The 72,089-nt window shown below is 41.4% G+C and overlaps 3 protein-coding genes, 1 long non-coding RNA gene and 1 pseudogene across 4 annotated transcripts; 4 read left to right on the forward strand and 1 right to left on the reverse strand.

Annotated features, from left to right (window-relative positions):
* Nucleotides 1-4,414: 4,414 nt before the first annotated feature.
* LOC133136615 (CMP-N-acetylneuraminate-beta-galactosamide-alpha-2,3-sialyltransferase 1-like) lies at nucleotides 4,415-16,641 on the forward strand. The gene is made up of 7 exons (XM_061254253.1): nucleotides 4,415-4,449; nucleotides 11,224-11,362; nucleotides 12,568-12,758; nucleotides 13,628-13,807; nucleotides 14,188-14,233; nucleotides 14,397-14,516; nucleotides 16,471-16,641. The coding sequence occupies exons 1-7, from the start codon at nucleotides 4,415-4,417 to the stop codon at nucleotides 16,639-16,641; spliced, it is 882 nt and encodes a 293-aa protein (XP_061110237.1).
* A 3,953-nt stretch (nucleotides 16,642-20,594) lies between these two features.
* Nucleotides 20,595-39,858, forward strand: LOC133136616 (CMP-N-acetylneuraminate-beta-galactosamide-alpha-2,3-sialyltransferase 1-like). The gene is made up of 9 exons (XM_061254254.1): nucleotides 20,595-20,747; nucleotides 26,655-26,708; nucleotides 27,066-27,121; nucleotides 32,890-33,028; nucleotides 33,859-34,049; nucleotides 36,324-36,503; nucleotides 36,882-36,927; nucleotides 37,094-37,213; nucleotides 38,462-39,858. Exons 1-9 carry the CDS (start codon nucleotides 20,595-20,597, stop codon nucleotides 38,630-38,632), a joined length of 1,110 nt encoding a protein of 369 aa, XP_061110238.1. The 3' UTR covers nucleotides 38,633-39,858.
* Nucleotides 39,859-53,929: 14,071 nt separating this feature from the next.
* On the forward strand, nucleotides 53,930-66,366 carry LOC133136617 (CMP-N-acetylneuraminate-beta-galactosamide-alpha-2,3-sialyltransferase 2-like). The gene is made up of 6 exons (XM_061254255.1): nucleotides 53,930-54,214; nucleotides 60,099-60,289; nucleotides 62,660-62,839; nucleotides 63,584-63,629; nucleotides 65,225-65,344; nucleotides 65,734-66,366. Exons 1-6 carry the CDS (start codon nucleotides 53,930-53,932, stop codon nucleotides 65,902-65,904), a joined length of 993 nt encoding a protein of 330 aa, XP_061110239.1. The 3' UTR covers nucleotides 65,905-66,366.
* LOC133136380 (uncharacterized) lies at nucleotides 56,008-58,073 on the reverse strand. The gene is made up of 3 exons (XR_009709516.1): nucleotides 57,504-58,073; nucleotides 57,267-57,302; nucleotides 56,008-56,516 (listed from the first exon to the last, which is right to left on the reverse strand). It is a non-coding gene; the product is annotated as an uncharacterized LOC133136380 (long non-coding RNA).
* Nucleotides 66,367-67,490: 1,124 nt separating the features above from the next.
* The window catches only part of LOC133136618 (CMP-N-acetylneuraminate-beta-galactosamide-alpha-2,3-sialyltransferase 1-like), a 13,919-nt pseudogene continuing 9,320 nt past the window's right edge, over nucleotides 67,491-72,089 (forward strand).

Below are 72,089 nucleotides of genomic sequence, written 5' to 3' on the forward strand. Positions count from 1 at the left end.
GGGTCGCAGGGGGGCTGGAGCCTATCCCAGCATACATTGGGCAAAAGGCAGGAATACACCCTGGACAGGTCGCCAGTCCATCGCAGGGCACACACACCATTCACTCACACACTCATACCCATGGGAAATGTCGACTCTCCAATCAGCCTAACCTGCATGTCTTTGGACTGTGGGAGGAAACCGGAGTACCCGGAGGAAACCCACGCAAACAAGGGGAGAACATGCAAACTCCACACAGAGAGGCCCCGATTATTATTTTTTATTTAATAAAAAATTTATTTTATTTGAAGATTGTTTAAAATAAGAACAGCTGCTCAGAGGGTATTCTGCTCTGAGGGTTTAGACTCAGCCTAATCACACACAGATATTCTGAGGGTTTAGACTCAGCCTAATCTCACACAGGTATTCTGCTCTGAGGGTTTAGACTCAGCCTAATCTCACACAGGTATTCTGCTCTGAGGGTTTAGACTCAGCCTAATTACACAGTTATTCTGAGGGTTCAGTCTCAGCCTAATCACACACAGATATTCTGAGGGTTTAGACTCAGCCTAATCTCACACAGGTATTCTGCTCTGAGGGTTTAGACTCAGCCTAATTACACAGGTATTCTGAGGGTTTAGTCTCAATCACACAGGTTTTCTGCTCTGAGGGTTTAGTTTCAGCCTAATCACACAGGTTTTCTGCTCTGAGGGTTTATACTCAGCCTAATCACACAGATATTCTGCACTGAGGGTTTAGACTCTGCCTAATCTCACGCACCTGAGGATCAGAAGGTTCTATGGTTCCTGGTCTACAAAGTTTCTGAATTAGCCGATTTGCCATCTCCAGATAGGGAGAAATCTACAGTGACTAAATTATGTAGTTATGTCTGATATTCTTTCATAAGTGACAATCAAACCCTTTGCTTTTCATGTGCTTAAGAAGGGATGTCTGGACATTCTGGCAACATGAAGGAAACAAGCTCAGTTAAATTAACCACATAGATTATGTTTGCTGGACCTGCTGAGATACATTGGTGCTCTGTCTCTACCTGCAGGTTAAAGGAAACAATATGGAGGGTCATATTGATTCTTCCCTTTTTCTCCCCCCTGTTCAGTTTCCACTGAATATAGAAAAACACCATATTATTTTTCATTTATTAATATTTATCCATACATCTTTGGCTATATACTGAGGATAAAATTGGTCCCGACTTGGTATCTATTAATTTTCTTGGACTAGGTGAATACACCATTCTCTACCAGACAAATCTACTGTACGCTCACGCTCTTAAATAGGATACACTGGAAGCCAGCATTTTTGGTTGAAATGCAGGAAAAGTAATGTACGATTATGCAGGATTGATATGCTAACCCAGGACATGATTCAATAAGAGGTATGCACCTGCTGCCATGGTGGCACATGCATGAGAATGTCACTGGCTTTGCGAGACAAGAGTGAAGTCATTTTAATGACATCGCACCTTGAAACCTTAAACCTTAATTTCATCTACCAGCCTCCCTCATTTGCCTATCTGACAAAGCTATGCCATTGTCTCTCTGTATGTATTTGCATGTTGCCCAAATTCTGCAGTCCACATGCAGTCCACATGCAGAAACAATGCGCTATACAACACTGAGAATATTGTTCCGTCCGGGTTGGCGAACGAACTTCTTACTGTAAATTGGCTAAGTGCTGTAGCACATAATTGTATATGTGAGTGTCTCGTTAATTTTGGGAATTATGTGTACACGTGTTCACGTGTTGAACAATTACGCTTCCTGAGCAATAAAGTCTGAATTCAGACTTTAAATACCAAGACCAGACCAAACTAGGCGGGGCACGGGAGTGAGGTGGGTTAAAAAATGGACAACAGGCGGAGAACGTAATAGGGTACTGATATAATAACAAATAGGAAACTAAAACGTGGACTGGATGCACACAGACCCACATGAAATACGGCTCCAGATTAGGACGTGGACATTTGCATTGTTAGGAGACGTAGTGATAGCGAGAGACAGGTGCGGACACTTCGCTGAATCAAAGCAAGTAATCAGTGATAGAACAGAGAGGCGGAGTTACAGAGCAAACTAGAAACGGGAGATAATTGTTAGTAATTAAGTTACGTGTATGAATCTAAATACCCCAAATAAGTGACTGTTAGTTCATTAGTTAGACAGACAGTAAGTGTGTTAATATAGTATGTTAGTACTCAGGGGCATAGGTTTCATTTCAACATTGGGGGGGCCCATTAAGCAGGGGGTCTGGGTGTTCTCCCCCAGGAAATTTTGAGCATCTCTCACTTAATTTCCTGCATTCTGGTGAATTTTTATGAACCAATTTGCTCCTCTTCTGCATCAATTTATCTTCACATTTGCCTCAGTCCAGCTTCCTCATTGTTCGCCGCAAATCTTTCAGACCGTTTGCAAACACAGCGAACAGAATGCTAACGGAAAAAAAATTAATTGTTTGCAAACGTTCGCCTATTTGCTGAACTTCAACGCACCTCAGATAACTTCAGGCACAAGTTATAAACTAGATAACGTTAGCGTTTCATCCGCAGATACTCTCATTCAGAAACACTGAAGGTAAAACAAGCGTGATAGCTACTTACACTAGATCAGGGGTCGGCAACCCTGGTCCTGGAGAGCCGCAGGGTGTGCTGGCTTTCGTTGTTACTTGGCATTAATTGATCAATGAAAGCCGTTGATTGCACAGTTAACTCACCTCACCTGGTTTCTTGGGTCTGGATTGGTTGCTTATTTTAAGGTGGAGACGAAAGCCAGTACACCCTGCGGCTCTCCAGGACCAGGGTTGCCGACCCCTGGTTTAGACCCTCTGTGCTGTTATTTCTACCTGCATTAGGGAGGAGGTTATCATTCATTATGTTTTGGGGGGGACAAATTCACCTCTTCTAAATATTGAGGGGGACATGTCCCCCCCTGTCCTCCCCTAAATCTACGCCCCAGTTAGTACTGTGCAATATCTATATTAGTAGTTATTAGTCAGTATAGTGCTATACAACATTAAGTAGCGAGAAAAGCAGGAAGAAAGGAAATGCGAGACTGGGAAGGAATCGTGGGAAACCGTAAATCTCCGAAATCACCCGAATTGTGCAACACGCAGACAGGGGAGTGACTATGGCTCGAAAACATCGGGGGATGACGAAATGCAAGGAACAGTAATGGGTGATAACAGAAAAACAGATATGATAATGAACAATGATAAATTACAAGAAAAGAACAAATAAACTAACAGACAGAACTAGAAACCGAACCCCTGCCTGGATTATAGTTTACAAACTGTCTAGTCTTCTATATACTTGTTTTCCTGCGATCAACCTACGCCTGCTTAACCTGCCCCAAAGTTAATAAAGACTTTGATTGGAACATCTGTCATTTCGGTTCCTTGTTCTGAAGGCTGGCACGCTTCAGGAAGTCAATTGAGGATGTCCTTTTTGGTAGTGTTGACATTGTAGGCAGGTTGTGTTTTCTTTGAACACTAAACTGCTAAACTGCTAAACTGCTAATGAAACAATGGATCTCATGCAGGAACATTTCCATGATGTCATCAGGGTGGCCTGTAGCGGAGTGGTTAAGGTAAATGACTGGGACATGCAAGGTCAGTGGTTCTAATCCCGGTCTAGCCACAGTGAGATCCGCACAGCCATTGGGCCCTTGAGCAAGGCCCTTAACCCTGCATTGCTCCAGATTGCCTCCTGCTTAGTCTAATCAACTGTATGTTGCTCTGGATAAGAGTGTCTGCCAAATGCCAATAATTTTATGTCATGTAATGTAATCATCATAAATGAAAAGGGTTCACCCGAGTGCACCACATTGGGTTGACCAAACACACTTCACAAAACTGTCCTGAATCTAGATGTCTGGTACAATACAATATACAGTAAGGAGAATGATGAGGAGGTCGATATAACAGGACTAGCTGTTTAATAGCATCGCTACAACCCCCTCCTCGTACACCCTGCTCAAAAGTCATCTCTCACAGCTCCTGGAATGAACCCATCCCAGGACATCTCCCCTGTTAAGCAAAGAAGCCTCTGCAGTCCAGTTTAAGGGGTGGTTTAGTGACTCTCCTTTGCAGTCCAGTTTAAGGGGTGGTTCAGTGACTCTCCTCTGCAGTCCAGTTTAAGGGGTGGTTCAGTGACTCTCCTCTGCAGTCCAGTTTAAGGGGTGGTTTAGTGACTCTCCTCTGCAGTCCAGTTTAAGGGGTGGTTCAGTGACTCTCCTCTGCAGTCCAGTTTAAGGGGTGGTTTAGTGATTCTCCTTTGCAGTGCAGAGAAGGGGTGGTTCAGTGACTCTCCTCTGCAGTGCAGTTTAAGGGGTGGTTTAGTGACTCTCCTCTCCGGGTCAGGGAGGTGTGCCCTCCTGCAGGATTCTCAGCCCCCTGGTGTGTCTGAGGAGCTTGGTGCCGCAGCATGTCTGAGGGCTCTGGCTCCAGTGTTGCCCACAGGTGAATGTGGTTCCTCCATCAGCCCGCCATGCGTTCTGACCCGATAAGGCCGAGGCGTCTGTACCTGCCGCAGTACTGACCCATGTGCATTCTGTCGTCAGCCAGACTCTCTCCTGGCTGCAGTTAGAGAGTGTGTGAAGTCGTGTCTGGTTCTCCAATCTTCCCCAGCCCTTGAACACAGTGTGAAGTCGTGTCTGGTTCTCCAATCTTCCCCAGCCCTTGAACACAGTGTGAAATCATGTCTGGTTCTCCAATCTTCCCCAGCCCTTGAACACAGTTGGATGGCCCTTCATAAACTCCTCCCCTGCAGCCGGCACAACGTGAGTGCGCTGAATTAGCTGCAGCGACTCAGTGGCATGGTGAACCCAGAAGTGGCTTTGAAAGACGTGACACCACATGCATGTCCTGCTCTGACGCTCTGTGTTTGAGCTGTGAAATCTGCAGTTGAGCTGTGAAACATCCCTGAACATTAAGGACAGTATCCCCTGGACCGTACAGGACTTTAAAAGCAGGGTGCAGGGCTCCATGCTGCTGTGGACTCACTGGGGATGGACCACTAAATTCAATATATTCCCCATTAATTTCTACCTTTTGGGCCCATACACTTTTGCCTTGCGCTGACACGTCACCCAGAAATGCATATTCATCTGACTCTGTGCCGCTAATATTATCCACTGTCTGTGGTGAGCATCACGCATGTTGAACCGTGCCCTTTCAAAAAATCACCTTCCGTTTCCTGACAGAATTTCGTCAGCTTCGCCTCCCAACGCAAACTTGATATGGCCCGCCTTTTCTTATCAAGTCCTGACGCAATTCTATACCGTTTATAAACGGCTTATCCATTTCGGCCGATCATTTGCGTTTGCCGGCCGGCGTAAGCTGCACCGCTGTGTTCACCTGTCATACGCCATCGTCCGCAGGTGTGCTCGTTAACTTCTCATAGTTTAATGTGCGCGACTCGCCCCCATTCAGTGCTAGACTGCGTCCCACAATCTTTCACTCCACCATCCTTTACTCCACTCCCCCAGGGCCACTCCTCCACTTCTGCGAAATAATGTGGCGCAAAGGAGTGCTGTATGCCTATACACTTTCCGTCTATTGGGACGCACCTGTAGTGTAGGTGCATAAATGCTTTTGTTTTTTCAGTCCTCATCGGCGATGGAAATGTAACTTCACCTTTCCCGCAGCGGACATCAAGGTAAGTTATTCACATGAATGGTGGCGCTGGTTTGATTAACTTTGTTGTAGTATTTCTTTTTTAGTTTTACTTCTGACACTATTTTATATAAGGAGAACGAGGAGGAGGCCGATATAACAGGATTAGTCGTTTAATAGCGTCTCTCCAAACCCCTCCTTGTACATCGGGTTATTCTTCAAGGGTTCCGATTGTATCTGTAAACACACTAAGACTCGGAACTGTACTGGGCTCTCAGGTCCTCTTAGCACTCATACTTGTGTTTGATTTGCTCTTCGTTGTACGTCGCTCTGGATAAGAGCGTCTGCTAAATGCCTTGTAATGTAATGTAATGTAATGTAATGTGATGGGTTATATCTCTCAAGGCTCGGAATGTATTTCTTTGCCTCTGATTTGCTACAATTTTAGATTTGAAATCACACAATTAACATGTGATTAAAGTGCAAATTTTCAGATTTTATTAAAGGGTATTTTGTATACACTTTGGGTTCCCATGTAGAAATTATAGCGGTGTTTATACGTAGCCCTTCCATCTCAGGGCACCGTAACGTTTGGGACAAAGTGGAGTGAAGTATGCATTTTCAGAATAATGGGACGCACCCATTGGCTGTATCTGAAATGGCTCACTATTCACTTATTACTAATCCCTACTTTGTGAATATCAATTTAATACGCTACACAGGTTTATCTAAAAAAAATTAGAATACCGTGGAAAAGTTACTTTTTTCTGTTATTTAATTGAAACTTTCACATATTCTAGATTCATTACACATAAAGTGAAATATTTCAATTATTTATTATTTTGAATCTCGATGATTATCTATGTGGTTCAGGTCAATCAAGCACAGTAATACCATGGTCAGCAAACCAGTTACTAGTAGATTTGGCACTGTGGGCAGATGCCAAGTCCTGCTGGAAAAGGAAATCAGCATCTCCATAAAGCTTGTCAGCAGACGGAAGCATGAAGTGCTCTAAAATCCCCTGGTAATCTGCTGTGTTGACTCTGGACTTGATAAAACACAGTGGACCAACACCAGCAGATGACATGGCACCCCAAATCATCACTGACTGTGGAAACTTGGACACACTGGACTTCAAGCAACTTCCAGTCAACTTTCCATGAATATGCGTTGATACAACACTCGGCGAACAGCCAGCCCTTTCAGCAACGACCTTCTATGGCTTACCCTCCTTGTGGAGGGTGTCAATGAGTGTCTACTGGGCAACTGTCACGTCAGCAGTTTCCCCCATGATTGCCCGACCATGTATTGAGAGCATAAATGAACATACTTTTCAGAAGATCGACATTTCTGTATTATAAATCTTTTTTTTGACTGGTCTCATGTAATATTGTAATATTTTCAGATACTGGAGCTGTAAGACGTAATCGTCAAGATTAAAACAAAAAAAGGCTTGAAATATTTCACTTTATGTGTAATGAATCTAGAATATAAGAAAGTTTAACTTTTTGAAACAAATGACAGAAAAAAAGAAACTTTTCCACCATATACAAATTTTTTGAGATGCACCTTGTATAGTTTACTAAATAAAGAGTGAATTTGGACAGCAGACGTCGTATTTTGCAATATATCCGCGTAATCGCGTATAAGGCTATGCACTGCAGGATCTTGCCGCAAATCCATTAACAAACATAGGTCTATGCAGCCTGTTCTTAAAAACCCTCATTTCCATCTTACAATGCCCAGTGAAGATGCAGCTCCCTTAACCCAGATATGGCGTTCAATTTGTCATTTTTCTTCTTTTAAAAAAATAAATAAAATTTTTAAGCATGGCCGTGGCTTATTTTGTCTAATAAGTAAAAGAACATATTTTTATGGAGTAAATATCTACAACACACCCTACACCTTTCTATACAAAAAACACTGGTTTAGAAGAATGCTATTACCGCTTTTAGTCGATAGACTGAATGTAGCCTACTCGTTCATCACAAATTACGTTTATTTCTTGGTTTACTATTCACTACATTAGGGTGAATTCAGATTCAGAATTTGGGACGCATTAAGTATTTTGAGTTTTTCGCCTTGACTAGCTAATCATTGTCATTCAGCATTTTCACCTCAAATACCGTGTATATAAATTGCTCGTGGTCACATGACATTTATTCTGTGACTCACTCATTGAAGTGGGCGTGGCGATGGTCACCCAGGAAGTAGCCAGGAGACAGGGTACCGGGACACAGTGTAGCATTTGGGCCTTATTTGTTAAGATGATTCAAATGTCATGCATGATACTGATTATCAAGTATAAGATATTACTGCAACAAAATAAAGTAAAACATTTTGAATATAATTTTTTCCTTCTTTAAATCTTTTTATTTTCAGGCTGTCCCAAATTATCTTCACGTGTATGGTAATTAAGTTCATGAATGAAAAATAATATAACATGGCTGAAATTTGAGTGTGTGTAAATAAATGTCACTCTAACATCATTAATATCATTAAAAACTTACAAACTAAATTATCCAACTGTATATATAATTTTTATACATGGTTTGTGATATGGTTTGTGGCTACGCCACCTAGCAATACGCCTTCTTTGGCATGTCATGTTTTATTTACATTATTTTAATGTCTTTTCAATCAGGGTCGATTTGCCAGAAGCACCATTACTGGTGGGTGTAATTCACTATTTTCTCTGATTAGCTGATGTTTTCAATAAAAGCGCAACAACAAGCAAAACGCACCAACACTCAGTACACCAGTGGTTTCTTTCTTTTTCAGGTCATTCCAAGTTGTTGTACAAGCTATCCTCAATGCTTGTGCAATGGATTTCCCCTCTTATAGCTTGCCTTTCTCCCAAAGACAGCTCTCTGGTCTTGATGTTGGTTTATCATTTCTAACACAAATGGGTGGTCTGATATAAAAGGTGATGTTCTTAGTTGTTTAACAAATCTAGACAAAAATACCAGGAAATAAAGGCTGAATTTCAGATCTGTCATCTCATCTACATCTTTTGACCTCAAACTCAATTGTCTTCAGTGTATAGCAAAAACAAAGAAATTGCTATTCAAATATTTTTGGAGGGGACTGTAGAACTCTCATAAAATGAGGAACCTCTAACCTGCCTGGTGTGGGAGATTGAACCTAAAGAGTGCAATCACGTGCAATATCAACCTATAATCACGTGCAATATCAACTCATTATCATGTGCAATATCTCCCTATAATCATGTGCAATATCTCCCTATAATCATGTGCAATATCTTTTTTTTTTTTTTTTTCAGATTTTTCTCTTTTTCTCCCAATTTGGTAGCCAATTGTACCTCGTCTGATTCAATTGGAGGTAGTCGTATTAGATGTACCGCCCGTACCCCATCCCTGGGCGGCCCGAATGAGAGCGACACGCCTTCTTCAAGCCGTCTCGTCTCGTGCCCGTTGCCGTGATTCCGAGGCGCCCGAGGTGCTTATTGTGCGGCGATCTAATAACCCTGCCAAGTCCCTCCCTCTGGAGCAGCGAGCCAATTATTGCTGCCCCACGTGAGCCGGCCAAACTTGGCTTTTGGCAGGACCGAGAATCGAACCCCGGTGTGCAACTGCAGCAAACTGCAACCGCAAGTCTGCTGCGTCTTAGCCTGTTACGCCACCGCGGCTCATCATGTGCAGTATCTACCTATAATCACGTGTAATATCAACTTATAATCAATATGTAACTATAATCACGTGCAATATCTACCTATAATCACGTGTAATATCAACTTATAATCAATATCTACCTATAATCACGTGTAATATCTACCTATAATCACGTGTAATATGTAACTATAATCATGTGCAATATCTACCTATAATCACGTGTAATATCAACTTATAATCAATATGTAACTATAATCATGTGTAATATCTACCTATAATCACGTGTAATATCAACTTATAATCAATATGTAGCTATAATCATGTGCAATATCTACCTATAATCACGTGCAATATCTACCTATAATCATGTGCAGTATCTACCTATAATCGCGTGTAATATCAACTTATAATCAATATGTAACTATAATCATGTGCAGTATCTACCTATAATCACGTGTAATATCAACTTATAATCAATATGTAACTATAATCATGTGTAATATCTACCTATAATCACGTGTAATATGTAACTATAATCATGTGCAATATCTACCTATAATCACGTGTAATATCTAACTATAACCATGTGCAATGTCTACTTATAATCACGTGTAATATCTAACTATAATCATGTGCAATATCTACCTATAATCACGTGTAATATCTAACTATAACCATGTGCAATGTCTACTTATAATCATGTACAATATCTACCTCTAATCACTGCAATATCAACTTATAATCATGTGCAATATGTAACTATAATCATGTGCAATATCTACCTATTATTTTATCTCCTTGTAGGTAGTTTATCAGAAGTAGTATGGGCATTGTATAGACCCAAGGCATCTTTTATGACAAAGTAATATTTGGGGTACACCAAATAATATAAGATACAAAGTATCTACATTTGGTTTTGTAATATACATAAACTGTACGCGATATGATCACAGTATTATACAGTACACTAATTTTTTTATTTGTGTGTGCCTGGTTGCACCAGACTACATGTATTGATATAGATTTATACAGAACAAATTAATATTGATTGTACATTAACCAAACTTATCGATAATTACTACTGTTATACTCACCTTCAATGCACTATGTCCCCTCAAAATAAACCTTGCTGTCTATGTGTCTATTGTGCTAAGCCTCTCATTTACATGCAGAACAGTGAATACTTACAATAGCTTACATGTACATGTTCATTTGACAGATTTTTAAGCAGAAACATTAGATTTTCCTTAAGTGTAGCAGTCTCAGGTTGGATTTTAGTTTTTTGAATAATCTGGTAATATTTAAGTTGTTTATGTGCTCCAATGGATTCTACGGAGAGCAATCCCCTCTGTTGGGAAATGCTCCAGGCCCATTACTGATATGTACCATAGATATGTTGAGTGTAATCAGTCCTCCTTTGTTTTCTTTCTAGGTGGGTGATTTCCAGCAGAGAGCAGCTTCACCATCTCTTTACCACCTCATTCAGTCAAAAAGAAGAAAGCAGGACCCCTCCCTCTAACAGGAAGCACAAGCTTGCACTTCAAACCGTCACATTTTCCCTCCTATTCAGACGTCAGTTACTTACTAATCTACGACTGTCAGTACCTCTCGTACTTGCAGTTTACCATGCAGAAAACCCCCAAAGTGTAAACTGCATGCATCTAGCTTTTGAGTGCATCTGAGAACTGTTCTGAAAGGATAACATTCCCTGCCTGAATAGGTCATGCACTTTGTTTCTGATACAATCCTTTCAAACCCTCGTCTGAAGTCAAACCCTCCATTGAGGAAGCTCTCCCTCCTTTTTGCAACTTTCCAGTCTGTAAACACATATCATTTACAAAATGGTGGACCTCAAGAATCCGAGAAGAAAGCTTTTGATTGTGCTGTTCTGCTTCTGTGCTACTACCATAGTTTTATTTAGCTCCAGCAATACGTCATCATACTTATCACAACTTGTCTCTCGGTGGTCCGACAAACCCGTTTCCAGGGCACTGTGTGCCTGTCGCCAGTGCATCTCTGTTGAGGATGAAGACCCCTGGTTCAGGAAGCGCTTTAACACGTCCATATCGCCGCTCTTGTCACAGAAGAACGCCATGCTGTCTGACGACACCTTTAAATGGTGGCAGGTAAGCACGCACACAAAAAAGTACCTATGATGCTGGAAATCATCCAAAAGCTGACCTGCTGGCTCAGTCTGCACGCTAAAGCCATAGCACTGCCTGGCTCATTCTGCACGCTAAAGCCATAGCACTGCCTGGCTCATTCTGCACGCTAAAGCCATAGCACTGCCTGGCTCATTCTGCATGCTAAGGCCATAGCGCTGCCTGGCTCATTCTGCATGCTAAGGCCATAGCGCTGCCTGGCTCATTCTGCATGCTAAAGCCATAGCACTGCCTGGCTCATTCTGCACGCTAAAGCCATAGCACTGCCTGGCTCATTCTGCATGCTAAAGCCATAGCGCTGCCTGCCTCATTCTGCACGCTAAAGCCATAGCACTGCCTGGCTCATTCTGCATGCTAAAGCCATAGCGCTGCCTGCCTCATTCTGCACGCTAAAGCCATAGCACTGCCTGGCTCATTCTGCATGCTAAAGCCATAGCGCTGCCTGGCTCTTTCTGCATGCTAAAGCCATAGCACTGCCTGGCTCATTCTGCATGCTAAAGCCATAGCGCTGCCTGCCTCATTCTGCACGCTAAAGCCATAGCACTGCCTGGCTCATTCTGCATGCTAAAGCCATAGCGCTGCCTGCCTCATTCTGCACGCTAAAGCCATAGCACTGCCTGGCTCATTCTGCATGCTAAAGCCATAGCGCTGCCTGGCTCTTTCTGCATGCTAAAACCATAGCACTGCCTGGCTCATTCTGCATGCTAAAGCCATAGCGCTGCCTGGCTCATTCTGCTGCATTGCTCTTTTTGGCATGCTGTTGTTTCACTGCTGCTGTTGCTTGTATTACATGCTTGTTTCTGCATTTGCATTGCAATCGTGTCTTCAGAAGTTTGTTGCTCTCCCACCACCACCCCAGCATCCAACTGTGAGCTTCTAAAGACCCCCATGGGTGGGGGGGGTAGTCACTCCCTGTTTTGGCTGGCTTACAACAGGGAGTCATTTATTATGAGTCTTCTGACTGAACTGTGTATGTGTGTGTGTGTGGGTGTGTGTGTTTTGGTTTTGGTCTGTTGACAAATGTAATTGGAGAAAAACCATGTAAATACAGCATAACCTGCCATCTGCCTAAGAAAGGCTTTATTCTGCTCCCATAGCTACCGTTGCTCTTGCTGAGTGCCTCTCGAGCAGCTGAGAGTCACTCTTGTGTGTCTTTATTGTGTCCCCAGAGGCTACAGACTAAGCAAAATGCCAACTACAGTGCTGTGGTGCAGAAACTATTCCAGGTCGTCCCTGGGGAGGGACATTATAACGACTCAGGGCCCAATCGCTGCAGGACTTGCGCTGTAGTAGGGAATTCTGGGAACCTCAAGGGATCTGATTACGGAGCCCTCATTGACTCCAATGACTTCATCATAAGGTGACAGACTCAGCCTGAGCTGACCTAAAAACAGGTCAGGCTGAGGTATTGTGGGAAGTGGAGTCCCACAAGGATCGGTGCTGGGACCACTGCTCTTCCTCATTCATATAAATGACCTTGACAGGGACATTTAAAGTACGTCAGTTAAATTTGCAGGTGATACAAAACTAGAAGGTTTAGCTAACAGTTTGGAATCTATTGTAATCCAGGAAGATTTAAACAGAATCCAAAAGTGGATATGTAGTGGAGGCAGAAATACTGGGGGTTTTCAAGACCAGGCTTGATATGGTGCTAGATACCATTTAGCTGTTAGGCAAACTAAGCAGTAGGTACACTTTAGTGGTAGGATAAGGTCAGCATTGCTGGTCTGAATGGCCTGTTCTAGTTTTATTGCCCTGCTTTGCAAATAAGAGGCTGATAAACATCTAAACTGCTGTTCTCACTTTTAATCGTCTTTAACAATCTGGCATTGCAGTTTTGTGCTTTCATTTTTTCACAGTATTTTGTTTCTATAAATATGAATGCAACAATAATTTGGGACATCAACGACTGAGCTACAAGGGGGCAAAGTGGATATGATTAACCCTGATTAACTATTAAAAGCTGAGCCAGAATGTCCTACCATGTGTTCTTCCAACTCCTGAATTACAAAGCTTGCATTTATTAAGTCAATAGAAATGTTAGTGTATTTTCTGTGGCAATAGTATAGTCTCACATCACGTTACAGAAACCATAATGATGTTTCTTGGTTGTATGGTAAACTTGGGCCACAAAAATGCAGCTATCATGATTGCATTGTCTAAAATCAATGTCAAGACTAGTTTACATAGCAGTCAGTTCTCTAAAAGCGATACATATTGTCTCTGCAGAATGAACAAAGCTCCCATTTTGGGCTATGAAAAGGACGTAGGGAACAGAACCACCCATCGTGTCATGTACCCAGAAAGTGCCACAAACCTGCAAAAGGACACGAGCCTGCTGCTGATACCATTCAAGACTTTGGATCTGGAGTGGATCACTAGTGCTCTGACCACAGGCACTGTGAAACGGTAGGTGGCCATGGGCTACATTGGGAATGCATTTGTGTTTGAACATTGATCTAAGAAGCTGAATGCAGCTCTGAGAAACAGGAGCCCTTGTCAGAAGCTGCTGTAGTGCTCACTCACTTTGTTTTCGGATGAAAAAGAAGCAACATCATTTTCATCATTACGCTTTGCATTTAATGTTCGGGTGAGGGCTAAAATTAGCTAGACAGACAGTTATGCACAAAGAAAGGGAAAAAGGGCTCCTTTATCAGCTCTTGGTTCAGTGCTGCCATGGATGCTCCAAGTGTCCTGCCCTGGGGTACTAGTGGACTCTGTGATCTTGTGGATCGTCATTGGACTAAGTGCCACCCAGCAGGCTATTGACATCTCTCTGTTTTCAACAGCACCCGGATGCCGGTGATGGCCAAGATTAATGCAGACAAGAATAAGGTGAAAGAGTCTTGTGTCGCACTTTGTTCCAAAATGCTTTTGTGTGTGTCTGTGTGTGTGTGTGTGTGTGTGTGTGTATGTACAAGTGTGTGAATATACAAATATCACATGTAGTATGTCTCTTGTGCTCATTCTGTGACTTTTATGATTTATTTTAACACAGGTGTTAATATACAACCCCACGTTCTTAAAGTACGTCTATGATGTTTGGCTTGAACGCCATGGGAAATATCCCTCCACCGGCTTCTCAACCTTGATGTTCGCCATCCACGTATGTGATGAGGTAAGCACATATTACACATTTTAACAAACTATCTAATAAACAAACTGGCTTTATCCAATTTACCCAAGAAAAAAAGAAAAAGCAAAGTGCATCACCTCCATCACGAAGACTACATTTTCCCATCTCTGTAACATTGCACAACTGCCCATCCCTTTCCCTCAAAGACGCTCAAACCCTGTCCGCGTTACTGCAATGCCCTTTTCTGTGATCTCCTGGATAAATCTCTCCATAAACTGTAATATATACAAAACTCTGCTGCCAGAATATTCACACATACCAAGAAATCACATCACCCCCACCCTCAGTCAGCTGCACTGCTTCCCCATCACCTGACATATTCATTACTAAATCCTTCTCACCCCCTAAAGAGCACTAAAAGGTTTGGCTCCCTCCTACCTCACTGAGTCACTCCTCCCCACTGGACTCTGGTGGCCCCCCAAAACCTGGCTCTTCTCCTAATTCTATTCCCTCACTCAGTACCTTAAAAACCTGCCTCTTCTCCCAACACTGTTACCCTCAGTACCCTAAAAACCTGCCTCTTCTCCCAACACTATTCCCCTCACTCAGTACCCTAAAAACCTGCCTCTTCTCCCAACACTATTCCCCTCACTCAGTACCCTAAAAACCTGCCTCTTCTCCCAACACTATTCCCCTCACTCAGTACCCTAAAAACCTGCCTCTTCTCCCAACACTGTTACCCTCAGTACCCTAAAAACCCGCCTCTTCTCCCAACACTGTTACCCTCAGTACCCTAAAAACCTGCCTCTTCTCCCAACACCGTTACCCTCAGTACCCTAAAAACCTGCCTCTTCTCCCAACACTGTTACCCTCAGTACCCTAAAAACCTGCCTCTTCTCCCAACACTGTTACCCTCAGTACCCTAAAAACCTGCCTCTTCTCCCAACACTGTTACACTCAGTACCCTAAAAACCTGCCTCTTCTCCCAACACTGTTACCCTCAGTACCCTAAAAACCTGCCTCTTCTCCCAACACTGTTACACTCAGTACCCTAAAAACCTGCCTCTTCTCCCAACACTATTCTCCTCACTCAGTACCCTAAAAACCTGCCTCTTCTCCCAACACTATTCCCCTCACTCAGAACCCTAAGCTTCTCCAACTTCCCTTTGTTTCCTCCTCTCCTGGTTTTGCTTTTCATTTCAGTAATTTATTTATTCATGTTTAACAAGTTTTAGGTGCAGTAGTGGGAAATAAGATGCCATGATGGACATTTGTATGCATCTGTGTTCTCGTCTTTTCATTTCTTTTAAAAACACACACACAAAATCAAGTTCCAGTTCCACACCCATGCACATACACTCAGTGAGCACTTTATTAGGTAGACCGGTACACCAGCTTATTAATGCAAATATTTAATCAGCCAATCATGTGGCAGCAACTAAATGCATAAAATCATGCAGACATGGTCAAGTGGTTCAGCTGTTTTTCAGATCAAATTTCAGAATGATGCAGAAATGTGATCTAAGAATGATTGACTGTGGAATGATTGTTGGTGACAGACAGGGTGGTTTGAGTATCTCTCATGCACAGCAGCCTTTAGAGTTTACAGAGAAAAAAAAATAAAAATCCAGTGGGCAGCAGTTCTGCAGACAGAAACGCCTTATTAATGAGAGAGATCAGAGGAGAAGGGCCAGATTGGTCAAAGCTGACAGGAAGGTGACAGTAACACATATAACCACACATTGCAACAGTGGTATGCAGAAGAGCGTCTCTGAACACACAAAGCATCAAACCACTAAGTGGATAGGCTACAGCAGCAGGAGACTTAATAAGTCCAAAAAATATGTCTAAAAATACATAATAAAGTGCTCATTGGTGTAGGATATACAATCATAATTATATTGTTGATGATAATACAGTCACTACCAACAACTGGACTCTATGAAATCTACTCAATTTAACATCAAACTGTCCATCTGCGTCCTCTTGGTCTCAGGTGAATGTTTTTGGATTTGGAGCATCCAAAGATGGAACCTGGCAGCATTACTGGGAGAAAAACAAATTTAAACGTACAAAGCCAACCGGAGTGCATGCTGGAGACTATGAGTCCATCGTCATGAAGCTTCTTGCCTGTGAAAAAAAATTGAAGTTGTTTGAAGGGAGATGAGGGCTGTGAAATGAACAGGACTGCCGAACGGCCTTAAAGGCTGAAGTTAGAGCAGCACTGGCTTCCAGTAAAACTATATATGACATATAAACAAGTAAAACTAGATATGACATATAAACAAGTAAAACTAGATATGACATATAAACAAGTAAAACTATACATGACATATAAACAAGTAAAACTATATATGACATATAAACAAGTAAAACTAGATATGACATATAAACAAGTAAAACTATATATGACATATAAACAAGTAAAACTATATATGACATATAAATAAGAAAAACTATGTATGACATATAAACAAGTAAAACTATATATGACATATAAACAAGTAAAAGTAGATATGACATATAAACAAGTAAAACTATATATGACATATAAACAAGAAAAACTAGATATGACATATACACAAGTAAAACTAGATATGACATACACACGAGTTAAACTAGACATGGCTCAGGCAGTAAGAGCAGTCGTCTGGCAGTCGTAGGGTTGCCCGTTCGATCCCCCGCCCGGGCTGTGTCAAAGTGTCCCTGAGCAAGTCCCTTGCATGGCAGCCAATCGCCGTCGGTGTGTGAGTGTGTGTATGAATGGGTGAATGGAGAAGCATCAATTGTACAGCGCTTTGGATAAAGGCGCTATGTAAATGCCAACCATTTACCATTTATAGATATGACATATATTAAGTAAAACTAGATATGACATATACACAAGTTAACCGAAATATGACGTATAAATGGGTAATTTTAGAAGGGCGGGGAGTCAAATTGACCGATTTGAAATGAGGACCGCACTGCTGGGTGATAAGGATGCTGATTGGAGGGGAATGGAGAATTGACAGATTTTTGACCAACATACACGCCCTCTGGTCCACAATGATGTGAAATCAGAGAAGTGGATGAAAAAAAAAAAAAGGAAACAAGTATAACAGTCTTATAAAAATGTTTGGAATACTTTAACATGTGTTTGTTTGACTAAATAGGGGAAAAAGTACATTTTGACTTCAGCTCATCTATAACATGCTCTGTTTTGAGGGAATAATTTAATCAAGTAAATGAAATCATGGCGGCATGGATGTTGCAGTGGGTAGCACTGCCGCCTCACAGCAAGGAAGTCTTGGGTTCTGAATCCCCTTCCGCCGATTTGCGTGGGTTTCCTCCGGGTACTCTGGTTTCCTCCCACAGTCTGAAGACATGCAGTTTAGGCTGATTGGAGAGTCTAAATTGCCTGTAGGTATGAGTGTGTGTGTGAGTGAATGGTGTGTGTGCCCTGCGATGGACTGGCGACCTGTCCAGGGTGTATTCCTACCTTTCGCCCAATGTATGCTGGGATAGGCTCCAGCCCCCCTGCGACCCTGTTCAGGATAAGCGGGTTAGGATAATGAATGAATGATAAATGAAATCATGAAGTTCTATCAATAAATTGGGACATTTTTAGTTTTAAATAGATATATAATTTTGCCTGTATGACCGGTGTACACACGGTGAATAACTGTGAGGGCTATGTCTCTATATGTGAAGTGCCTTATCAATGAAATTCCTAATGTGTAAGTAAGTAAGTGGTCTATATCAATTAATATCACAGACGCCGATGCAGTGACTATTCGTATCCTGTATGGATATGTGCATATTGTTCCATTATAATAAATGTGTCTAGTTATTTTGAACAATGTAACGGCAATTGCTATTAGCTTGATTAGCATTATCCTGAAGTAAAAACTGACGTCATCAGTTAATTAAGGCGGCCACTTCAAGAGCTTACTTAAAACTGAAAAAAAGAAAAGAAAAGAAGAAATTCAAGAACATAAATGTTTGTGATTAAAAAATGAATGAAATAATAATAAAAAGAAAAGGAGATCTTGTTGAACGTCTATGTTTTAGGATGAGACTCGAATATAGTTCACCAGAATATAGACCAAACTCTGTGGTTGATTGTTCTTCCCTTCAAATTAATGTTTGTGTGTTGAATGCCACACAAGGGCAATTTAACAAAGAATGTAATCTGAAGTGTGAACATGCAGAAACATTGATAATGCGCTATACAACACTGAGAATATTGTTCCGTCCGGGTTGGCGAACAAACTTTTTACTGTAAATTGGCTAAGTGCTGTAGCACATAATTGTATATGTGAGTGTCTCGTTAATTTTGGGAATTATGTTACCGTAAACTAAAACGTGTTCATGTGTTGAACAATTACGCTTCCTGCCTGAGCAATAAAGTAAAGAGTAGACAGTTTTAGTTTGTGGGGCCTCCAAATATATTGCAAGATTCTGAGAAAATAATATCTGTAAATAAAAACACTTTTTTATTGAACTCAACAAAGATATATATAATATCACAGGATATAAGCATATTACAGGTTGATTAATGTAATTTAATGGATGGCTAGAAAATAGCCATTACACGCAGTCTCAATGGCTTTAGAACTGGGGCTATGCTTTACACCACATTATATAAAGCAAGTGTGATTTAATAAGGCCTGAAATACTACAAAATGTGGTTTCTGATTAGCATATTCGCTGGAATGGATATGAGATTTTGCTCAAATTAAGAGAAGGTTGATAACAAACATTTTACGGTTTATGTTTACCTTCTCATTTTTTGAAAACACAGTAGCACAAATTTAAAAAAACAATCGATTGTACCATCTGTAAGTTTCTTTGTATCATTCCAGAAAACATGGCAATATATACCTTCCCAAAATACAGATATTGTTTCATCAGCATCATTACAAAATGAATCAACTTCACATTCTGCAAGATTAATAACATCGGCGCAGCAGCACCTTAAAAAAAAGACGTCAGCGTGAAAGTGACGTCATGGCGTGCATGCGTGATGACAAGCAATTTAGCTGGCTAGTTCATAAAAAGCTGTGTTTGTCTCTGTGGGCATAATATTATGAAGGAGAGCAGTTGTGATGACCTAGCAAGGGGTATTCTTTTTGAGTGTGTGTCGGAGAGATAGATAGAGTCCAATAGATAGAGAGAGAGCAAGAGAGAGTGACAGAGAAAGTATGATATTCATATTCTGCAAGAAAATTTGAGTTAACATTTGGGAGTACAAGTACAACTGCAAGAAAATAATTGTTCTCAAGGATGGAGATGAGGGGTGGGGTTTCTAGACTGAAAGCTTAATCCACATTCACAGACCCTAACCCCACAACTTTTTAATGCTTCATGCCGTACTGTCAACAGCCAGTATTCTCTACCGTGACATATTTGACATATTTGACATATTTAACACCACAAATGTAACAATTTATTTTAAATGGTGACCATTGGTTTTGTTGTGTTTATGCAGTCCCCTCCAAAATGATTGGAACAGCAAGCCCAATTATACACTGAAGACAATTGGGTTTGAGGTCAGAAGCTGTACATGAGATTCGTATCCGAATTTCAGTTTTTATTTCCAAGTATTTTTACAGTGGGGTGCAAAAATTTGGGCACTCCTGGTTTAAATGTCTGTTACAATCCCTCATTTGCCTATCTGACAAAGCTATGCCACTGCAAAGCTAAGCAACCTGCATCTCTGCCATTTTGATTGTCATTAAAATATACCTTTATTTCATGCATTTTGAAACAAGATGTACTGAATTATTTCCCCATCCATTAATAGTTGGCAAGTTTGTGGTCGCAAGACGGAGGGAAAAAGTTTTAGGGAAACGCTAATTTGAGTTTTTCAGGCCCAGAAAAGTTTCTCTGACAGAGAAAGCTTCGACCAAAACATAAAAAAACATAAAAAGCCATTGTGGCAAAACCAAGGCGTCCGTGGTCCTCATCATGGTGGACCAGTTTTTGAAGTTTGTTCACTTCGTTTGCTCTCCCCAAACTACCCTCCTGGAAAGAGACAGCGGAGCTCCTGTTCCTCCACGCCTTCCGTCTGCACGGCCTGCCCCTGGAGGTGACCAGGGGCCGTGGCCCTCAGTTCTCCAGTCGCTTTTAGAGGTCATGCTGTCCGCTCTGGGGGCCAAGACCCAGCTGCTGTCTAGCTTTCACCCCCAGACCGCCGGCCAGACTGAGCGGACGAGCCAGGAGTCGGCAAAGACACTGCGCTGCCTGGTGGAGAAATCCCTGCCCTCCTGGGAGGCCTCGCTCCCCTGGGTGGAGGATGCACATCATTGCTCCTCGGGGCCCCCATGTCCTGACTCCATCTCCCATCACACCCCCCACCTTCTCAATGCCTGACTCCATCTCCCATCACACCCCCCACCTTCTCAATGCCTGACTCCATCTCCCATCACACCCCCCACCTTCTCAATGCCTGACTCCATCTCCCATCACACCCCCCACCTTCTCAATGCCTGACTCCATCTCCCATCACACCCCCCACCTTCTCAATGCCTGACTCCATCTCCCATCACACCCCCCACCTTCTCAATGCCTGACTCCATCTCCCATCACACCCCCCACCTTCTCAATGCCTGACTCCATCTCCCATCACACCCCCCACCTTCTCAATGCCTGACTCCATCTCCCATCACACCCCCCACCTTCTCAATGCCTGACTCCATCTCCCATCACACCCCCCACCTTCTCAATGCCTGACTCCATCTCCCATCACACCCCCCACCTTCTCAATGCCTGACTCCATCTCCCATCACACCCCCCACCTTCTCAATTCCTGACTCCATCTCCCATCACACCCCCCACCTTCTCAATGCCTGACTCCATCTCCCATCACACCCCCCACCTTCTCAATGCCTGACTCCATCTCCCATCACACCCCCCACCTTCTCAATTCCTGACTCCATCTCCCATCACACCCCCCACCTTCTCAATGCCTGACTCCATCTCCCATCACCCCCCCCCACCTTCTCAATGCCTGACTCCATCTCCCATCACACCCCCCACCTTCTCAATGCCTGACTCCATCTCCCATCACACCCCCCACCTTCTCAATGCCTGACTCCATCTCCCATCACACCCCCCACCTTCTCAATGCCTGACTCCATCTCCCATCACACCCCCACCTTCTAAATGCCTGACTCCATCTCCCATCACACCCCCCACCTTCTCAATGCCTGACTCCATCTCCCATCACACCCCCCACCTTCTCAATGCCTGACTCCATCTCCCATCACACCCCCCACCTTCTCAATGCCTGACTCCATCTCCCATCACACCCCCCACCTTCTCAATGCCTGACTCCATCTCCCATCACACCCCCCACCTTCTCAATGCCTGACTCCATCTCCCATCACACCCCGACCTTCCAGGCATAGGGCCTGACTCCATCCAGTGTTCCATGTCTCCAGACTTGAGCTATATCTCACATCCCGGATTTTGTTTCTGTTTATCTGCCTGTTTGGACTGCCTTACTGTTATCGACCTTCTGCCTGTGACCACGACTACGTTTTGGTTTTCTTTCATTTTATGTGTGAGGTACCGTTCAGAGGACCCAGACACAGACCAGGGAGTATGCAAAAATGTTGTTCTTTAATCAGTCCAGAATCAAGCCAGGTAAACAGAGTTCAAACAATCCCAGAATCAAGCCAGGTAAACAGAGTTCAAACAATGCCAGAATCGAGATTCAAAATAATGGTCAAAAAACAAAGCAGGGGCCTATAATCTGAGAGTCACAAACTGGAGTACAAAAAGGGCCAAAACGAATAATCAAATAATCAAACAAGCAAAAAAAAATACAGGCTTACTATGAATCGGCAACCCGATATTGATCAACGTTCAGACAAAGAACAATGCAGAGACAGGTGTTTAAATACCAAGACCAGACCAAACTAGGCGGGGCACGGGAGTGAGGTGGGCTAAACAAACGGACAACATGCGGAGAACATAATAGGGTACTGATATAATAACAAAGAGGAAACGAAAACGTGGACTGGATGCCCACAGACCCACATGAAAGACATTCGGCTCCGGATTAGGACGTGGACATTACATAGTGATAGAACAGAGAGGCGGAGTTACAGAGCAGACTAGAAATGGGAGATAATTGTTAGTAAGTTACGTGTATAAATCTAAATACCCAAAATAAGTGACTGTTAGTTAATTAGTTAGACAGACAGTAAGTGTGTTAATATAGTATATTAGTACTCAGGGGCATAGGTTTCATTTCAACATTGGGTGTTCTCCCCCAGGAAATCTCTCACTTAATTTCCTGCATTCTGGTGAATTTTTATGAACCAATTTACTCCTCTTCTGCATCAATTTATCTTCACATTTACCTCAGTCCAGCTTCCTCATTGTTCGCCGCAAATCTTTCAGACCGTTTGCAAACACCGCGAACAGAATGCTAACGGAAAAAACTTTAATTGTTTGCAAACGTTCGCCTGTTTGCTGAACGCACCTCAGATAACTTCAGGCACAAGTTATAAACTAGATAACGTTAGCGTTTCATCCGCATATACTCTCATTCAGAAACACTGAAGGTAAAACAAGCGTGATAGTTACTTACACTTGATTTCCGACACTATCATGCTCCCGCAACGGTAGACATATCGCAACTGCGAGTCAGCGAGGCCGGCAGACCCAGCAAGGTTAAGATGGTATGGTCCAGTGGGGGTGTATGAAATAATTGTAAAATAGGCAAGAAAGATATCTAAGCGTTTAGACCCTCTGTGCTGTTATTTATACCTGTAATAGGGAGGAGGTTATCATTCATTATGTTTTGGGGGGACAAATTCACCTCTTCTAAATATTGAGGGGGACATGTCCCCCCCTGTCCCCCCTAAATCTACGCCCCAGTTAGTACTGTACAATATCTATATTAGTAGTTATTAGTCAGTATAGTGCTATACAACATTAAGTAGCGAGAAAAGCAGGAAGAAAGGAAATGCGAGACTGGGGAGGAATCGTGGGAAACCGTAAATCTCCGAAATCACCCGAATAGTGCAACACGCAGACAGGGGAGTGACTACGGCTCGAAAACATCGGCGGAGACGAAATGCAATGAACAGTAATGGTGATAACAGAAAACCAGATATGATAATGAAAAATGATAAATTACAAGAAAAAAAAGAATAAACTAACAGACAGAACTAGAAACCGAACCCCTGCCTGGATTATAGTTTACAAACTGTCTAGTCTTCTATATACTTGTTTTCCTGCGATCAACCTACGCCTGCTTAACCTGCCCCAAAGTTAATAAAGACTTTGATTGGAACATCTGTCATTTCGGTTCCTTGTTCTGAAGGCTGGCACGCTTCAGGAAGTCAATTGAGGATGTTCTGTTTGGTAGTGTTGACATTGTAGGCAGATTGTGTTTTCTTTGATTTGGAGTACAAAACAAACACTAAACTGCTAATGAAACAATGGATCTCATGCAGGAACATTTCCACATTATCATCACACACAATAAACTTCTCATGAAACAATGGACCTGACACAAGAACATTTCTATGATGTCATCAGGGCGGCCTGTAGCGGAGTGGTTAAGGTAAATGACTGGGACATGCAAAGTCAGTGGTTCTAATCCTGGTCTAGCCACAATAAGATCTGCACAGCCGTTGGGCCCTTGAGTAAGGCCCTTAACCCTGCATTGTTCCAGATTATCTCCTGCTTAGTCTAATCAACTGTACGTCGCTCTGGATAAGAGCGTCTACCAAATGCCAATAATTTTATGTAATGTAATGGAATCATCATAAATCAAAAGGGTTCACCCGAGTGCACCACATTGGGTTGACCAAACACACTTCACAAAACTGTCCTGAATCTAGATGTCTGGTACAATACAATATACAGTAAGGAGAATGATGAGGAGGTCGATATAACAGGACTTGCTGTTTAATAGCATCTCCACAACCCCCTCCTCATACACCCTGCTCATCTCTCACAGCTCCTGGAATGAACCCATCCCAGGACATCTCCCCTGTTAAGCAAAGAAGAACTACACAACCTTTTGTAACATTCCTTTCTCCTCCTTTTTTTACAGTAACACAGTTGGTAGGAAAACAAGCCCCAGTATCTGATTAAGGCCTCTCTGGTCTCTCTCCTTTGAAGTCCAGTTCAGGGGGTGGTTTAGTGACGCCTCCTCTGCAGTTCAGTTTAAGGGGTGGTTTAGTTACTCTCCTTTGCAGTCCAGTTTAAGGGGTGGTTCAGTGACGCCTCCTCTGCAGTCCAGTTTAAGGGGTGGTTTAGTGACTCTCCTCTGCAGTCCAGTTTAAGGGGTGGTTCACTGACTCTCCTCTGCAGTCCAGTTTAAGGGGTGGTTTAGTGACTCTCCTCTGCAGTCCAGTTTAAGGGGTGGTTCAGTCACTCTCCTCTGCAGTCCAGTTTAAGGGGTGGTTTAGTGACTCTCCTTTGCAGTCCAGTTTCAGGGGTGGTTTAGTGACTCTCCTCTGCAGTCCAGTTTAAGGGGTGGTTCACTGACTCTCCTCTGCAGTCCAGTTTAAGGGGTGGTTTAGTGACTCTCCTCTGCAGTCCAGTTTAAGGGGTGGTTCAGTCACTCTCCTCTGCAGTCCAGTTTAAGGGGTGGTTTAGTGACTCTCCTTTGCAGTCCAGTTTAAGGGGTGGTTCAGTGACTCTCCTCTGCAGTCCAGTTTAAGGGGTGGTTCACTGACTCTCCTCTGCAGTCCAGTTTAAGGGGTGGTTTAGTGACTCTCCTCTGCAGTCCAGTTTCAGGGGTGGTTTAGTGACTCTCCTCTGCAGTCCAGTTTAAGGGGTGGTTCAGTGACTCTCCTCTGCAGTCCAGTTTAAGGGGTGGTTCAGTGACTCTCCTCTGCAGTCCAGTTTAAGGGGTGGTTTAGTGATTCTCCTTTGCAGTGCAGAGAAGGGGTGGTTTAGTGACTCTCCTTTGCAGTCCAGTTTCAGGGGTGGTTTAGTGACTCTCCTCTGCAGTCCAGTTTAAGGGGTGGTTCACTGACTCTCCTCTGCAGTCCAGTTTAAGGGGTGGTTTAGTGACTCTCCTCTGCAGTCCAGTTTAAGGGGTGGTTCAGTCACTCTCCTCTGCAGTCCAGTTTAAGGGGTGGTTTAGTGACTCTCCTTTGCAGTCCAGTTTCAGGGGTGGTTCAGTGACTCTCCTCTGCAGTCCAGTTTAAGGGGTGGTTCACTGACTCTCCTCTGCAGTCCAGTTTAAGGGGTGGTTTAGTGACTCTCCTCTGCAGTCCAGTTTAAGGGGTGGTTCAGTCACTCTCCTCTGCAGTCCAGTTTAAGGGGTGGTTTAGTGACTCTCCTTTGCAGTCCAGTTTCAGGGGTGGTTCAGTGACTCTCCTCTGCAGTCCAGTTTAAGGGGTGGTTCACTGACTCTCCTCTGCAGTCCAGTTTAAGGGGTGGTTTAGTGACTCTCCTCTGCAGTCCAGTTTCAGGGGTGGTTTAGTGACTCTCCTCTGCAGTCCAGTTTCAGGGGTGGTTTAGTGACTCTCCTCTGCAGTCCAGTTTAAGGGGTGGTTCACTGACTCTCCTCTGCAGTCCAGTTTAAGGGGTGGTTCAGTGACTCTCCTCTGCAGTCCAGTTTCAGGGGTGGTTCAGTGACTCTCCTCTGCAGTCCAGTTTAAGGGGTGGTTCAGTGACTCTCCTCTGCAGTCCAGTTTAAGGGGTGGTTCAGTGACTCTCCTCTGCAGTCCAGTTTAAGGGGTGGTTTAGTGATTCTCCTTTGCAGTGCAGAGAAGGGGTGGTTTAGTGACTCTCCTTTGCAGTCCAGTTTAAGGGGTGGTTTAGTGATTCTCCTTTGCAGTGCAGAGAAGGGGTGGTTTAGTGACTCTCCTCTGCAGTGCAGTTTAAGGGGTGGTTTAGTGACTCTCCTCTGCAGTGCAGAGAAGGGGTGGTTTAGTGACTCTCCTTTGCAGTCCAGTTTAAGGGGTGGTTTAGTGATTCTCCTTTGCAGTGCAGAGAAGGGGTGGTTTAGTGACTCTCCTCTGCAGTGCAGTTTAAGGGGTGGTTTAGTGACTCTCCTTTGCAGTGCAGAGAAGGGGTGGTTTAGTGACTCTCCTTTGCAGTCCAGTTTAAGGGGTGGTTTAGTGACTCTCCTCTGCAGTGCAGAGAAGGGGTGGTTCAGTGACTCTCCTCTGCAGTGCAGTTTAAGGGGTGGTTCAGTGACTCTCCTCTCCGGGTCAGGGAGGTGTGCCCTCCTGCAGGATTCTCAGCCCCCTGGTGTGTCTGAGGAGCTTGGTGCCGCAGCATGTCTGAGGGCTCTGGCTCCAGTGTTGCCCACAGGTGAATGTGGTTCCTCCATCAGCCCGCCATGCATTCTGACCCGATAAGGCCGAGGCGTCTGTACCTGCCGCAGTACTGACCCATGTGCATTCTGTCATCAGCCAGACTCTCTCCTGGCTGCAGTTAGGGAGTGTGTGAAGTCGTGTCTGGTTCTCCAATCTTCCCCAGCCCTTGAACACAGTGTGAAATCGTGTCTAGTTCTCCAATCTTCCCCAGCCCTTGAACACAGTGTGAAATCGTGTCTGGGTCTCCAATCTTCCCCAGCCCTTGAACACAGTGTGAAATCATGTCTGGTTCTCCAATCTTCCCCAGCCCTTGAACACAGTTGGATGGCCCTTCACAAACTCCTCCCCTGCAGCCGGCACAACGTGAGTGCGCTGAATTAGCTGCAGTGACTCAGTGGCATGGTGAACCCAGAAGTGGCTTTGAAAGACCTGACACCACATGCATGTCCTGCTCTGATGCTCTGTGTTTGAGCTGTGAAATCTGCAGTTGAGCTGTGAAACATCCCTGAACATTAAGGACAGTATCCCCTGGACTGTACAGGACTTTAAAAGGAGGGTGCAGGGCTCCATGCTGCTGTGGACTCACTGGGGATGGACCACTAAATTCAGTATATTCCCCATTCATTTCTACCTTTTGGGCCCATACACTTTTGCCTTGCGCTGACACGTCACCCAGAAATGCATATTCATCTGACTCTGTGACGCTAATATTATCCACTGTCTGTGGTGAGCATCACGCATGTTGAACCGTGCCCTTTCAAAAAATCACCTTCCTTTTCCTGACAGAATTTCGTCAGCTTCGCCTCCCAACGCAAACTTGATAAGGCCCGCCTTTTTTTATCAAGTCCTGACGCAATTCTATACCGTTTATAAACGGCTTATCCATTTCGGCCGATCATTTGCGTTTGGCGGCCGGCGTAAGCTGCATCGCTGTGTTCACCTGTCATACGCCATCGTCCGCAGGTGTGCTCGTTAACTTCTCATAGTTTAATGTGCGCGACTCGCCCCCATTCAGTGCTAGACTGCGTCCCACAATCTTTCACTCCACCATCCTTTACTCCACTCCCCCAGGGCCACTCCTCCACTTCTGCGAAATAATGTGGCGCAAAGGAGTGCTGTATGCCTATACACTTTCCGTCTATTGGGACGCACCTGTAGTGTAGGTGCATAAATGCTTTTGTTTTTTCAGTCCTCATCGGCGATGGAAATGTAACTTCACCTTTCCCGCAGCGGACATCAAGGTAAGTTATTCACATGAATGGTGGCGCTGGTTTGATTAACTTTGTTGTAGTATTTCTTTTTTAGTTTTACTTCTGACACTATTTTATATAAGGAGAACGAGGAGGAGGCCGATATAACAGGATTAGTCGTTTAATAGCGTCTCTCCAAACCCCTCCTTGTACATCGGGTTATTCTTCAAGGGTTCCGATTGTATCTGTATGTTTACACTAAGACTCGGAACTGTACTGGGCTCTCAGGTCCTCTTAGCACTCATACTTGTGTTTGATTTGCTCTTCGTTGTACGTCGCTCTGGATAAGAGCGTCTGCTAAATGCCTTGTAATGTAATGTAATGTAATGTAATGTGATGGGTTATATCTCTCAAGGCTCGGAATGTATTTCTTTGCCTCTGATTTGCTACAATTTTAGATTTGAAATCACACAATTAACATGTGATTAAAGTGCAAATTTTCAGATTTTATTAAAGGGTATTTTGTATACACTTTGGGTTCCCATGTAGAAATTATAGCGGTGTTTATACGTAGCCCTTCCATCTCAGGGCACCGTAACGTTTGGGACAAAGTGGAGTGAAGTATGCATTTTCAGAATAATGGGACGCACCCATTGGCTGTATCTGAAATGGCTCACTATTCACTTATTACTAATCCCTACTTTGTGAATATCAATTTAATACGCTACACAGGTTTATCTAAAAAAAATTAGAATATCGTGGAAAAGTTACTTTTTTCTGTTATTTAATTGAAACTTTCACATATTCTAGATTCATTACACATAAAGTGAAATATTTCAATTATTTATTATTTTGAATCTCGATGATTATCTATGTGGTTCAGGTCAATCAAGCACAGTAATACCATGGTCAGCAAACCAGTTACTAGTAGATTTGGCACTGTGGGCAGATGCCAAGTCCTGCTGGAAAAGGAAATCAGCATCTCCATAAAGCCTGTCAGCAGACGGATGCATGAAGTGCTCTAAAATCTCCTGGTAATCTGCTGTGTTGACTCTGGACTTGATAAAACACAGTGGACCAACACCAGCAGATGACATGGCACCCCAAATCATCACTGACTGTGGAAACTGCTATTAAACACGTCAGCAGTTTTCCCCATGATTGCCCGACCATGTATTGAGAGCATAAATGAACATACTTTTCAGAAGATCGACATTTCTGTATTATAAATCTTTTTTTTGACTGGTCTCATGTAATATTGTAATATTTTCAGATACTGGAGCTGTAAGACGTAATCGTCAAGATTAAAATAAAAAAAGGCTTGAAATATTTCACTTTATGTGTAATGAATCTAGAATATAAGAAAGTTTAACTTTTTGAAACAAATGACAGAAAAAAAGAAACTTTTCCACGATATACAAATTTTTTGAGGTGCACCTTGTATAGTTTACTAAATAAAGAGTGAATTTGGACAGCAGACGTCGTATTTTGCAATATATCCGCGTAATCGCGTATAAGGCTATGCACTGCAGGATCTTGCCGCAAATCCATTATCAAACATAGGTCTATGCAGCCTGTTCTTAAAAACCCTCATTTCCATCTTACAATGCCCAGTGAAGATGCAGCTCCCTTAACCCAGATATGGCGTTCAATTTGTCATTTTTCTTCTAAATATCTACAACACACCCTACACCTTTCTATACAAAAAACACTGGTTTAGAAGAATGCTATTACCGCTTTTAGTCGATAGACTGAATGTAGCCTACTCGTTCATCACAAATTACGTGTATTTCTTGGTTTACTATTCACTACATTAGGGTGAATTCACTTTCAGAATTTGGGGCGCATTAAGTATTTTGAGTTTTTCGCCTTGACCTGCTAATCATTGTCATTCAGCATTTTCACCTCAAATACCGTGTATATAAATTGCTCGTGGTCACATGACATTTATTCTGTGACTCACTCATTGAAGTGGGCGTGGCGATGGCCACCCAGGAAGTTGGCAGGAGACAGGGTACCGGGACACAGTGTAGCATTTGGGCCTTATTTGTTAAGATGATTCAAATGTCATGCATGATACTGATTATCAAGTATAAGATATTACTGCAACAAAATAAAGTAAAACATTTTGAATATAATTTTTTCCTTCTTTAAATCTTTTTATTTTCAGGCTGTCCCAAATTATCTTCACGTGTATGGTAATTAAGTTCATGAATGAAAAATAATATAACATGGCTGAAATTTGAGTGTGTGTAAATAAATGTCACTCTAACATCATTAATATCATTAAAAACTTACAAACTAAATTATCCAACTGTATATATAATTTTTATACATGGTTTGTGATATGGTTTGTGGCTACGCCACCTAGCAATACGCCTTCTTTGGCATGTCATGTTTTATTTACATTATTTTAATATCTTTTCAATCAGGGTCGATTTGCCAGAAGCACCATTACTGGTGGGTGTAATTCACTATTTTCTCTGATTAGCTGATGTTTTCAATAAAAGCGCAACAACAAGCAAAACGCACCAACATTCAGTACACCAGTGGTTTCTTTCTTTTTCAGGTCATTCCAAGTTGTTGTACAAGCTATCCTCAATGCTTGTGCAATGGATTTCCCCTCTTTTCTAAGCTTCAAAATGGCTTGCCTTTCTCCCAAAGACAGCTCTCTGGTCTTGATGTTGGTTTATCATTTCTAACACAAATGGGTGGTCTGATATAAAAGGTGATGTTCTTAGTTGTTTAACAAATCTAGACAAAAATACCAGGAAATAAAGGCTGAATTTCAGATCTGTCATCTCATCTACATCTTTTGACCTCAAACTCAATTGTCTTCAGTGTATAGCAAAAACAAAGAAATTGCTATTCAAATATTTTTGGAGGGGACTGTAGAACTCTCATAAAATGAGGAACCTCTAACCTGCCTGATGTGGGAGATTGAACCTAAAGAGTGCAATCACGTGCAATATCAACCTATAATCACGTGCAATATCAACTCATTATCATGTGCAATATCTCCCTATAATCATGTGCAATATCTTTTTTTTTTTTTCAGATTTTTCCCTTTTTCTCCCAATTTGGTAGCCAATTGTACCTCGTCTGATTCAATTGGAGGTAGTCGTATTAGATGTACCGCCCGTACCCCATCCCTGGGCGGCCCGAATGAGAGCGACACGCCTTCTTCAAGCCGTCTCGTCTCGTGCCCGTTGCCGTGATTCCGAGGCGCCCGAGGTGCTTATTGTGCGGCGATCTAATAACCCTGCCAAGTCCCTCCCTCTGGAGCAGCGAGCCAATTATTGCTGCCCCACGTGAGCCGGCCAAACTTGGCTTTTGGCAGGACCGAGAATCGAACCCCGGTGTGCAACTGCAGCAAACTGCAACCGCAAGGCTGCTGCGTCTTAGCCTGTTACGCCACCGCGGCTCATCATGTGCAGTATCTACCTATAATCGCGTGTAATATCAACTTATAATCAATATGTAACTATAATCATGTGTAATATCTACCTATAATCACGTGTAATATCTAACTATAACCATGTGCAATGTCTACTTATAATCACGTGTAATATCTAACTATAATCATGTGCAATATCTACCTATAATCACGTGTAATATCTAACTATAACCATGTGCAATGTCTACTTATAATCATGTACAATATCTACCTCTAATCACTGCAATATCAACTTATAATCATGTGCAATATGTAACTATAATCATGTGCAATATCTACCTATTATTTTATCTCCTTGTAGGTAGTTTATCAGAAGTAGTATGGGCATTGTATGGACCCAAGGCATCTTTTATGACAAAGTAATATTTGGGGTACACCAAATAATATAAGATACAAAGTATCTACATTTGGTTTTGTAATATACATAAACTGTACGCGATATGATCACAGTATTATACAGTACACTAATTTTTTTATTTGTGTGTGCCTGGTTGCACCAGACTACATGTATTGATATAGATTTATACAGAACAAATTAATATTGATTGTACATTAACCAAACTTATCGATAATTACTACTGTTATACTCACCTTCAATGCACTATGTCCCCTCAAAATAAACCTTGCTGTCTATGTGTCTATTGTGCTAAGCCTCTCATTTACATGCAGAACAGTGAATACTTACAATAGCTTACATGTACATGTTCATTTGACAGATTTTTAAGCAGAAACATTAGATTTTCCTTAAGTGTAGCAGTCTCAGGTTGGATTTTAGTTTTTTGAATAATCTGGTAATATTTAAGTTGTTTATGTGTTCCAATGGATTCTACGGAGAGCAATCCCCTCTGTTGGGAAATGCTCCAGGCCCATTACTGATATGTACCATAGATATGTTGAGTGTAATCAGTCCTCCTTTGTTTTCTTTCTAGGTGGGTGATTTCCAGCAGAGAGCAGCTTCACCATCTCTTTACCACCTCATTCAGTCAAAAAGAAGAAAGCAGGACCCCTCCCTCTAACAGGAAGCACAAGCTTGCACTTCAAACCGTCACATTTTCCCTCCTATTCAGACGTCAGTTACTTACTAATCTACGACTGTCAGTACCTCTCGTACTTGCAGTTTACCATGCAGAAAACCCCCAAAGTGTAAACTGCATGCATCTAGCTTTTGAGTGCATCTGAGAACTGTTCTGAAAGGATAACATTCCCTGCCTGAATAGGTCATGCACTTTGTTTCTGATACAATCCTTTCAAACCCTCGTCTGAAGTCAAACCCTCCATTGAGGAAGCTCTCCCTCCTTTTTGCAACTTTCCAGTCTGTAAACACATATCATTTACAAAATGGTGGACCTCAAGAATCCGAGAAGAAAGCTTTTGATTGTGCTGTTCTGCTTCTGTGCTACTACCATAGTTTTATTTAGCTCCAGCAATACGTCATCATACTTATCACAACTTGTCTCTCGGTGGTCCGACAAACCCGTTTCCAGGGCACTGTGTGCCTGCCGCCAGTGCATCTCTGTTAAGGATGAAGACCCCTGGTTCAGGAAGCGCTTTAACACGTCCATATCGCCGCTCTTGTCACAGAAGAACGCCATGCTGTCTGACGACACCTTTAAATGGTGGCAGGTAAGCACGCACACAAAAAAGTACCTATGATGCTGGAAATCATCCAAAAGCTGACCTGCTGGCTCATTCTGCACGCTAACGCCATAGCACTGCCTGGCTCATTCTGCACGCTAAAGCCATAGCGCTGCCTGGCTCATTCTGCATGCTAAAGCCATAGCGCTGCCTGGCTCATTCTGCATGCTAAAGCCGTAGCGCTGCCTGGCTCATTCTGAATGCTAAAGCCATAGCACTGCCTGGCTCTTTCTGCATGCTAAAGCCATAGCGCTGCCTGGCTCATTTGGCACGCTAAAGCCAAAACTCTGCCTGCCTCATTTACCATGCTAAAGCAATAGCACTGCCTGCCTCATTCTGCATGCTAAAGCCATAGCACTGCCTGCCTCATTCTGCAGGCTAAAGCCAAAGCTCTGCCTGGCTCATTTGGCACGCTAAAGCCATAGCGCTGCCTGGCTCATTCTGCATGCTAAAGCCATAGCTCTGCCTGGCTCATTCTGCATGCTAAAACCATAGCTCTGCCTGGCTCTTTCTGCTGCATTGCTCTTTTTGGCATGCTGTTGCTTCAATGCTGCTGTTGCTTATATTACATGCTGTTACTGCATTTGCATTGTAATCGTTTCTTCAGAAGTCTTCTGACTGAACTGTGTATGTGTGGGTGTGTGTGTTTTGGTTTTGGTCTCTTGACAAATGTAATCGGAGTAAAACCATGTAAATACAGCATAACCTGCCATCTACCTAAGAAAGGCTTTATTCTGCTCCCATAGCTACCGTTGCTCTTGCTGAGTGCCTCTCGAGCAGCTGAGAGTCACTCTTGTGTATCTTTATTGTGTCCCCAGAGGCTACAGACTAAGAAAAATGCCAACTACAGTGCTGTGGTGCAGAAACTATTCCAGGTCGTCCCTGGGGAGGGACATTACAACGACTCAGGGCCCAATCGCTGCAGGACTTGCGCTGTAGTCGGGAATTCTGGGAACCTCAACGGATCTGATTACGGAGCCCTCATTGACTCCAATGACTTCGTCATAAGGTGACAGATTCAGCCTGACCTGACCTAAAAACAGGTCAGGCTGAGGTATTGTGGGAAGTGGAGTCCCACAAGGATCGGTGCTGGGACCACTGTTCTTCCTCATTCATATAAATGACCTTGACAGGGACATTTAAAGTACGTCAGTTAAATTTGCAGATGATACAAAACTAGAAGGTTTAGCTAACAGTTTGAAATCTTTTTTAGTCCAGGAAGATTTAAACAGAATCCAAAAGTGGATATGTAGTGGAGGCAGAAATACTGGGGGTTTTCAAGACCAGGCTTGATACGGCGCTAGATACCATTTAGCTGTTAGGCAAACTAAGCAGTAGGTACACTTTAGTGGTAGGATAAGGTCAGCATTGCTGGTCTGAATGGCCTGTTCTCAAGTTTGAGATCAGTGCCCTAATGGATTGAAACCTCCTATTCCTGGGAAATGTAAACACAACATGCATTTTGCCCTGTGGAGCTACCAGCCACAGTTGGTACTGGGATACTCCAGATTTGAACCACATTTGAACTGTTTTAAACAAATTAAGTGGTTTAATTGATCAGTTGAATGCTAAGTAATAACAAAAGCCAGCACACCCTGCGGCTCTTCAGGAGTGAAGGCCCCAGCATTGTTTTTTGGATAGTTCAAAAAACAGAACAGCACTGTAATCATATTATTGACGCCTTTTCACTTTGCCCTCCACCTATTTTTGTCCAATATAATTAATTAATATCTGAAACTATTGACTATTAACACTTAAATTCAAAGGTTAGAAAGAAGAGGCCTGTAACATTTTAATTTGGGTCGTAACAAATTTAAGTCAGAGCGTGCACATACAGTGTACACAAAAGATACATGAAATACAAAATTTTCATTACTATTATTAATGTTTTATAGTTCAGCACTGAATACCTCAATTTCTAAGTCAAGGACCAACCCAGACCTACTTTATATTTGTGGACAAACTTGGTTTTAACTTGGTGTACAACATTTTGTAACAATATCGACAGGCATTCAAATTCCACAACTGCACCCAGGTGTCATCAAGTGTCCCCTAATCTCTCCAAATATATGTACATATCTTTTTCTCCAGACACTTGAATGATCAGAAAAGCTTATTTTTCTTTTAAAACTGGTTTTTTATTAAAAATGTAAAGAAAATATTGTATGTGAGTATGTTTTTTTAAAGCATGCCCGAAGTGTCCAAAACGCCCCCCAAAAAGGATGACTCACCCTAATGCTTTCAAACGAACCTGCATCACATTTTAAATGGACATCACATTTATTTCAAAATTAGGTTAGCCAGAGCCATGCTAGCCCTGTTCGCCAGTACAATACAGGTTAATCTATAGCAAGTCCAAATCCTTTAATTATTCATGTCTGTATATTCATTGCAGCTATGCAAACTCAGCAATATTCCTAAACTGTCCATAACCTGAATATGACACATTATACCTTGTTGGAAAGGGTAGGAGGCCCTGTACAAGAAGCTTACTATGTTTTACATTAGTTTGGTACTGAAATGACCTTGCAATGCATGTCTGCAACAATAAGAAATAGCGCTGGGTTAATATATAATTTCCTAGAAAATGGCTGAACGGATTATGAAATAAACTTCAAAATGAGTCAGAAAACAGCCATAGCGTCATCACCAGGTGGGATATTTGGTTCCATACATGTCTGTATCGAACAATTAGCAAAACAAACTTGTATTTCTACTAAACCGGAAATATGTTGACCAGAAATGTAATAAAAGTTGCCTTTTATTGTCTGACTCCGTGGGGAGGTGAGGGTTGTAAACCATGATCATGGTGAGAGGGAGGCTGGAGTTTTATTGCCCTGCTTTGCAAATAAGAGGCTGATAAACATCTAAACTGCTGTTCTCGGCTTTAATCGTCTTTAACAATCTGGCACTGCAATTTTGTGCTTTTATTATGTCACAGTTTTTTGTTTCTAGAAATAAAATTAACCCTGATTAACTATTAAAAGCTGAGGCAGCTTGTCCTACCATGTGTTCTTCCACCCTGAACTCCTGAATTACAAAGCTTGCATTTATTAAGTCAATAGAAATGTTAATTGAATACCAGTTAGTGTATTTTCTGTGCCAATAGTGTTGAAACATATTTCTCACATCACGTTACAGAAACCATAATGATGTTTCTTGGTTGTATGGTAAACTTGGGCCACAAAAATGCAGCTATCATGATTGCATTGTCTAAAATCAATGTCAAGACTAGTTTGCATAGCAGCCAGTTCTCTAAAAGCGATACATATTGTCTCTGCAGAATGAACAAAGCTCCCATTTTGGGCTATGAAAAGGATGTAGGGAACAGAACCACCCATCGTGTCATGTACCCAGAAAGTGCCACAAACCTGCAAAAGGACACAAGTCTGCTGCTGATACCATTCAAGACTTTGGATCTGGAGTGGATCTCTAGTGCTCTGACCACAGGCACTGTGAAACGGTAGGTGGCCATGGGCTACATTGGGAATGCATTTGTGTTTGAACATTGATCTAAGAAGCTGAATGCAGCTTTGAGAAACAAGAGCCCTCGTCAGAAGCTGCTGTGGTGCTCACTCACTTTGTTTTCGGATGAAAAAGAAGCAACAGTTTTCATCATTACGCTTTGCATTTAATGTTAGGGTGAGGGGCAAAATGAGCTAGACAGACAGTTATGCACAAAGAAAGGGAAAAAGGGCTCCTTTATCAGCTCTTGGTTCAGTGCTGCCATGGATGCTCCAAGTGTCCTGCCCTGGGGTACTAGTGGACTCTGTGATCTTGTGGATCGTCATTGGACTAAGTGCCACCCAGCAGGCTATTGACATCTCTCTGTTTTCAACAGCACCCGTATGCGTGTGATGGCCAAGATTAATGCAGACAAGAATAAGGTGAAAGAGTCTTGTGTCGTACTTTGTTCACACAAGATTCTTTTGTGTGTGTGTGTGTGTGTGTGTGTGTGTGTGTGTGTACGTACAAGTGTGTGAATATACAAATACAACATGTAGTATGTCTCATGTGCTCATTCTGTGACTTTTATGATTTCATTCAACACAGGTGTTAATATACAACCCCACGTTCTTAAAGTACGTCTATGATGTGTGGCTTGAACGCCATGGGAAATATCCCTCCACCGGCTTCTTAACCTTGATGTTCGCCATCCACGTATGTGATGAGGTAAGCACATATTACACATTTTAACAAACTATATCATTAACAAACTGGCTTTATCCAATTTACCCAAGAAAAAAAGCAAAAGCAAAGTGCAGTGTCAGATGCAGTGTACGTTTGAGCTGGCGTATACTGCTATCAAGTGTTGGTGAAATGCCCTGATACCTTTTTTTACTTTAAGCCTGATGATCCACTGGTAGAATTTTTGCAACATCAAATTTCATTGACCATTCCTGAATCACTTATAAGTCTTCTTAATGTCTTGTTAGGACCACAGATGTAGTGTTTCCATGGTGCTTCTGATTTAATACTGTCCTTTGGGATTTAATCCCAAACTTAACTGTGACAAATCAGAAGTAATCCTTACTGGACCGAAAAACAATGACCTCGCTAATCCCCAGCCTTGGTCTGGATATAGACGGCCTCGTAGTGAATGCCTCTATAACCTCAGCCTCATAGTGAATGCCTCTATAACCTCAGCCTCACAGTGAATGCCTCTATAACCTCAGCCTCATAGTGAATGCCTCTATAACCTCAGCCTCATAGTGAATGCCTACATAACCTCAGCCTCGTAGTGAATGCCTCTATAACCTCAGCCTCGTACTGAATGCCTACATAACCTCAGCCTCGTAGTGAATGCCTCTATAACCTCAGCCTCATAGTGAATGCCTCTATAACCTCAGCCTCATAGTGAATGCCTCTATAACCTCAGCCTCATAGTGAATGCCTCTATAACCTCAGCCTCATAGGGAATGCCTCTATAACCTCAGCCTCATAGTGAATGCCTCTATAACCTCAGCCTCATAGTGAATGCCTCTATAACCTCAGCCTCATAGGGAATGCCTCTATAACCTCAGCCTCATAGTGAATGCCTCTATAACCTCAGCCTCATACTGAATGCCTCTATAACCTCAGCCTCCTACTGAATGCCTCCACAGCTGCCTGTAACCTCAGCCTCATAGTGAATGCCTACATAACCTCAGCCTCGTAGTGAATGCCTCTATAACCTCAGCCTCGTACTGAATGCCTGCATAACCTCAGCCTCATAGTGAATGCCTCTATAACCTCAGCCTTGTACTGAATGCCTACATAACCTCAGCCTCGTAGTGAATGTCTCTATAACCTCAGCCTCATAGTGAATGCCTCTATAACCTCAGCCTCATAGTGAATGCCTCCACAGCTGTTTGTAACCTGGGCCTCACAAAATCTACTCAGTTCAACATCAACTGCCCATCTGCTTCCTCTTGGTCTCAGGTGAATGTTTTTGGATTTGGAGCATCCAAGGACAGAACCTGGCAGCATTACTGGGAGACAATGAAATTTCTCCAGTCAAAGCCAACCGGAGGGCATGCTGGAGACTATGAGTCCATCACCATGAAGCTGCTGGCCTGTAAAAATAAAATGAAGTTGTTTGAAGGGAGATGAGGGTAACCATTGGCTGTGAAATGAACAGGACTGCCGAACGGCCTTAAAGGCTGAAGTTAGAGCATGGTAAATGGTTGGCATTTATATAGCGCCTTTTTCCAAAGCGCTGTACAATTGATGCTTCTCATCCACCCATTCATACACACACACACACCAACGGCGATTGGCTGCCATGCAAGGCACCGACCAGCTCGTCAAGAGCATTTGGGAGTTAAGTGTCTTGCTCAGGGACACTTCGACACAGCCTGGGTGGGGGATCGAACTGGCAACCCTCCGGCTGCCAGCCGACTGCTCTTACTGCCTGAGCCAATGAGACGACTGCTCTTACTGCCTGAGCCAATGAGACGACTGCTCTTACTGCCTGAGCCAATGAGACGACTGCTCTTACTGCCTGAGCCATGTCGCCCCCTTAGCAGCACTGGCTTCCGCAATATGACATACACAAGTTAAACTAGATATGACATGTACACAAGTTAAACTAGATATGATGTACACAAGTTAAACTAGATATGACGTACACAAGTTAAACTAGATATGACATGTACACAAGTTAAACTAGATATGACATACACAAGTTAAACTAGATATGACATGTACACAAGTTAAACTAGATATGATGTACACAAGTTAAACTAGATATGACATACACAAGTTAAACTAGATATGACATGTACACAAGTTAAACTAGATATGATGTACACAAGTAAAACTAGATATGACATGTACACGAGTAAAACTAGATATGACATACACAAGTTAAACTAGATATGACATAAACAAGTAAAACTAGATATGACATGTACACAAGTTAAACTAGATATGACGTACACAAGTAAAACTAGATATGACATTTACATGAGTAAAACTAGATACATTTTTTTGGAATACTTTAACGCGTTACTTTGTTTGACTAAATTGGGGAAAAAGTAAATTTTGACTTCAGCTCATCTTTAATATGCTTTGTTTTGAGGGAATAATTTAATCAAGTAAATTAAATCATGAAGTTCTATCAATAACTTGGGACATTTTTAGTTTTAAACGGATATATAACTTTGCCTGTATGACTGGTGTACACATGGTGAATATCTGTGAGGGCTATGTCTCTGTATGTGAAGTGCCTTATCAATGAAATTCCTAATGTGTAAGGTTTGGGTTTTGGGGATGGGGGTTTTGTGCCTTTTCAACTTAATCTTGCATTTATGAATTAAATTATTATTTTTTCCATCCATCCATCCATTATCTTAACCCGCTTATCCTGAACAGGGTCGCAGGGGGGCTGGAGCCTATCCCAGCATACATTGGGCAAAAGGCAGGAATACACCCTGGACAGGTTGCCAGTCCATCGCAGGGCGCACACACACCATTCACTCACACATTCATACCCATGGGAAATTTCGACTCTCCAATCAGCCTAACCTGCATGTCTTTGGACTGTGGGAGGAAACCGGAGTACCCGGAGGAAACCCACGCAAACAAGGGGAGAACATGCAAACTCCACACAGAGAGGCCCCGATTATTATTTTTTATTTAATAAAAAATTTATTTTATTTGAAGATTGTTTAAAATAAGAACAGCTGCTCAGAGGGTATTCTGCTCTGAGGGTTTAGACTCAGCCTAATCACACACAGATATTCTGAGGGTTTAGACTCAGCCTAATCTCATACAGGTATTCTGCTCTGAGGGTTTAGACTCAGCCTAATCACACACAGATATTCTGAGGGTTTAGACTCAGCCTAATCTCACACAGGTATTCTGCTCTGAGGGTTTAGACTCAGCCTAATTACACAGGTATTCTGAGGGTTTAGTCTCAGCCTAATCACACACAGATATTCTGAGGGTTTAGACTCAGCCTAATCTCACACAGGTATTCTGCTCTGAGGGTTTAGACTCAGCCTAATCTCACACAGGTATTCTGCTCTGAGGGTTTAGACTCAGCCTAATTACACAGGTATTCTGAGGGTTTAGTCTCAGCCTAATCACACAGGTTTTCTGCTCTGAGGGTTTAGACTCAGCCTAATACCACAGATATTCTGCTCTGAGGGTTTAGACTCTGCCTAATCTCATGCACCTGAGGATCAGAAGGTTCTATGGTTCCTGGTCTACAAAGTTTCTGAATTAGCTGATTTGCCATCTCCAGATAGGGAGAAATCTACAGTGACTAAATTATGTAGTTATGTCTGATATTCTTTCATAAGTGACAATCAAACCCTTTGCTTTTCATGTGCTTAAGAAGGGATGTCTGGACATTCTGGCAACATGAAGGAAACAAGCTCAGTTAAATTAACCACATAGATTATGTTTGCTGGACCTGCTGAGATACATTGGTGCTCTGTCTCTACCTGCAGGTTAAAGGAAACAATATGGAGGGTCATATTGATTCTTCCCCTTTTCTCCCCCCTGTTCAGTTTCCACTGAATATAGAAAAACCATATTATTTTTCATTTATTAATATTTATCCATATGTCTTTGGCTATATACTGAGGATAAAATTGGTCCCAACTTGGTATCTATTAATTTTCTTGGACTAGGTGAATACATCATTCTCTACCAGACAAATCTACTGTATGCTCACTCTCTTCAATAGGATACACAGGAAGCCAGCATTTTTGGTTGAAATGCAGGAAAAGTAATGTACGATTATGCAGGATTGATATGCTAACCCAGGACATGATTCAAGAAGAGGTATGCACCTGCTGCCATGGTGACACATGCATGAGAGTGTCACTGGCTTTGCGAGACAAGAGTGAAGTCATTTTAATGACATCGCCCTTGAAACCTTAAACCTTCATTTCATCTACCAGCCCCCCTCATTTGCCTATCTGACAAAGCTATGCCATTCTCTGTCTGTATGTATTTGCATGTTGCCCAGATTCTGTATGGTATTATACTTTTTACACCTGTGAAGCAACCTGCATATCTACCATTTTGATTGTAATTCAAATATCCATTTATTTTATCAGGCGTCTGTCAAATGCCGGTAGCTCAGGTGTAAGGCGCTCAGGTGTAAGTAATGCCATTGCAGCCTCGGTTTTTTCGGGCGCTGGCGCGTTACCTCAAAAAGGTATTAAAGAATCCGATAATCTTTTACCCGATCTACAGTCGATACTATTTACCCATACACGGCCACCGCTACTATGGCACTACTTTAAATAGAGCACGCTTTGGTGCCTCTCCACAGTTATCATCGACCATTATGAACGGGATTTACTGTGGTTTCTTTCCTTTGGGTTAATAAAGATGGAAATATAGGTTTGACTACGGAATGACTCCAAAGGATATCAGTTTCTCAAGCACGGGGAGCCTAAGATCGGAAGTAAGTGGTCTATATCAATTAATATCACAGACGCCGATGCAGTGACTATTCGTATCCTGTATGGACATGTGCATATTCGAACAATGTAACGGCATTTGCTATTAGCTTGATTAGCATTATCCTGAAGTAAAAACTGACGTAATCAGTTAATTAAGGCGGCCACTTACTTGAAACTGAAAAAAAGAAAAGAAAAAAAGAAATTAAAGAACATAAATGTTTGTGATTAAAAAATGAATGAAATAATAATAAAAAGAAAAGGAGATCTTGTTGAACGTCTATGTTTTAGGATGAGACTCGAATATAGTTCACCAGAATATAGACCAAACTCCTGTGGTTGATTGTTCTTCCCTTCAAATTAATGTTTGTGTGTTGAATGCTGCACAAGGGCAATTTCACAAAGAATGTAATCTGAAGTGTGAACATGCAGAAACATTGATAATGCGCTATACAACACTGAGAATATTGTTCCGTCCGGGTTGGCGAACGAACTATTTACTGTAAATTGGCTAAGTGCTGTAGCACATAATTGTATATGTGAGTGTCTCGTTAATTTTGGGAATTATGTTACCGTAAACTAAAACGTGTTCATGTGTTGAACAATTACGCTTCCTGAGCAATAAAGTCTGAATTCTGAATTCGGAAGAGAGACTAGACAGTTTTAGTTTGTGGGGCCTTGCAAACATATTGCAAGATTCTGAGAAAATAATATCTGTAAATAAAAACACTTTTTTATTGAACTCAACAAAGATATATATAATATCACAGGATCTAAGTATATTACAGGTTGACTGATGTAATAGAATGGATGGCTAGAAAATTGCCATTACACGCAGTCTCAATGGCTTTAGAACTGGAGCTAGGCTTTACACCACATTATGTAAAGCAAGTGTGATTTAATAAGGCCTGAAATACTACAAAATGTGGTTTCTGATTAGCATATTCGCTGGAATGGATATGAGATTTTGCTCAAATTAAGAGAAGGTTGAAAACAAACATTTTATGGTTTATGTTTACCTTCTCATTTTTTGAAAACACAGTAGCACAAATAAAAAAAAACAATCGATTGTACCATCTATAAGTTTCTTTGTATCATTCCAGAAAACATGGCAATATATACCTTCCCAAAATACAGATATTGTTTCGTCAGCATCATTACAAAATGAATCAACTTCACATTCTGCAAGATTAATAACATCGGCGCAGCAGCACCTTCAAAAAAAACCAAAGACGTCAGCGTGAAAGTGACGTCATGGCGTGCATGCGTGATGACAAGCAATTTAGCTGGCTTGTTCATAGAAAGCTTTTAAGAGGTTTAAAAACTTTTTTTTATAGTTGCATACCGTAGTTGCATTTCTGCAAGAATAATGGGTTTGTTTTCATTCTGGCAACTCGTTCTTGTGTGTGAGTGGCGTTTGAAAACTTCACCAAGAGCTGTTAACAAATCTGTGTTTTTGTCCCTGTGGGCATAATATTATGAAGGAGAGCAGTTGTGATGACCTAGCAAGGGGTATTCTTTTTGAGTGTGTGTGGGAGAGATAGATAGAGTCCAATAGATAGAGAGAGAGCAAGAGAGAGTGACAGAGAAAGTATGATATTCATATTCTGCAAGAAAATTTGAGTTAACATTTGGGAGTACAAGTACAACTGCAAGAAAATAATTGTTCTCAAGGATGGAGATGAGGGTTGGGGTTTCTAGACTGAAAGATTAATTCACATTTGATCCACAGACCCTAACCCCACAATTTTTTAATGCTTCATGCCGTACTGTCAACAGCCAGTATTCTCTACCGTGACATATTTGACATATTTGACATATTTAACTGCACAAATATAACAACTTATTTAAAATGGTGACCATTGGTTTTGTTGTTTTTATGCAGTCCCCTCCAAAATGATTGGAACAGCAAGCCCAATTATACACTGAAGACAATTGGGTTTGAGGTCAGAAGCTGTACATGAGATTCGTATCCGAATTTCAGTTTTTATTTCCAAGTATTTTTACAGTGGGGTGCAAAAATTTGGGCACTCCTGGTTTAAATGTCTGTTACAATCCCTCATTTGCCTATCTGACAAAGCTATGCCACTGCAAAGCTAAGCAACCTGCATATCTGCCATTTTGATTGTCATTAAAATATACCTTTATTTTATGCATTTTGAAACATGATGTACTGAATAATTTCCCCATCCATTAATATTTGGCAAGCTGTACGAAGGCGTATTAGGGCCATTGTCGGTAAAAAAAAAAAAATACGGAGTGGGGGGAGGGGGGAAATATTGTGAGATTAAACTCAGAATTCTCTTAAACTCAGAATTCAACTCAGAATTTAAACTCAGAATTCTCTGAGTTTAAAGTCGCAAATTTGCCACTTTATAATCTCGCAAATTTACGAGGAAAAAAAAAATTGTGCTTTTTAACCACATCCCTTCACTTTGCAACTTGGATCACACCGCCACCGCTTCCACTTGCAATGGATGACCTCATCAAGTTATACTTTGCAATCGGATTTAGCAATAAGGAAATACTCTTGATTTTAGCCCAGAATCACCATATTATCATAAGCATCCGGACTTTGAAGAGACATTGCCGTAAACTGGGTCATAAGGATATCGCTGGTTACATCGACGGGCAATTCAAATGGGATTTGTGGTACAGCAGGACACAATACGACAGATCATCAAATTAATTGATCCTCAAGGTGTGGATCTTAGAAGAGCGCAGCGTCTTAGGCGCAGGCAGTACAACACTAAAGGGCCTAATGCTCTTTGGCACATGGACTCCTATGACAAATTGAAGCCATATGCTATAGGGATTAACGGATGCATAGATGGTTTCAGTCGTTTTGTTGTTTGGATGGAAGCTTACACAACAAACAACGACCCCAAGGTTATAGCTGACTATTATATGAAATGCGTTACGCGCTTGGGTGGGTGTCCAGAGAGGATTCGTGCGGACAATGGCACTGAAAATGGACATGTCGCTAACATGCAGGTGTTTCTGAGGAGAAACCACACCGACACCTTCGCCAAAGAGAATAGTTTTATTTATGGACGCAGTACGGGCAATCAACGTATTGAATCCTGGTGGGGAATACTGCGCAAACAAAGCGTTCAGTTCTGGATGAACATGTTCAAAGCTCACCAAGACAATGGCCACTTCTCTGGAGACTTTTTGGATAAAAGCCTAATCCAGTTCTGTTTCCTCAACCTCGTTCAGGTAAGACATCATTACATTAATGACACTATTAATATGAATATTCATTTTGCACAAAAATAGAAAGTAAAAGAAACACTGAACGTTTGTTTTCCTTCTCTCTCTCTTTCTCTCTCAGCATACACGTGTGTTAATATAGGCCTATGTAAATAATACATTTAAAGTTCGTGACACCTGCATCGGGTTTGAATGAATCCAAAGTTAAAGAGAATTTGTTTGAAGTACATCAAACTTATGTAATTAGAATCTATTATGTAAACACCCCCTATAGCCCCATGTCTTTTCATAATCACAAGCAATCACAAAACAATTATTGTCATCGGGTGAGTTGTATTGCCTCTGCAAAACCCGAGAGTAAAAGAGAGAGAAGAGGTCACAATTATGAACGCACTTACAGTCTATGGAACGCGCTCATTTATGGAGAAAGAACATCATGATTGATAATATGACACACAGCGCTCCTGATATAGCTGATACAATTAACGATTGGAGCTTTCCAGCTGCGTATTACGCACACAGTCAATTCCATGCAGGTAGTCAGTGAATTTCACGTGCAGGCTGTACACACAAAAAACAAAGTACAGCATAATCAGACTGTAGCTCAAAACAGCACGCGCACACACTGTACACTGTATGCAGTCTCCACATCATCAGCGCATCAGAGAACGATCCAGATGAAAACTGTACAAATGACCTATTATTAATAATAGGATCAGATAATGTCACACAGAACACTTAATTTTATTCAGTGAAAATGAAATGTGTTAAGTTAAAATATTTAGTATTAGTCTAACCAGTCCTAGCCCATAGTAAGTCAAGCGCAATGTTAAAGTAACCTATGGCCTGATCTATAAGTGAGTGACAATAATGCAATACCTAGGCTACACACCACCTCAAGTGTAATTGTCCTGTAATGTATATTCTTGCAGAAAGAAGTGGATGAAGTGGTGCGAACATGGAACACCCACAAGATCAGACCCAGGCCAGGTCAAGATGTGCATGGAGGTCGTCCAGTCATCATGTACACAGTCCCACAGGTGTACGGTGCTGAGGACAAGCTCGAAACAGTGGACCTTGAGGAGGTGGTTGTGTGCAAGAACGAGTGCACACCCAAGAGTCAGCTCCCTTGTGATGAGACTGTTTTCGAGCTCTGTGTACTACTAATGCAGGAGAATGGATGGGATGCTCCTACAGATGCATTTGATGCTGCAGAACTGTACACCTCACTTAGAACAGTGATACTGCAAAATATTTAAAGATGGATATGGTCAGGGTTTGTTTGGGTGTGTCCTGTTGTTTTGTCAGTTGTCCCTCTCCTCTGTCACTCTCCCAGGTCCCTGATTCATGCCAGCTGTCGTACCTTGCCAATCAGCCCACAACCAATCAGAGGGTGTTCCACCATCCTCAAGAGCCCTGCTGTTCAACCACACCGCAGTTATTTTCACCTTTCTGTTTTTGCAAGAGAGCATGCTGAAATTGTTTGCTCTTCAGACCTGCTTTTTGTTTGCTCTTTGTATAGTTTTTGTTATGGGTAAAGTTAGCAGGAGAAAAGGGGTATAGGTAAGAGCTGCCCATGGGCATACATACTTACACGTAGGGGTTTTCTTTGTCAACACACACTAGGTAAATTGGGGACATGCCATCACTGTAGTTTTTGGCTAGTTTAGCTAGTAGCCGGTCATTACGGCTATGGTCTAGATTTTGGTAGATTAAGTAAGGGAATGTTTATAATTGTTTATTTTCTTTGGCACTGTTCTCTCCCTTTTCTCCTTAGTCTGGTAACTTTGTAGCCAAATAAACACCCATCATTTTATTTTGTGGTCATTGTCATTTGTTCACACCGTTTCACTAGTGTCAACACATTGGTATACTGTAATATGTTGCGCTTCCCACCTGTCTGTCCCCTAGACTATACAGCCAAGGGTTCCTAATAATGGACTTTACTCTGTTGCATTCCTATTATTACATTGTGTTACTGGTGACATAAAGCAGTGGTTCTCAAACTCTCTTTACTAGTGTACCGCCGCTACAACATTCGTTAGTAGTAGTCCTCCCCCCCCCGCCCTGCTGAGAGAGGGGGGGTTAGTCTGCAGTGTAAAGAGGCTGTTGCTGTGGTCAAGGAGCCAGGAGGAGACCAGTCGTGACTCTTCTCGGATGTATCATTGGGAAAGAGCAATACTTTTTAGCAAGACCAGTACTTTCAATTAAAATCTTTTTTAAAATATAAAATTAAAACTACTTACAACCACCTCCGCTAATGGATGAAATTAATAAAATAATCAACACCAAAAAAATTATCTCCAAATTATACAAACTAATATCAACCACAGACCTAACAATATCCCTCCCCATCCAAGCCTGGGAAAAAGACTTATCACTCTGCTACGATTCAGACTTCTGGACTCAAATCTGAAGGAACACCTTCACGATGACCACCAACACATTTACATTAATGGCATTTGGCAGACGCTCTTATCCAGAGCGACGTACAACAAAGTGCATACCCATAACTAGGGATAAGTGCGCTGAAAGACCCTAGAGGGAAGTACAATTTCAATTGCTACCTGTACAACAAAGATAAGGACCAGGGCCTATTTGAATTTTTTTTTTTTAAACAAACAAATAAACACACAAACAACAAAGCAAAAGTGACCAAACTTCCTAGAGGTGATGGGGAGATCAGCACTTTGGAGAGAGATCCCTCTACCTGCAGTCCAGGACGCCAGACAGTGCACGTGAGTGAGCAGAGTGGAAAAGTAATGACTCAGCTGCAGCCTGTTTCCTAATGAGCAGGGAATGGTATTTAAGGCGCGGTCGAGGCTGCAAACAGGTTCAGTCGGTGCCATTCCTGAGCGTGTGAGAGTGTGAAAGGCAGAAAGAGGAAGGACCGTCTACGCCCTGCTGTACTGACCCTGAAGGAGACCCCACCTTTACAAACAGCAACCCCAAAGACCTGGAAACGGACACCGGACACATGAGCCTAATAAAATCCCATCCTACTTACCCCATATCTTTGTGTTTCCCCCCAGCCCTGACGCAGCTGAAGAGGGAAGGAGGGAGGAGGCCCTGGAGCATACTCCAGTCTGGGAAGAACCTGAGTTTATTTTGCCTGAACGGCCCCTTTTATTTCTCCAGTTTTCCCCTACCCTTGCCCTGAGGGGGGGCGCTATCACCAATAACCCGAAAATAAAAACACAGAAAAAATAAAAATAATCATTTTTTCTGATATCTGCTATCTCCTGTGTCTGGTTTCCAGCTGCGCCCGCCCACTGCACCTCAGGATCCCCCCCGAGGCACCACAATGTGTGTACACAATGTCCATCCTCCTGTCTGTCTGCGTGTTCATATGTGTACACAATGTTCATCCTCCTGTCTGTCTGTGTGTCCATATGTGTACACAATGTTCATCCTCCTGTCTGTCTGCGTGTTCATATGTGTACACAATGTCCATCCTCCTGTCTGTCTGCGTGTTCATATGTGTACACAATGTCCATCCTCCTGTCTGTCTGCGTGTTCATATGTGTACACAATGTTCATCCTCCTGTCTGTCTGCGTGTTCATACGTGTACACAATGTCCATCCTCCTGTCTGTCTGTGTGTCCATATGTGTACACAATGTTCATCCTCCTGTCTGTCTGCGTGTTCATATGTGTACACAATGTTCATCCTCCTGTCTGTCTGTGTGTCCATATGTGTACACAATGTTCATCCTCCTGTCTGTCTGTGTGTCCATATGTGTACACAATGTTCATCCTCCTGTCTGTCTGTGTGTCCATATGTGTACACAATGTTCATCCTCCTGTCTGTCTGTGTGTCCATATGTGTACACAATGTTCATCCTCCTGTCTGTCTGCGTGTTCATATGTGTACACAATGTTCATCCTCCTGTCTATCTGCGTGTTCATATGTGTACACAATGTCCATCCTCCTGTCTGTCTGTGTGTTCATATGTGTACACAATGTTCATCCTCCTGTCTGTCTGCGTGTTCATATGTGTACACAATGTTCATCCTCCTGTCTGTCTGCGTGTTCATATGTGTACACAATGTTCATCCTCCTGTCTATCTGCGTGTTCATATGTGTACACAATGTCCATCCTCCTGTCTGTCTGCGTGTTCATATGTGTACACAATGTCCATCCTCCTGTCTGTCTGCGTGTTCATATGTGTACACAATGTTCATCCTCCTGTCTGTCTGCGTGTTCATATGTGTACACAATGTTCATCCTCCTGTCTGTCTGTCCATATGTGTACACAATGTTCATCCTCCTGTCTGTCTGCCCGTTGGTCTGTGTGTCCATATGTGTACACAATGTTCATCCTCCTGTCTGTCTGTGTGTCCATATGTGTACACAATGTTCATCCTCCTGTCTGTCTGTCCGTTGGTCTGTGTGTTCATATGTGTACACAAGTCACTCTTTCCACACTTTATTATTCTATTTTTCTTTTATTGTTATTGTTAAAAAACACGGTACAACAGGTTTTAAATGACATAACTCAAGCTTGGATAAGAAACAGCATTGCACAGCCTTGTTCTTAGACTTATCCAAGGCCTTTGATATGGTGCATCATGCTATATTGAAAGATAGACGGATCAATATAGCTGGCATGAAAATGATCTTTTTGACAGGAGTCAATGTGTCCAAATGGATAATTATACATTAAATGTTATGGTCATACGTAATGGGGTGCCCCAGGGTTAGATTCTCGGCCCTATCCTGTTTACTATTCATGTAAATGAACTGGGTCAAAAAGTGACAAATACCATCTTCATTTTTTATGCAGATGACACAGTATTATATACTTTTACAGCTTGGAAGACTGCTTTTAATAGCATTCAGGACCACTTGCGCAATTTGAAACTGGTTTTGAATGCAGATAAGACTGAGTTAACCCGACAAAGTAAATTAATAGAGCAGGTAAATATTTACAAGTACATAGGATTTCATTTGGACTGTCAACTTTCTTTCACAAGTCATGTAGAAAAACTGAAAATCAATTTCTTTTATAGAACCAAATGTTTTTCATTTCATCCCAGAAAACAACTTGTTATGGCAACATTTTTGTCAGTGATTGATTATGGAGATGTTAATTACACGTGTGCAGGTAAATCCTGCTTAAGCATATTGGGCAGTGTTATACAGCATGTCATGCAGCATTAAGGTTCATGACTGACTCTACTTAACACACACATCGCTGTACCCTGTATCAGAAAGCTGGACTACCCTCACTCTCAGCCCGTAGGCAATACCATTGGTTAATTTCGATTTATAAAGCTGTCCTTGGTCAGCTCCCACTGTATTTAAGTTATTTGCTAGAATGGACAAACACAAATTCATGTGCATTGAGATCACATGACTTCATTTTGTTGTTCCAAATGTTTGTACTGTCTGTACATGAGAAAGCTTTCAGCGATGCTGTTCTCTCAGCATGGAAGAAGCTACAAGAGAAAATGAAGCTTAATACACTGATACCTTTAAAAAACATTTAACTGCTTATCAGCGATTCAATGGACACTGTATGCACTAAATATTTACCTAAATGTTTTTTTTGTGTTAGCCTAAATTATTTGTATATTGTCTATGTTCTTCTGTGTCTTGCTGTGCGTAATGCACAATCTGTGTTATTTGTTGTATTTTAAGCCATTTTGGCCAGGACTCCCTTGTAAAAGAGATGTAAATCTCAACGGGACCTAGTAAAATAAAGGTCAAATAAAAATAAATAAATATAATGTTTGGTTCTCACAGAATGGCCAGACTGGTTCTAGCTGACGGGAAGGTGACAGCAACTCAAATCACGCTGTGGGTATCAGTTACAGTTACATTACTATAGTGACATAGAACATCCCGGAACACACAACATGTTGAATTGCGGATGAGCTACAACAGCAGAAGACCAATAAGTCCAAAAATATCTCCAATAAAGTGATCACTGAGTGTGTATCCTTACTATAGGCTATCTGCAGACTCCTGCTGAGATAATCAATTAATCAAGCAATTACCGCTACGTGGTTCGAAATAAATATAGAATATTATTCGACATAAGATAACTATAGGATACTATAATAGAACAATGTGCACATGTCCATATAGGACACGAATAGTCAATGCATCAGTGCCAAGATACTAAATGATATGAATATCTTGACACTTAATATATTGTCTTTAATTTACATTAAAACCACTCCAAACATAACGTTTATTTCAAAGACAAACAGAACAGGAGCGCGTAAACAAAGACAAAGAGCATCATGACGGTTTTCCGCAAAACATCAACAAATTATACATGAAAGCTAACAGCATAACGCACAGATACTGAAATTCGTAATTTGAGTTTAATAGCGAGGTCTGATAAAGCAATCACAATTATAACGATGCAATATTTGTAGACTAATTTTCAAACATTAGCGAGTTGATTTTGGCAACATAGAATGAACTGTTTCTGTTGAAAATACAAAAATGCTTTATTAATAGGACGTTACTTCCCCTCTCTCCTGTCACTTGTCCCTGGCTAGTATCCAAGACTTGAAGCCTATGCTATTGTGATGAATGGAGTTTATCTGCCACGCCCACGTAATTTACCTGCTATCCCCAAGTAGCCTAATTCAGCGCACCTGACTGGACTAATTGCGGGGTGCCAGATAAGTGTTCCACGTTACCTGCGATTGCTCTCTTCTGTTCTCATTTTGTATTATAATGTTTTAGCTTGACAACTGCACTTAGCAAGATCTTTATTTTATCATTTTATTAGTCAGGGTACAGCTTAGCCCTTTGGCCAGGGTTAACGGCCAGCCCCACCCCTAGCTGTTCAACGAGGCCCATAGTTGAGGCAAAAGGGTAGGAGTAATTGTGTGTGTGTGTGTGTGTGTGTGTGTGTGTGTGTGTGTGTGTGTGTGTGTGTGTGTGTGTGTGTGTGTGTGTGTGTGTGTGTGTGTGTGTGTGTGTGTGTGTGTGTGTGTGTGTGTGTGTGTGTGTGTGTGTGTGTGTGTGTGTGTGTGTGTGTGTGTGTGTGTGTGTGTGTGTGTGTATCAAGTGGCATCTCTTATAATAAAGCATTTTTTTGTATATTCACTTAACTGATTGCCTGGACCTGTACTGTTGTTTGAATCTCTCTATTGTTATAAAAGAAGCGCCGCGTTACACTGTCATTTAGTCACGAGATGTGTCAAGACAATTACATATGTTAGCCAACTTAAACAAGTAAACACAACTCGCGCAAAAAAGTTTCTCGACGGTAGCTCCACCAAACTGCTCCGATGGCGCCGATATTTTGTATGAAGCTCGTTATATGCGCATGCACAAGTAACCACGTCATTGCAGCTCCCATCGTTTTAGAGAAAACACCCATGTTACTTTCGGCCTCCGTTACTTTATCATTCTGGAGCCCATTGTATATTTAAGGCTCATCATTGTCCGTTTTAACCAATTCACTCCGAAAATTCCCCAATTGTTTAAAAATAGGCCAAGGACAATTCCGATTAAATTGATGTTCACGAGGGTTTTTTGTTTTTCACATTGATGTCTCTGTAGGTTTTTGTCATTGAAGTTTGTTCGCTGGACCCTTGCTGTGAAAAGAATAACAATTTTAGCCTGTCGTGCGAAGTTCTAATAGAAGGTTAGATCCCCCTTGTGTTTGAGCAAAACGTTTCGAGATGAAAGCAGGCATTCCTATAGCGTTGCCAGATCTAGGCTACGATAACTAATTATCATATGTACCATGTCTTCCGATGTTCAATCGATGGACGATCAATAATGGCAAAAACTGCCAAAATGTTGGCCTATCGATAACGTCTTTTCACAAATAATGATGTACAAAGTTGCACCCTGGCTGCGGATTCGTGATCAGTTTCACGTTTTATTGTACACTAAAGTTAGAACTGGCCGGGAAATCTGATAGATTCTAGATGCAATTGAGGTCAACGTCTCCCTGGAGCTAACAAGGCGCATTAAAAGTCGTATTCACACTCAAACGGTTAGCTAGGGCATATCATGTGACCAGATTGGTAGAAAATGTCACCATGGAAAAAACCATTGAATGCGAATAAACCCGGATCCCGGATGTGCGACTCTCACACTATTACTTGCCAGGTTGTCCTTGTACGAATGTGTCCTTAATTGATCTCCCTGGTTAAATAAAGCCCATAATAATCATACAAATTGCGGCTGTCACTGTGCGAATGTCACAAAATGTGCAGGCGCAACATATCCGACCTCCTTAAAAGAAAGAACAATGTGTAAAAGATTTATCCTGGTTAAATTGTTATTTTTGTTATTTTATCCGTTTTTAAGGCTGTCACATTTTAATCAAATTTTCATCCGTTTTTTTTAATGAAAAATGAAACCCAAAAAATTACCCGATTAAAAGTACACAAATAAATAAATAAACCCCAAAAATGATGAGTCTCGTGTAGGAGAGGTTGGTTGGGAACTATCTATAGAGAGCAATCCCTCTGTTGGGGAATGTTCCAGGTACATTACTGATATATATAGATATGTTGCCATGGAGCAACATGCTCAATTCTCCTTTGTTTTCTTTCCGGGTGTGGAATTTTAAGAGCAGTTTTCAATGGTGCTGTTGATGGAGGGTGCCTGTCTCATGTTTCTGCTTCCTCCTTTTGCTTCAAACCGTCACATTTTCCCTCCCGTTCAGACAATGGTTGTTTTTTTAATCTGTACCTCTAAGCACATTACATGCAGTTTGCCAAGCAGGAAATGTAAACTACGCGCATTTTTCCCCACTCTTTCCAGCATCACAAACACAACATCATTACCAAAATGGTGGACCTCAAGCATCTGAAAAGCAAGCTTTTGATTGTGCTGTTCTGCAGCTGTGCTGCTACCTTAGTTTTATTTAGCTACAGCAATCTGTCATTATACTTATTACAACTTGACTATCGGCAGTCCGACAAACCCGTTTCCAAGGCACTGTGTGCCTGCCGCCAGTGCATCTCTGTTGAGGATGAAGACCCCTGGTTCATGAAGCGCTTTAACACGTCCATATCGCCGCTCTTGTCGCAGGAGAACGCCATACTTTCGAAGAGCACCTATTACTGGTGGCAGGTAAGCACACACAAACATGGATTCTTTTTCATCTCATCCCTCCGCCAGCCCCCATTTCAGGGGACAACTTTTACACAAATGCTGAGTTTTATAAACATGGTAAAACATACGACATACATTTAGCAATATTTGATTGGAAGGAAAGTCATACATGCAATGTGAATAAAAATGAACAGAAAAAAGAATAATATTAACAAAATAGTGAGGTTTTGAGTATTGTTGTGATGTATGGAACGGTATGTCAGGGGTTGAGATACAATATATAGTATAATGAAGTGAGGTTTGTTTTTCGTTCCGTTAAAATACAATGTCTAATTTACAACTATGTTTCGTTCATGTTTTGGTGCTGCAAATGGACAAATAAATTATTTAAATTTTGCAAACGGAGCCCGAGGGAAGAAGTGCGTTCATCCAGCCAGGCTATGCGCTGCTTCACGGTTTGGAACAAATGGTTGAATTCGTCGAAACAAAAGTCAAATTTGTTCTTCGATAACGGAGTTTGGAGACTCGGATTACTGGAAAAGAATAACTTTAAATTTGGAAGATATTCCCTGGTGAACCGTGAGTAATCCTGGGTGTCCTCACGCGGAAGCGTAATGAAATAAATGCTCTTATCGAGACCGGGCGTGACGATAATGAAGTTAAACACCAGATTGATCTCTTTGATGAATGCTTGTCTGAGTTCATGGATTTACAAGTGAATGGTCAATCTTTATTGTCGGATGAGGAAAAGGAGCACGATCATAATGGCTGGTATGAACCCAAGCCTCTACACTGATAATAGTTTATTCAAAGTGTTGAATTTTGGACTCAGCGAGCACTTTATTAGGTAGACCTGGGCACCAGCTTGTTTATGCTTAATCCTTACAGAGTCCCAGTTTTTACGCACAGAAAGGGCGAGTCTTGCAACTTCTAGAACATCAACCGAATATATTGTAACGACGGCAAAAAAGGTTCTAACAAAGCAAATATACAAAACAAAATAAGCCCAAACCCACATCAACTCAGGTTAAATCAGAACCCAAAGCTCATATTTAATTTGCACAAAAGGGCCTAGGCCTACCCAACCCACAGTCGAAAATCAAACTTCTAAATATAGGCCTATCGCTTGTTCATATAATTATGATTCTCTTGACGTCATGAACAAGCAAAATGAAATTACAGAGCTGCTGGTAAAGCAACATGCATTGTCTCAACTTCCAAAAAGAGAAATATCCATTTTTTTCTGGTGACCTACTTCAATTCACATCTTTCATTAAATCTTTTGAGCAAACCATTGAAACCAAAACTGACGATATGTAACAAAGGCTATACTACTTGGAACAATACACATCTGGAGAACCAAGAAATGTTGTGCGCAGTTGTTTGCATATGCCGCCGGGTAAAGGATATCAGGAAGATAAGGAACAGCTTGAATGACATTTCGGGAATAAAATAAGAATCACATCTGCTTTTATGGACAAGGCATTGACGTGGCCTGTTACCAAGGCAGAGGATGCATCTGGTCTGAGGTCTCATGCTATATTTTTTAACAGTTGTCACAACACAATGCAAGAGATGGATTATATGACAGATCTTGAAACACCTTCCGATTTAAAAATCATTCTGTCAAAACTGACTTTTAAGCTGCGCGAAAGCTGGAGAACAGTTGTCTGCAACATGTATGACAAACACAAACAGAGCAGCATTTAGAGATTTACTTTTATTTCGAGAAACGATCTCGAATAATGTTGGATCCAATATTCGGGGAAATTCAAAGTGCATTGAATAAAACTTGAAAGTGTAACCCCTATATTAAATATTAAGAATGCAGAAGCCAGCTTAGAGTAGGGACCACAGGGAAAATTTTAGTTTCTATTGTCTGAACTGGAACGCACAATTGCACATAGCATACAGTTTTCTTTGCAAATGTGAAAAGGAAACTTACACAATGATACAGCATAAAAATAAAAAACTGGTAATCACAAAATCTTATTTTGTAAGACCGAACATAATAATATTTTTTACGCTGCAGCTTGTTAACAACCTCTGAATGTGTTGATCGGAATTCTCAAATTGAACTATCTAGACTCAGTCCATGAACATGTTTGTTTGGAGAAAAAAACAACAACAAAAAAAAAAAAAACCGTAGGAGTCAAAGTTAAACGGGTACCCCTGTCATAAAAAAAATTCTGTTCCAATTCCTACTTGATCCCGTTGACGAAAGGAAGAAAATTTATGAGCGGCAGCGGGGCTCCCTCTAGTGGTGTCCACCAGGCAACTGACGGATGACCCAAGACGAACTCTTCTCAGTCTCCGACACCTAATATGAGAGGCATGTAATTGCAAACTTTGTAGGAGCAAGAATTATCGCCAGTGGGTGCAGCGGTTACTTTACAGGATTGTACTGCTACTGCCTCAAGTCTGCACACTTACGTTCTGGCGCGCACATGCTCTACCAGTGCATTTATACTGCCCTCCTTACTATTGCCGTAAACTGTGACGCTACCGCAGAAAATAGCCTAAAATGCGGCAAAAACTTCTTAAAGGAACCCCATCACTACCTTATCAACTTAGTGTAGGTTACAAAAGCAGTTTTGCTACGGCAGTTTCACCTATGTTTAGCAAACAAAGTTTCAGTTATATGATAACAAACAAGCCCCCACCATAATCAGTATTTCAAGTGCATTCACAATGCCCTGCGTGTTCTGCAACAAAAATCACTCAGTGGAAGTATGTGAAATATTTCAAACCAAATAACGAAAAGGTGGAATTCTTGAAAGCACAAGGCATGTGCTTTGGGTGCTTGGAGACAGGTCACATGAACAGAAATTGTCAGAAGCGCATGTCTTGCAATGTGTGTGAACTAAATCATCCAACAATTTTGCGCATACAAACAAAGGAAAATCAAAGAGAGCCTCAGAATATCCTAGAATCTGTAGATTCTGATGTGGTGGTCTCTCTGGCAACAGGTAGCCGTACTGGGGCCGGAACACAAGACTGGGCTCTATCAATTGGGCCTGTCAAAGTGAAACTGGAGAAAGGAACGAAATGCATAGAAACACATGCTTACCTAGATCCGGGGAGCTGTCCATGAAGCTTCGTGCCCCTGGTAAAAAAGAAAAAACAGATACTTTTAAAAACAATGGGTCAAGAAAAACCAATAACCAGTTATAAAATAGCTGGCATAGAAGCAGCTGCATTAAACAGCGACACATTTCTTAAACTGCCTGCTGTTTTTACACAAAAATCAATTCCAGTGACACGTGACAATGTTCCAAAAGTGGAGGCTATAAGGAAATGGTCTTACCTGGAGGAGGTTGACGTAACGCCAATTGACGGCAGCATTGGGCTACTAATCGGTGTCGATGCTCCAAGAGCTTTAGAACCTTGGAAAATAGTAAACAGTGTAGGTAGTGGACCTTATGCAGAAAAAAACATTCTTGGCTGGGTTCTCAATGGCCCACTTGGCTTTGGGGGAAATTACAATGACAATGAGGCTTTGGTGCTAGTCAACAGAATATCCATTGCCAACTTGGAAAACATGTTAATACAATTTTGACTTTTGTTTTGACGAATTCAACCATTTGTTCCAAACCGTGAAGCAGCGCATAGCCTGGCTGGACGAACGCACTTCTTCCCTCGGGCTCCGTTTGCAAAATTAAAATAATTTATTTGTCCATTTGCAGCACCAAAACATGAACGAAACATAGTTGTAAATTAGACATTGTATTTTAACTGAACGAAAAACATATTATAATCGAGGTAGCGTGTGGTCAAAATAGTATTTTTAACCAAACTATAGCAAACGCCATCGGCTTTCGACCCCAGCAATTCAACTTCCTATATGTCATATAGGCCTATAGCCTTTGCCCTCTCACGTCATTGTAAACGTGGCCCAAAAACACATCATTAGGCACATGAAACAAATATAGGCAAATTCGCAACCATTAGCCCTAACTATAATATTAATAATAATAATGCAAATCCACACCCAAACTATTTGCATATTTGCATATTTGCATGATATGCATCTGACCTTTTTTGTTTAACAAATAATTATCTAAATCATAAATGGCCATTATGTTAAACATTCACACGTCCTTATACATCGATCAAGATTAAGCACAAAGCATCCAAGAATCGTACTACACCCAAGCAGACAGGTATGTTATCCATTACTACATAATCATGCATGACAGAGTTTTAGAGGTTACAGTATATCATGAAATGAGGTTTTGAGTTTTGTTGTGATGAATGCTGAATAGTTGAACAGTATATAATGAAGTGAGGTTTTCAGTTTTATTGTGATGAATGTTGAATAGTTGAACAGTATATAATGAAGCGAGGCTTTGAGTTTTGTTGTGATGAATGTTGAATAGTTGAACAGTATATAATGAAGCGAGGCTTTGAGTTTTGTTGTGATGAATGTTGAATAGTTGAACAGTATATAATGAAGCGAGGCTTTGAGTTTTGTTGTGATGAATGTTGAATAGTTGAACAGTATATAATGAAGCGAGGCTTTGAGTTTTGTTGTGATGAATGTTGAATAGTTGAACAGTATATAATGAAGCGAGGCTTTGAGTTTTGTTGTGATGAATGTTGAATGCAGGAAATAGAATTGCATTGAATAGTGCCCCCCCATGTACATTTGTAAAAATGTTAAAAATATTGTTCATGTTTGTCCTTTTCTAAAGCAAATGTTCAGCATGAATGCATTAAAATGCACCTTTATAAAAGTGTATGAGTTCACTTTCAAAACCGAACATTATGAAGTACAAATATGATCACCTGCAAAACTACAATCACCAATATGCACTCAGTGAGCACTTTATTAGGTAGACCTGTGCACCAGCTTGTTAATGCAAATATTGAATCAGCCAATTGTGTGGCAACAACTAAATCCATAAAAACATGCAGATGTGATCAAGATGTTCAGCTGTTTTTCAGACCAAATGTCAGAATGGGGAACAAATGTGATCTAGGTAACTTTGACCATGGAATTATCGTTGGTGCCAGACAGGGTGGTTTGAGTGTCTCAGAAACTGCTGATCTCCTTGGATTTACACTTACTACAGTCTCTAGAGTTTGCAGAGAACGGTGCGAAAAACAAAAAAACATCCAGTGAGCAGCATTTCAGCGGGGCAGAGACGCCTTGTTCATGAGAGAGGTCAGAGGAGAAGGCCAAGACTGGTCAAAGCTGATTGGAAGGTGACAGTAACGCGAATAACCACACATTACAGCAGTGTTAAGCAGAAGAGCATCTCTGACCACACAACGCATCATCACTGTAAGTGGTTAGGCCACAGCAGCAGAAGACTTAATAAGTCTAAGAAATATGTCTAATAAATACCTACATTTACATTGACATTTTAGTCATTTGGCAGACACTTTTAATCCAAAGCAATTTACAAGTGCATAGGTTCTTCCACAAGTTAAAGCATCACATCCATAACTAGTAAAATACACATGAAGTGCTGTTCTAAACAAAAAATACAGTCATCGTAAGTGCAAGTTTTTTTTTGGTTTTTTTTTGGGGGGGGGGGGGGGGGGGGTTAGACAACAGGGATATCGGAAGAGTGGGGGGAAATCAGGAGGGAGGACTAAGGTACAGTTTCAAAAGGTGTGTTTTTAGTCTGCGTCGAAATAGGGGGCGGGATTCTGCTGTCCTGACAGTGGTAGGCAAGTCATTCCTCCTCTGAGGAACCAGAACGGAAAACAGGCGTGAACGTGCAGCTCGACCGCCGGTTATGCTGTATTTAAAAATTTAAATACAGCATAACCTTTCATTCGCCTGGGGTTACGCAAATAAATGTTTTGTTCTGTTCTGCAGCTATCGTTGCTCTTGCTGATTGACTCTCGAGCAGCTGAGAGTCTCTGTTGTGTGTCTTTATTGTGTCCCCAGAGGCTACAGACTAAGCAAAATGCCAACTACGGAGATGTGGTGCGGAAACTATTCAAGGTCGTCCCTGGGGAGGGACACTACAACGACTCAGCGCCCAATCGCTGCAGGACTTGTGCTGTAGTCGGGAATTCTGGGAACCTCAACGGATCCGATTACGGATCCATCATTGACTCCAATGACTTCGTCATAAGGTGACCGATTCAGCCTGATTTTCAATAACGGTGTCTCTTAGCAGTTTACGAAGACGCGAAAGGTATACCTTACGAAAGTTGTTAACTTTTCTACGTGTTTTCTCCGAACTATCCCTTCGGCGGTTGCTTAACGCATAGCTTCTACGTGCGACATTACTAGGCCTATCGACCTGTCTGTGATCGATTATGCACTCCATGCCCCGACTGCTTGATTGCGTTATCAGAGAAAGTAGTGTTATTTATGAATAAAACACTGCAGGAATACTTTAAAACATCCCATTTATCACGACTATTGGTAACATATTAATAGAAGTTCAAACTTACAAACTAAATTATCCAACCGTATATATCATCTTCGCCAAATTATTTATAAGGTTTGTGATATAACGCCTGGCCCCACTAGGCCCTCTAGCAATACGCCTTCTTGGCCATGTCATGTTTTATTTACATTATTTTAATATCTTTTTGGATAGCTCGGCCTGCTTCGGGACTGACAGTGTTAGGCTAGACCCTGTCTGTGTGTTTGGGTTTGTTTTTGGGTGCATTAATAAATGCATAAGAAAGCTGTGCTGTTATTGTAACTCACTGACCTTGACTAACTATTAAAAGCAGAGGCAGAAAAGTAAAATTCCTGCCATGTGTTTCTTCCATCCATCAAAGAAAAGGTACAAAGCTTGCATTTATTAGTAAGTGAAGGAGAAATGTTAATTGAATACCAGCCAGTGTATTTTCTGTGCCAATAGTGTTGAAACATATTTCTCCCATCACGTTACAGAAACCATAATGATGTTTCCTGGTTGTCTCGTAAACTTGGGCCACATAAATGCAGCTCTCATGATTGCATTGTCAAAAATCTATGTCAAGACTAGTTTACATAGCAGTCAGTTCTCTAAGAGCGATATATATATATATCAGTGGAGGCTGGTGACTTCCAGAATTGAGGAGGCCATTTTTTTCCGCTTGCTCACTTCACTCGCGATGGAATGTTCCCTGTTCTCTTATCTGTCTTTGTGCTGGCCAAAGGCATACTATTTGGAGTGTAAGCTACAGTCAGAAAGTTCTGGCTGATGAAATTCATTGTGCAGAGCTTAGCCTTGTGCCTTCCTGAAGAAATGACATTGATGTAAGTCTATGAGCCTGCCTGATAATTAAGCTGAGAAATGACATTTGGATGTAATATAAATGCCAAGTGAACATGTGTAAAAGGCAGGAATTTTAATTATGTAGTTAAAAACAATTTTGTTTAGCTTACATTTTTCATTCTTCTACAGCTTCAACATGTAATCACCAATTTAATCAAGTTTAGCATATAAAAAAGATAAGATAACACTTTCTTTATCATATGTAGTTTTATTCAATATATTTAATATAAAATATGTAAAAATATGGTTCCAGTTGGCTTTATCTAACGTTAACGTTATCCACTAGAGGGCAGCACTCGTATTCGTATTTAGAGTGAATTTCCTCACAGAGCAACAATTCGGTAATTTGATATGGAAGATTATTAAATTGACTTGTAATAAAACAAAATGGACTACATTAAAAATAAAACTGTTCAATAAATCCCAAATGGTGTCTAACATGACCTATTGAATGTCATTCTCACTCCCTAGTATCTGGAATCTGCATATCTCCAGCCCAAGATCTCAAATTGCGCTAGAATCTCGCCGACTTCCGAGGTAGTTTTAAGCAAAAGTGTTTGGCCAAATGAGCTATACACTCCAGGGATGATAGCCAGGGGTGTTCTCTAAATTTCCTGAAAAGCACAAGTTGATAGGACACTCGTAGCCACTATGGCGAGTGTTTGTTTGACTGAAGTGACTAGCGAATTCTCAAAATGGCTTCTGTGTTGAATAGAAAGGAAAGGATAGTTGATTCCAAATGAACCAGTAGCATGTGATTGGACGAACAAAATGTCAATCTTTGCCCTGGACACAATGCATGGTGAGGCCAGGCCTCCGTTGCCCACCCATTTTCAGTGATCTGGCCAATCACATATTGGCATGAAAAAAAATGCATTACATTGACTTCTATGAGAATCTCATTTCCTAGGGGAGGCCTGGCCTGGCCTGGCCTCCCTTAATACAAACTGATAGGGAAATCTGGCCTGTTGCTTTACAATTGCAATATTGGGTTTTAGCCATGGGAAAATTTAGATTTATGAACAAAACTAAAATAATATGAATATAAAAAATAAAAAATATGTTTTTTGTTAAAATAAATAAATAAAATAAATATATTTATTGTTTTTTTTTAATCTCTCTCTTCTCTCAAATTATTGGGGAGGCCAGGCCTCCTCCACCTCTATGGAGGAGCCTCCACTGATATATATATATATTATATATATATATATACATATTGTCTCTGCAGAATGAACAAAGCTCCCCTTTTGGGCTATGAAAAGGACGTAGGGAACAGAACCACCCATCGTGTCATGTACCCAGAAAGTGCCACAAACCTGCAAAAGGACACAAGCCTGCTGCTGATACCATTCAAGACTTTGGATCTGGAGTGGATCTCTAGTGCTCTGACCACAGGCACTGTGAAACGGTAGGTGGCCATGGGCTACATTGGGAATGCATTTGTGTTTGAACATTGATCTAAGAAGCTGAATGCAGCTCTGAGAAACAAGAGCCCTCGTCAGAAGCTGCTGTGGTGCTCACTCACTTTGTTTTTGGATGAAAAAGAAGCAACAGTTTTCATCATTACGCTTTGAATTTAATGTTAGGGTCATTAATTAGGGTTAATGGGCCTCTGGTTACCCTAATTTTGAAATAAAGTTCCATTGTAAAAGTGATGCAGACTTGTTAGAAAGCATTAGGTTGTGTAATACTTTTTCGGAGAGCTTTTTCTACACTTTGGAGAGCTTCATGAAATCATACTCTCATATATGTGAATAAAACACATGTGAAGGTGAATTTTCTTGACATTTTGTATCAAAGAATCTGTTTTAATAGAAAAACATCATTCATGTGTCTGGACAAAAAGATATGCAGATGTTTTGTATTTGGGTAGATTTGGGGACACTTGCCTGTCGATATCTTTACTATATTTTGTACACAAGTTGACATCAAGTTTGCCTTTGTGAGCAGCACTTCGTTTAAACCGGGTGAGGGTTTAAAATTGTCAGGCAAAGTTTTTTAAAGTTAGGCAAAGTATCAGCTCTTGGTTCAGTGCTGCCATGGATGCTCCAAGTGTCCTGCCCTGGGGTACTAGTGGACTCTGTGATCTTGTGGATCGTCATTGGACTAAGTGGCACCCAGCAGGCTATTGACAGCTCTCTGTTTTCAACAGCACCTGGATGCCGGTGATGGCCAAGATTAATGCAGACAAGAATAAGGTGAGAGTCTTATGTCACAACTTGCTTCTGTTTAAGTGTGTGTAAGCCCCTGCTAACCCAATGATGAAGTTAGCTGTGTAGGCCGAAGGTATCTGCGTGTCCTTCAGGTGCTGCTTGGGAAGAGGTTGATGTTATTACCCAATTGAACCCATTCCGTAGAGAAACTAGATCAGTCAGAGAAATACCAAGTGACAAAGACAGCAGTATCACTCTGCCTTCCTTTTTTTACTGATATGGACTGACCCGAACTCCGGGAATGGTGCATTTTACAGTTTCTTTTGACTTTGACTCTGTTTTAATATAGTTAGGTCCATTTGTATAATATTCTCATTATCTAAATTTGGACTTGATTGTTACGGGAATCCTGTACTGAGATTTACTCTCCGAACAGTCCTCTGCTGGTACCGCCGCATGTCACATCACGCGTTATGTGCACGTCTCACGAACTGACTAGATATCTACAGTCATCAGAGGTCGCAGGAATAGCTACTCTTGGGTAGATCTGTTTACAGCCTAGGGACCCAAGCAGACCAACCTAGCTACGGCTGTGCTCGACATGAATGAACTACCACGCGGAGGCGAGGGATTTACCATCATAGGTCTACGGGTGCTATACGCCGTGATACATTAAGCGTAAATATTCATCCTCCCTAGACCAGTTCGAGGGGGTAAAGCAAGCATTCCCTGTATAACATTAAGTGTCAGTGAGGAAAACCAAACAAATCAAGTTTAACAATTTATTTTGCCAGGTAGGTTACTTCTTCAAATTACAACCAAAACACAAAGTTACAAATCATAGTATATAATACACTTTTACACAGAGTACAAAGTAAAAACATTGTCATACCTGGCAAGGGTTTCTACACACACGGCAGGTGCGGGAGTCTGGAAACAGATCTCCCAGACCCCTTGTATCTTCCCCTTAAGTAGCAAACCAGGCCTTTGATGTTTGACCATAAAATTGGGTCCATAATTAACCATTTGTAAATTATCACTAATGGGGATCTAGACAGGGGGGTTGAACCAGATGACTTTTCTTAGGTCAGATTTCCATAGCTTTCCCTAGGTTCCTGGATGGCTATGATATCCTTAGTACATTGCTACGGAAAGGAGACCATTGTACCAATCACACTAAACCAAGAAAAATGATACCAAACATGAATTTTATCATAATTGGCCTTGCCATGAAACATCCAGTGCTGTACACACCATTCAGTGACTGAGTAAAGAGGGAGAGAGTCATAAAGGGTTCAGGAGAAGGTCGGGCCTGGCAGGAAGGATTCCCTCCCAACCTCTCGGTGCCGTAAACAATGTTGCCCCGTCGTAATGAGTTTTAACGGCTGGAGGCCTGAATAGACAATCAGACAATAGAGGGGGTTGCTTTGGAAGAAAACAGATGCCTTGATTACCCGTCCTGCTTCCTACGAGAGTACAGAGCGATGAGTCGCGGTTGTAAAAGCAGGCAACTTTACCCACTCACTAGTAAAAGGTCAGGGGATCACAGTCAGTCAGCCTGTGTGTGTGACTATACAAATTCTACATATAGTATGTCTTTTGTGCAGATTTGGTGACTTTTATGATTTCTTTGAACACAGGTGTTAATATATAACCCCACGTTCTTAAAGTATGTCCATGATGTGTGGCTTGAACGCCATGGGAAATATCCCTCCAGCGGCTTCTTAACCTTGATGTTCGCCATCCACGTATGTGATGAGGTAAGCACATATTACACATTTTAACAAACCATATAATGAGCAAACTGGCTTTATCCAATTTACCCAAGAAAAAAGCAAAATCAAAGTGCAGTGTCAGATGCAGTGTACGTTTGAGCTGGCATATACTGCCATCTAGTGTTGGTGAAATGCCCTGATACCTTTTTTACTTTATGCCTGATGAGCCAGTGGAGGAATTTTTGCAAGATTAAATTTCATTAATTAAATTTAATTAAATTTAATGCTGTCCTTTGTGAGTTAATCTCAAGTGAAGCTATGTTGGGTATTTGCGTACATCTCTGTGTGTCCTATTCTTGTAAGTACAAGCCAAAAACCGCAATTTATGAAAATATATTCAGTTTAACTGTCCCTCTACTTCCTCTTGGTCTCAGGTGAATGTTTTTGGATTTGGAGCATCCAAGGACGGAACCTGGCAGCATTACTGGGAGAAAAACAAATTTAGTAAGTCGGAGCCAACTGGACTGCACGCCGGAGACTATGAGTCCTTGGTCATGAAGCTGCTGGCCTGTAAAAACAAAATGAAGTTGTTTGAAGGGAGATGAGGGGAAGCATTGGCTGTGAAATGAACACGACCTCCCAAGCAGCCTTAATAAGCTTATATTTTTGGAGGAAATGGCAAAGGGCCAGGTAAACTTGCTGCTCCGCCAAAAAATAATATTGGAAATTGCCCGAGGCGAAGGTCATTACCCCACTATCAACAAAAAAAACATAATTTTAAACGTGTTTCAAATGTGACTGTGGTAACTTTAGGGGAGAGCCAGGTTGAAAGTAACAGGGGTGAAAGCACATTGGTCCCTGTTTATAGTTTTGCACTTTGTTGCCAAAAGACTGTAATGTAATGTAATGTAATGTTACATACTGTTTGTCGGATGGGGACGTTTTCATTTTCTACACCAATGTATTCAATTAACCATTCTATTAACTGACAAGGAAATCAAGATATTCGTTCTATCAATAACTTGGGACATTTTTAGTTTTAAATGGATAAATAACTTTGCCTGTATGACTGGTGTACACATGGTGAATATCTGTGAGGGCTATGTCTCTGTATGTGAAGTGCCTTATCAATGAAATTCCTAACGTGTCAGGTTTGGGATTTGGGGATGGGGGTTGTGTGCCTTGTAAATTTCATCTCACATTTATAAATGGAATGATTGCTTTTTTTAATGAACTCAAAAATGTATTTTATTTGTTTGAATATGTTTTGAATATGACGAGCTGCAGTTATATCATTAAATCTTTAGGATTTGAGTATCAACGTTATCATTATATATTGTTCAATGGGACCTCAATTTTATCCACATCAAATACAAAAATAGAGATTTCTTAATTTCGTTATCTGAAATGCCAGTGAATCACCAGAACTAGCGGTATTCCATCATCACTAGTACATAATTCAGCATTGGATAAATGTAGCACTACAGTAGCACTTAGCAAGCTGTAGTGCTGTGTCATAAGTTTGTTGATGTGAAATGGGGAATGAGAATGCTTCATTGCACTGCTATTTATTAATGCTGGGAGGAAACCAACACTTAGTCCCTAATTACTGGCTTTGATTAGAGGGAGAAATTACCAACATTTCATTTTTACACATAGGGCCAGCTTATGTTTGTCCTTATCTTTGAATGACAACTGGATCTTGCTTTTTTATTCTTTAAAAACATTCTGTCAGACATTGTACGGCTTTGCTGAACTCATGACTGAACATGAAGGCCAAGGTGTAAGTCCAGCCCGGCCGGTGTGCAGTCCACAGAACCCACAGGGGAGGAACACCTGTGTGACAGGACCCACAGGTGAGGAACACCTGCGTGACAGGACCCACAGGTGAGGAACACCTGCATAACAGACAGGAGCCACAGGTGAGGAACACCTGCGTGACAGGACCCACAGGTGAGGAACACCTGCGTGACAGGACCCACAGGTGAGGAACACCTGCGTACACTGGATGGCTGAATGAATGTGGGTTGAACGAGAAGTGCAGGTCTGTTGAGTATCTTGGCCATGCGATCTATGCCGGAGGCTGGCACACAGCCTCATCCAAGAACAAAGCCCCACCCCCACAGAACGTCAGCCAGTTTGGTTCTTACTCTGGGTTACGCCACTATTATGGGCTGTATTCAGACCCAACATGGCGTCAATGCTGAAGCTGCCGCAGGACCTGCTGTGTCAGCACAAGGAGACATGGAGCTGGAGCAAAGTGCGGCAGGAGGCTTTTCACAGAGCCAAAGACGAGTTGGTGAAGTCATGGGGCTCATTCTAATTGCTTATTTTTCTATTTTTTCTTTACGTGCTCCTGACCCCGAAATCGCTTTAAGGTCCTTCTTTAAGGATGTTCCAACCCCTTAAATGTTCCTCCTAAGAGCTAGAAGTAGAAGTTAGGAACTCCCAATCTTTCCTCTGAGCGATGAGCGATTGGACTGAGCCAATGGGCTCTGACTCACTTTGACGCATCACTTCCCGTTCGTCTGCCTGCAACACATCCCGGTATGGGGTAAGAGCCGGAAACCGTTGAGCATCTTTTTAGTGGTTCGTAAGTTCCGTCAGTACATGTGCGTGAGGACAATTTCACCGCTTTTGATCTCATTACCTTGGAGTGATTGAGTAAGAAGTGAAACATTTCACAATAGTGCCGGTTCTCATTAATTCATTCATTCATTATCCTTACCCACTTAACCTTAGCAGTAACTCATCGGGTAATTTATGACGGTGGCATTGGAGGTATCCTTTATTCAGGTTCAAACCTGTTCCAAATTTCTTTTGACCACATAGAATAGGTACAATAGTCCCAACGTGTCAGAAACGTAAGAGCAGTTTCGGTTTAAGTCAGGCCATTTCAATGCAGCGTGGGGGCGTTATTGCCACAGGTTATTAAAAAGTTATAAAGTTCACTGCTGTGCGATGGAGCGTCACTCTACTATAGCCTCCATTTATCCGTACACTATCAGCGCTACTGTGGCATGATGGACATATGGGTGACTATGGAATAACTGCATAGGATATCAGTTTCTCAAGTGCGGGCAGCCCAAGATCGGAAGTAAGTTGCCAATATATTAAGTGTCAAAATATTCATATCATTTAGTATCTCGACACTGATGTATTGACTATTCGTGTCCAAGATGAACATGTGCACATTGTTCTGTGTAATATCCTATATTCATCTTGTTATTTCGAACCACCTAGCGGTAATTGCTTGATTAATTCATGATCTCCTTTAGCATTATTAGTAGTATTATGTAGTTTCAAAAGATTATCTGTGCCCTAGCAGTTAAAATCAGTTAAGGCACAACTTCAAGAGGTCACTGAATAAAAATAGTTTTAAAGAACAAAAATGATTTTTTATTATTTATTTTATTCCGCAGCATGAAAAAATCCCAGGAGATTTTTTCAGAACTCAAACCCTGTCTGGCAACCAACATTTCATACCCAGTCATTAAAGTATTTTGTCTGAAAAACAGTTTAAGTGGTCAGTGAGAGGAGATCAGAATTGGTGTGGGCGGGTTCCTTAAGCACTGATATGGGTTTTATTGACTGTTTAAAACAGGGATTGATATTTTAGCCAGAGAAAAAATGTGTGAAATGTGTAACAAGTACCGTGAAGGTGTACATTGAAAATGTAAAGAGTAAAAACAGTGATATTTGTCACTGAAATGTAATTGAGTGAAAGTACAAGTATACAAAACCTACAGGATTGTAGATCTCCAGGAACAGGGTTGGTTACCTCTGCTTTAGGTGGACACATCAGGATAATAATTGCCATACGGTAGGCTACAGTGGAGCTTCTGAAATTATACTTTTTAGATTCAAAATCATCTTGTGCTTCAGTGAAGACCATGTGAACAGCAGGAGTCTGCAGATAGACTATAGTTAGGATGCACACTCAGTGATCACTTTATTAGGTATTTATTTGAGTTATTTTTGGACTTATTGGTTTTCTGCTGCTGTAGCCCATCCACTTCAAGTTTCAACATGTTGTGTGTTCCCGGGATGAACTTCTGCATTCCAGGACTATAATGCATGCCGTGTGATTTGAGTTGCTGTCCTGTCAGCTAGAAGGTTTTTTTTTTTTTTACAAAACAAAACATATTTTGATAATGTAATCACCTAATTTTGACAGCTGTCAAAACCATTGACACCCCTAGAAAATGTGACTGGGTGGGATTCTCTTCCTGTTGAATCTGCCAGATAATGTTTTGCTGTGTAATAACAGAAGAGGCTGACACCTCACCTGAAAGATTCCGGTTAGTGTGTGGCTCTTTATTCAGCCAAACACTATCTTTATTGAGGCCTATTTATTTATTTTTGAAAGATTTGGAATGGAGCACTGTTTTCACCAGCTTTTTTGCAGATGCTCTTCTTTGCCATGTTCTGCTGATGTGAAACATGTCTGGCTATAGTTGCACATGCAGTTTGGAATATCTTCATATAGATGTAATTATTGTTAAATAGTTAACAGAAGTCAGAATTGATTAACTCCTGTTGATACACTTTACCAATTACAGAAATAATAATAATAATAATAATAATAATAATTAATATTTGCATTGCATTTGTCTCAAAAACATGACAAAGATTTGTGAAATATTTGCAACACAAATAAAATCAGCTATATAATATAATATATAATATAAAAATAAAGGAAAGATGTGCATCACTCGCACCATTAAGGCCCACTCAGCAGAAGTGGCCCATGACAATATTAACATAAAAATATAGATTTATGTAGTACATTCTAGCACTGTTGGTAATTGGACAGTTCAGTGAGTCTGAACACAATGACTGAAACTACAGGGACAGCTGATGGCACTAGGTTCTCTAACCAAACTGGAGTCAGCTCATTTCTTCAGACAAATTCATTCGACCTTAGTTTACAGTAATATACTGTCACTATGTTACAATTGTGAAAACAAAACCGATTACTACACAGATGTTATTTTGTATTGTATACAGTACTGTGGAAAAGTTTTAGGCAGTTGCGAAAAAATGCTGTAAAGTAAGAATGCTTTCAAAAATAGAAATGTTAATAGTTTATTTTTATAAATTAACAAAATGCAAAGTGAGAGAACAGATGAGAAATCTAAATCAAATCAATATTTGGGGTGCCCACCCTTTGCCTTCAAATCAGCATTAATTATTCTAGGTACACTTGCACAAAGTCAGGGATTTTGTAGGCATATAGTCAGGTGTGTGATTAACCAATTACACCAAACAGGAGCTAATGATCATTAATTTAATAGGTAGGTTTAAACAAAATCATTAACTGAAACAGAAACAGCTGTGTAGGAGGGTTGAAACTGGGTGAGGAACAGCCAAACTCTTCTTCCAAACGATGCCAAAGACAGTTTAATGTCAGAAGTCATACACCATGGCAAGACTGAGCATAGCAACAGGACACAAGGTAATTATACTGCAAGGTCTCTCCCAGGCAGACATTTCAAGGCAGACAGGGGTTTCCAGATGTGCTGTTCAAGCTCTGTTGAAGAATCACAAAGAGACGGGCAATGCCGAGGACCGTAGACGCAATGGAATTACGTGGAAGAATTACGGCCAAAAAGCCACACCTCCAACATGGAAACAAGGCCAAGCGACTCAACTATGCACGAAAACACAGGAACTTGGGTGCAGAAAAATGGCAGCAGGTTCTCTGGACTGATGAGTCAAAATGTGAAATATTTGGCTGTTGCAGAAGGCTACAGGCCGAAGGGCTGGAGAGCGATACAAGAATGAGTGTCTGCAGGCAACAGAGAAGCATGGTGGAGGTTTGGGGCTGCATTGGAGTTGGGGATTTGGTCAGAATTAATGGTCTCCTCAATGTTGAGAAGTACAGGCAGATATTTGTCCATCATGCAATACCATCTGATTGGCCCCAAATTTATTCTGCAGCAGGACAACGACCCCAAACATACAGCCAATGTCATTAAGAACTAGCGTCAGCGTAATGAAGAACAAGGAGTCCTGGAAGTGATGGTATGGCCCCCACAGAGCCCTGATCTCAACATCATCGAGTCTGTCTGGGATTACATGAAGAGACAGAAGCATTTGAGGCTGCCTAAATCTACAGAAGAACTGTGGCTAGTTCTCCGACATGTTTGGAATAACCTACCTGCCGAGTTCCTTCAAAGACTGTGTGTTTCAGGACATTCCAACTATCCCCAATGCTAGTGCAATGGATTTCCCCTCTTTTCGAAGTTTCAAAATGGCTTGCTTTTCTCCCAAAGACAGCTCTCTGCTCTTCATGTTGGTTTATCATTTCTAACACAAATGCAGTCTTTGTAGGCAAAACCCAAGGCTAAAACCAAGAGTGGACATTCAGAACAATTTATTGTTTAACCAATCAAACTACCATCTGGGGAACAGGACACCTGTAAGTCACATGTTCAAATACTTTTGCTCAACTAAGAATTGAGTTGTCTTATACAAAGGGTGATGGTCTGAGATGTTTAACAAATCTAGAGAAAAATACCAGGAAATAAAAGATGAAATTCGGATCTGTCATCTCACGTACATCTTTTGACCTCAAACTCAATTGTCTTTAGTGTATAGAAACAAAGAAAAAACAAAGAAATTGACCTTGCTGTTCCAATATTTTTATGTAGATCTAACTTAAAATGAGGACAAAGCCATGCGAATCTGCAAATGACATGTGCACAAACCATTCCTGGTAACCTGCCTGGTGTGGGAGATTGAACCTAAAGAGCACCATCATGTGCAATATCTACTTATAATCATG

Source organism: Conger conger, chromosome 9 (genome assembly GCF_963514075.1).
Source record: "Conger conger chromosome 9, fConCon1.1, whole genome shotgun sequence".
In the NCBI taxonomy this organism is placed as follows: domain Eukaryota; kingdom Metazoa; phylum Chordata; class Actinopteri; order Anguilliformes; family Congridae; genus Conger; species Conger conger.

Coding starts and splice junctions, on each gene's coding strand:
- LOC133136616 (XM_061254254.1), top strand. CDS start 20,595: ATGCTGTCCGCTCTGGGGGCCAAGACCCAGCTGCTGTCTAGCTTTCAC. Junction 27,122..32,889: donor TCCCCTGCAGCCGGCACAAC/GTGAGTGCGCTG, acceptor ACCCGTTTCCAG/GGCACTGTGTGCCTGCCGCC. Junction 37,214..38,461: donor CCATCCACGTATGTGATGAG/GTAAGCACATAT, acceptor TCTTGGTCTCAG/GTGAATGTTTTTGGATTTGG.
- LOC133136615 (XM_061254253.1), top strand. CDS start 4,415: ATGTCTGAGGGCTCTGGCTCCAGTGTTGCCCACAG. Junction 4,450..11,223: donor GGCTCCAGTGTTGCCCACAG/GTGAATGTGGTT, acceptor ACCCGTTTCCAG/GGCACTGTGTGCCTGTCGCC. Junction 13,808..14,187: donor ACCACAGGCACTGTGAAACG/GTAGGTGGCCAT, acceptor TGTTTTCAACAG/CACCCGGATGCCGGTGATGG.
- LOC133136617 (XM_061254255.1), top strand. CDS start 53,930: ATGGTGGACCTCAAGCATCTGAAAAGCAAGCTTTTGATTGTGCTGTTC. Junction 60,290..62,659: donor TCCAATGACTTCGTCATAAG/GTGACCGATTCA, acceptor TTGTCTCTGCAG/AATGAACAAAGCTCCCCTTT. Junction 62,840..63,583: donor ACCACAGGCACTGTGAAACG/GTAGGTGGCCAT, acceptor TGTTTTCAACAG/CACCTGGATGCCGGTGATGG.